This window comes from Lissotriton helveticus, chromosome 1_1 (assembly GCF_964261635.1).
Source record: "Lissotriton helveticus chromosome 1_1, aLisHel1.1, whole genome shotgun sequence".
Lineage (NCBI taxonomy): Eukaryota > Metazoa > Chordata > Amphibia > Caudata > Salamandridae > Lissotriton > Lissotriton helveticus.
Genome location: NC_136057.1, coordinates 76,830,408 through 76,902,496, shown reverse-complemented (window position 1 = coordinate 76,902,496; position 72,089 = coordinate 76,830,408). Strand labels below are relative to the sequence as shown.

Here is a 72,089-nt window from a genome sequence, read left to right as displayed (position 1 = left end):
TTAAATTTAATTGGTATAGACCTCTTCCGAGATCCAGAATATGTTAAAATAGTTTATACATATTTCCAATTCCATAGTACCACGATATATCACCAAATAATATAATTGACATATAGTTGCTCTCAACGTATCTTCAGGTGCATGCAATATGTTATAAGCCCACCTGACAAGGTTTGCCAAGGCTGTTATATATGCACTCACTACCCCTAATTCCAGTCGGTGTACATGAACAGGAGTGGCTTGACTTGTAGTAGTAAGCATACGTAAGAGTTTTCCCTCCTTGAGATTTAAAAAAAAAAAAAAAAGATTTTATAGAAATATATTCTAAACCATACGTTAACATTGGGATAATCTTTGTTCGATAAATTTCCAAGAGGGCTGAAAAATGTTGCCTCCCAGTAGATGAATAAAACTTTTTTATAGCACTTGCATGGGATACTATTTTGAATTCAGTCCATTGAAAATGCAAGGCAGTTCCAATAGACTGGGAGAAAACTCTCCCTAAATAAATGTAAGTAGATTAAACGGTACTATTTTTTTGGGAGATATTTATTCTTGATTCGTGTGGCTTGGAGCGCCAAGATGGCGGTCACATTCTGAGAGTGCTCCGGACCCGTATGTCATCCGCTCCGAGTATCCGCCACCATCGGCTGCTGTCCTCCCCTTCCAGCGGAGATACCCATCTAACCGCAGCCAGGAGTGGATGTTGGCATAGAGCAGACCCAAGAAACGCAAGGTGCAGCAGTCGGATCTGCCCCGGGCCTCCCCACTGCACCCCTGACAAAATGGCGGCTGGCACTCACCACACCAAATCATAAAGGCCAGAGTTCACCCTCCCGTCTCACAGCGACGTAGATGTGGCCCAATACATTCCTGAGGCCCCCGCATCAAACATAAGCAGCAATCGGAGGCCCCGGGAGTACCGGGGAAAAACTACACAGCGATTAAGTCCTCCGACCCGCGAGGTGGACCCAGAAGCGCGCTCTGCCCCGCAGGCATGCCCGTGTCCTGGTCCCGACATGGTGCGACGCAGGAGCCCCTCACCCGGCGCCACCTCTCTTACGGACCTGTGAGTGATGGGGCCCTACACACATTCCGGAGAAGGGGCCCTCCTGGCCGGAGCCTGTCATGACTGGATCGATCACATCTGAGGATCCGTATAGACCGCCTGCCTCCAAGCCGTTGGTGCCTGATCGTGCGCCGGAGCTGACCCTGAGAGAGATTGGGACTGAAGACTTACCGACCCGCACCTATTGAAAGCAAAGCATCGGCTGCGGTGGTAGCGCAGTGGGGCCTCAGGTAGAGACACCCCCCTCTATCTCTCCTGACCGTAGAATCTCCTTGGGACTCCTCGGCTGCTGCCGCCTCCTGCTCTGGGAAGCTCGGATCCTGATGGGAGTCACTCTTCCTTGACTGGGGGGCCTCCCGGGAGGGGGCGCTCACCCTGGGCCTGAGGGGCTGGTGAGCCCTAATGTTGGAGAGCCAGTGCTTCGACACTGCCAGAGGAGAAGAGCCGGCCTCGTCATACTACTGTGCAGCGACACAGGATGACACCTGACTGCCTCCAGGTAAGGGAGATCGGCTGCTAGCTCATGCAGCGGTGGACCTCTGTCCCCCCTCCCTTCCCCATTGAGCAACAGAGCTGGAGTCCCCCCTACCCCCCCCCACCTCCCAAGATTCCGCATTCTGGCGTCCTCACCTGGCTAATGCTCACTATCCCCTCCATTAATCCAACCGGAAAACCCCAACTCAACTCTGGATGCCCGAGGGGAACAGAGTACATCCCCCCTGCGCCCTACAGGCTGCGGACCTTAACCATTACTCCCGCATCCTACATGCAGCAGTCACCAAGCAGAGCAGACTGGGGGGCGAAACTCTGACTTGGCCCTGGGAGCACCTGGTTTCCAGCAGCCGCATCCTGTGCCGGATGTGCAGCTGTCACTAGACTGATCTGGACCACTGTGACTGCTGGTGGGGGGGGGGGAGGCACGGGGCGCTGAGTGTAAACAGAAATATTGACTTAGTACGAGCATTTTTATCTAAGTGCTTTAGGTTAAGACATTTTACATTAGGGCTAGTTAGGTGAATTATTTCTTGGTCCCAGCTTAATTCTTCTGATAACAGCATAGCCCGGCCTCCCTTTGCATGTCCTTGTCTGGGCCTTGTGGCTGGAGTTTTGAAGACAAACAAGGACTAACCAAGTTTCCTGTAGGCATACTAATGAAGGTTGGATACCTAGCAACTGAGATATTTTATCAAGGTTTAAACTCACTATGTTTCACGAGACGATAGTGGAGCTGTTGCTATTAAGGAACCCTGGCAGTCTTTTCATGTTTGTTTCCATTTAAGTTGTTTGGTAACCACAACAATACATTGTCATTTTGACTGGTACTTCTGTGGTTTTCATCATCTTGGTTCCATATCCGTCTACCTCCAACCTCAATGTTTATTATTAGTTTATCCGGCAGTCCCGGGTTACACTGAACAGCATATGCATTCCTAAAAGCACCGCTTCCATTTCATACAGCCAAGAAACAAAATATTGGCGCATTGTGGACTGCCTGCATTGAAACGTTTGATGATTTCATTGATGCACCGGAAGAAGTAGATAACAAAAAGATAACCCAATGCCTCAAGAACCTTGCAGGTGAAGCAACTGATAAAGAAAATTCTACAAACTAAAGAGGCCATCAAATCAAAGAGGGGATCAATATAAAATTCAATCCAATGCCACATTTTTTATTATGAGCAATATATTTTCAGGCAAGAAAAACAGAATGTTGGTGAAACATTTGGCGAATTAGTAGAAACTTAATATTCAATTCAATTCAAATACTTTATTGCGGTCATTAGACCATAAAAACGCAAGTGCATAAAAATGATAATACATACAAGCATCCATCAGGGCCTACACTCAAGGCCCCAGGGTCCTATATTACTATTGCAAGTTATTATCCTGCACCCCAATAAATAAGCAAGGTACATGACACATACATAGAGCGTTATTTTATTTATTTTTTATTCTTTTTATTAACCATAGGAATCAATCACAAGGCAGTATACAAATACCCAATGTAGTTATTGGTGATACATGTCATATCTACAACGGTTCAGCTTGAGCTGGCACCAGCGGCGGGGTACAGGGATTCCCCCTATATTCATTCCAGCCCTCTCAGATTCTGGACCACTTCCTGGGACATCCCCTGGCCACATAGACATATTTCTCACGAAACATGCACCAGTCCATATCCTTTTTCCAATCACCCACAGCCGGTGTCCGCGCTGCCCCCCACTTCTGAGCTATGTTACGTTTAGCGATCCTAAACCCCAATGTAACCCAGGTGACACGAGAGTTGTTCAGGTCTGTCGGTTCCCACACGTTCAGGAGACATCTCTTGGCCTCCAGTGTCTGATCTAACACTTCACTCAGAGTCTCCTGTATTGACTTCCATTACCTCTGGACGTACAGGCAGTCCCATAGTATATGAAGGAACATACCTTTGCCTCCACAACCCCTTCTGCATTTACCATCAGCTGCCCTACCCATGAGCACCAGCCCAGGTCCCGTGATATAGATGCGGTGCAATATTTTAAGTTGTACTAGCCTCAACTTTACTGCGATGGCTACCTCTCGTGGCGAAGACACTGCCGCCATCCAGTCCTCATCATCTAGAATTATGCTGTGCCCTTCCCATTTCTCTTGCAATTTCACTAAGGGGTCTCCTGTGTGATTCACAAGCTTTTTGTATGTGAGCGAGATTGCCTTTGTCAGTAAGTATCCATCAAGGAGCCTATCTTCGAGGGGTGCCGCATCAGGAGGGGCATCTCCCCTCTGAAGACATGAGTACAGGGCATGGCGGACTTGCTTGTACCTGGTACCGTGGAAAATGACTTGACCTCCCCTTTCACGGATAGGTCGCCTACTTTCGATATGCCTATGAGGTCCCATTTGTCAAAGCCTTTAGTGGACCATAGGTTCCCCAGTCTTTCGGAGTCCCACAGTGGCGTTGCAAGGGTTACTTTATTGTCCCATTCCATGCACCTGGAGGCTTCCCTCCACACCTGTACTGATTGTTTAGTCGGCCCGGTTAGAAGGTGCCCCCGGTCTTTGAATTAAGTGCCCGGTTATAGTTCCCTCCAGGTAGTAACCAGTGATCCATTGAATAGCCCGGGTTGCCGGCTTGCCTATATGTGCCATGGTTGATAGCTACCAGATGAGAAGCCCAATAGTACTTTTTGAGATCAGGGAGAGCGATCCTTCCGTCGTATCAGGTGAGGTAGAGTTTGGATAGAGCAATGCCCGGTTTCCCATTCCATAGCAGACAGCGTCCTTAAAATAGCTGGTGGGAACCAAATCTAGCAAGTTTTGTAGGAAATATAGGAATCGGGGCAGGGACCTCATTTTGAACAGGGAGGCTCTACCTAGCAGTGAGAGTGAGAGTCTCTTCTAGGTCTCAGCACAGGTGGGAGCAGATTCCTCGTGAATCTTTCCACAGGGTTGGCGGTGATATAGATGCCAAGGTATTTGAAGCCTTGAGTGGTGATTTGTATCGGGCAGCCCCTGGATAAGCCTGTGAGGGGTCCCTGAGGACATATAGAACTGGCTTGAGCCAGTTTATGGTGTACCCTGAGTATCTGCCAAAGGTGGCAAAGATGTCAAGTGCTGCCGTGAGCGAGACCTTCGGAGAAGTTAGGAACAGCAGTATGTCATCCGCATAGAGGGAGATGCAGTCCTCCCAGGATTCTGCCCATCTGAATCCACGGATCATGGGATCCCTCCGTATCCAGGACGCCAGGGGCTCCAGGGCTAAGGCGAACAGGAGGGGGAGAGAGGGCAACCGTGCCTCGTGCCTCTGCCTAGTTCAAACACGTCAGATTTTTTATTGTTTACCACTGTCTGGGCTAGTGGTTTCGTGTAAAGGAGTCGTACCCACTGGATGAATTGGGGTCCATTTTCTCTAGCCCTGCAAATAGGTATTTCCATTCAAGCATGTCGTACGCCATAGAGGCGTCCAGCGAGACCAGGACCGCCCCTTCTTGGATTGTAGTCGCCCTCTCCATTGCTCCGTGTACCCTGCGCAAATTCAGCGCCGTGTTGCGCTGAAGCATGAAGCCCGATTGATCTGGGTGTACGAGGTTATTCATGACCTTAATTAACCTATTAGCAAGGAGTTTTGCAAGGATCTTTGGTTCGGCGTTCAATAGGGAGATTGGCCTATAGGAGGAGCAATCTGTCCCACTTTTACCTTCTTTGTGGAACATCACCAGAGTGGCTAGTCTTTGGTCCCTTGCCAGTTCCCCTATTTCCCTACTCTCCTTGAACATATTGCAGAGGTGGGGGGGCGACAATATCTGTCCCAAGTTTATAGAGTTCCATTGGTAGCCCGTTGGGCTCCAACGCTTTCCCTGAGTTGAGACCTCTGGTTGCTAACGCGACCCTCTGGTGTGAGTGCCCCCTCCAGATACTCAAGCTCTGATTCCAAGAGTTTAGGAAGTGTTACATCTCGTCTAAGGGCAATAGAGTCCGGCATTGAATATGGGTTGTGGGAAGCATATATCTCCTGGAAGTGTAGGGCAAATGTGTTTGCTATGTCTTGGGGGTCTGTAATTATGTGTTCGTCTTTATCTATTAGCTCTGGAACCAGTCTATTTGCCAGTTTTCGTTTGTCAAGCCAAGCAAGTAGTTTCCCGGCTTTGTCTCCTTGATCGTAGATTCTGCCCAACGTGTCTCTCCCCAGATCTTTGGCCCTATCAGTTACCAGGGCCCTGTAGCTATCCTGTTTGAATTGCAAGGTGTGTAAGGTGTCTGGGTTAGGTCGATCCGCCTGTTTTTCCTCTAGTCTACAGATTTCCGTCTCTAGTGCTTCCACCTCCTTGACCTTTTCCTTCCTCACCCCGGCTATTGGGAGAGGGCCTGAGCCCTGACCACAGTCTTAAACACCTTCCACAGTGTCTGGTGTAAACGTACCGATCCCTCATTCTCTAGGAAGTAGTGTTTGATGGAGGCATGGACGGTTTTATGAACCACTGGGGTACGGAGCTGCCAGGGGTTGATGGGTGCCACTCTACCCACTCTCTGTAGGCCCACCACTAGTTGCATCCACAATAGGGAATGGTCCGATATGCCTCTCGCCATGTGTTTGACCTCTTGGACATATTGTATCTGGTCAGGGGGGACCAACAAGTAGTCCAATCTGGATTGTGAGTTGTGGGCATCTGAATGAAAATTGTACTGGGTGGTGCTTGGGTGAAGTGAGTGCCATGCATCCTGTAGCCCCAGCGCCCCCAAAAAGTTAGGCAATCAGCTGTTAGATGGGCGAAGTCTTCTAGGCGGGTGTCTGTCTTGTGTGCCATCTACCACTGCGTTCAGGTCCCCTCTCACTATCAACAGTCCCTCTGGGATCGTCATCTGGATAGATCCTAGGTCCTTAAATGCTAGTTTCTGGAGGGCTGGCGGTACGTAGACCGACATGAGAGTGAGTACTTTCCCCTCCCATTGGCCCGTGATGCCCGCGTATCTCCCCCCGTGTCCACCCATGTCGATTTGATAGTGAGGGTAAAGGATTTTCTCAATAGTATGCCCGTGCCTCTTGATCCGGAGGTGAAGCCCGCGTGTGCTGCCAGGTTATACCCCCACCTGTTGAGGGCCTTGCAGGAATTACCCACCAAATGTGTCTCCTGTAGCAGTTCTATGTCAGTGGCGTGCCTTTTGTGTTGTAGCACCACCGTTCTGTTGACTTGGTCCCCTAAGCCGTTGACATTCCAGCTCATCATTCTGAACCCTTCATCCCATTGCGCCATTCCTGACATTCATGTATCACCTATGTGTTTAAGTCGCCGGATTGCGGTGTCTAGATGATTCCTTAAAAACAAATAACTAAACATGAATCCCGCCCAACTGCCCCCTCCCTGCTTCCCTGCACCCAGGGCTCCAAACTGCCCATGTTACCAACTATGCAGGGTGCCTGTCGCCCTTTAACGAAGACTAACTGAAGAAAATTGGGGGTGCACTCTCTTTCATCTCTCCCCCATTCCCATGGTGATTATGAAATGGATACCCTGTACCATTCGGTTACATTTTTGTCCCTGTTTGTCCCGTTCTACATATGGAGTACAACTGGGAGACACCCCGGACGGAACCCAATGATCCCAAAGTCAATCAGCAGAGCCTCTGTACCTCCTAATCACGTTGGGAGCCCTGTTCCGCCGGATTCCTCCATCTGTCCAGCAGCGTCCTCCGGAGTGCCAAAAAAACATGGTCGTTCCCCCAGCCTCCACTCGAAGCCGCACCGGAAACAACATGACATACTTTAGGCCTCTGTCCCCCAGACGCTTCTTGATCTCAAGAAATGATCTATGCTGTCTTTGTACCACTTGGGAAAAGTCCGGAAAGAAGCTGACCTCTGAGTTTTCAAGCTGTATTGGAGGTGCCACCCTGGCCGTCTGCAAAATGAGGTCTCTGTCTCTATAGTTCAGGAGTCTGGCCAGTATGGGGCAGGGGGGGAACGTAGTGCATTATTATTAAAATATACAGTTAATACACAGAAATAGATCTGATACATCTCAGAATAATAAAACATTAAAAAGCACTCTTTAAAAGCACAAATAAAAATTACTTCAAGAAGGATAGAGGGAGCCCGATTTAAAATAGAAAAAGAGCGTCTTGTCAGCTTAATCCTGTGCATTAATTTTCAGAAGTGACTTGTGCATACACCACATAGATAGTAGGAACCGTGACATCGCAAATACAATTGGGGATAGAGTTTTGTATTTCAGCAATCTAAAAGCCTCCACACAGTATTTGGTCCGGAGATTGCTACATATTTGGATCAGCCAATGGCTTCTGGATTTTCTTTAGCCATGGCAGAAAAAGAATACATGCAGCTCTGACTCCACTGCATTGTTACAGGCCGGACAACCTGGAGAGAGTGTACATGACCATTTGTAGAGAAAGCGTGCGGCGAGAAGACCTCATGTCTAAACTGAATACACAGTTTCCTCGGTAGCGCAGGTTGTATCTCATCTAGGGCAGACTCTAAGATGTACTGGTCTTTTATTCTCAGAAATGCAACTGTTAGTGTACCTGTTGCTGCGCACCCCTGTAAACGGGCAAGTTTTTTATTTTTTTGAAAACATATTTTATTTGTCAATTGCACATACGTCGCAGGGCTCTGCACTCCAGAGACATCTGCAGAATCAAAGCATACATTACCACAGGAGCAACCGACTTTTGTGAGTGACATCAAGATACATAATGAAAATAAACAAAGTAATACAACAAAGCCCCCCCCCCAAACTCCTCCTCCCTCTCCCTTCCCCTGAAGCCTCACAGAGTCCGCATAGTCCTGGCCACAGCCCTTATACACAACAACAGAGTCTTAGCACGATAGCATACACCTCCCCGGATCCCCCCCTGCCCTGCACCACCACATCCCTGTGTACATCAGAAATTATCCCAATGGATGAGCCTCTACAACAGTTGGCGGCTTCGGCCAAAGACCCCGATAATCTGCCCATCTTTTCTATATTTTGTAATGTTTACGTGGACATCCCCTGGCTACCAAAACAGGCAGTTCTATCCCCATGCAAAAGTCCAAGCCGTTCTTCCATTCGGTCATCGATGGGGCCTGCGGCGCCTTCCACACCTTGGCAATATCTCGCTTTTCCAAAGTGACGCCTAGTTTCATGAGATGTCATTTGTAAATGTACGTGGAGCAGAGCTAGTCACGGCGTACGTGGGAGTTCCCACCCCAGGACCTCCAGCAGGCAGGAGAACACCCCCCTCCAGAAACGATCCAGGGAAAGGTACTACCAGATAGTATGTATTAACGTGTCCTCCTCCCGACCAAATCTGAGACACAGTCGAGCCCGGGTCAAATAGACTATGCAAATATTTAATCTGGATGAGGCGAAGGCGTATCGCTATGGCCGCTCCCCGTGGGGCAGCCAGGGCCTCCCTCCAATCCTCCTCCTCCAGTGTGCCCACATCTTTCTCCCAGTCCCCCTGCAGCTTCTGAAGTGTGGTGGAGCAATGTGTAACTAGAGATTGATAGATCCGGGAGATCTTTTTGGTTTCCAGATCCCCCATAAAGTCTCTCGCCTCCAGTGGGCTGAATTCAGGGAGAGATTCCAAACCTTGCAGAATAGGGGATAGAGCATGGCAAAACTGGAGGTATCAGTAGAATTGTGACTGGGGTATAAGAAATTCCCTCTGTAGGTCCCGGAAAGACTTGAGTGTCGTGCCCCTCATAACATCCCCCAGAGTGGAAATACCAATATCATCCCATCCCCGGAAGCCCTGCAAGGCCGCCAGCTCAGGCAAGCACCCATTTTCCAAAGGGGGGTCTCCTTAGTCAGGGTATCCCACCAACCCATGAGGCGCAGCGCCTGCCTCCAGATCAGGAATACCACACGCGTGGCTGACGGCATCCCACCTCGCAGTGGCGCCGAGTACAAGATAGTATGCAGTGTATTGGACCCCATGAGTCGTCGTTCCAGCGCATATGCCGGGTCCCTCCTGTCGCCGTACCACCATTCATTGAGGACAAGGAGGTGTGAGGTCTGGTAATACGAGCGAATGTCTGAGGACGCGAGTCCTACACAATAGGTGGATAGGAAGCGTGTTCGTAGAGCCACTCGCACTTGGCTCCCCTCTCATAGAAAGTGCCCAAGCACAGAATTCACCAGCCGGAACCATCTGGGCGGGATCGGGTATGGGTGATTCTGTAGCTGGTAAAGCAGCCAAGGAAGCGCCACCATCTTGAAAATTGCTGATATGCTGTATAATGTCAAGGGCATAAGCACCCAGGACTTAAGATCAGCACGGACTCGCTCCCGGGGCCAGTTTCCGCTCCCAGGAATTGGCTGGCACGTCTGAGAGGAACACCCCTAAGTATTTCAGACCCCAAACAGCCAACTGGATCGTGGTCGCGCAGTCGCCCAGAACCCACAGTGTAGATTTGTGGGGGTTCATATATAATCCCGGCATCTCTCCAAAGATCTGCAGGAGTCGCGGCCCCTTCTTGTCCAAAGCAGTAAGGAAAAATAGGACATCATCTGCGTATAGTGCGATCCTGTCGGACAGACCCGGAGTCCACTCGAAACCCCGACCTGCGCATCAATGCGCACCCATGCCGCCAATGGCTCCATGGCTAGGGCGAATAAATATGGAGACAGGGGGCATCTCTGCTGTGTGCTCCTTCGAATGGAGAAGTTGGAAGAGACCGCACCTGCCAGCCGTACCGCTGCTATCGGATCTGCATATAGAAGCATTAGGTAAGAAAGGAAACGTGGGCCAAGGTTGTCTGCGCAGTAATGCAAATAAATATACCCAACAAAGGAATCAAATGCCCTGTCCATGTCGGCCAAGAGGAGTACTGCTGATTCCCCCGTCTGTCAAACAGCCGCTACCGCCACATGTGCCCACTTTATATCATGCCTGGTCGCCCCCTGGGGCATGAACCTAGTCTGATCGGGGTGTATAAGCGTCAAGATGTGAGGCAGGATGCGATTGGCCAACACCTTGGCCAAGATTTTAGCCTCTACGTTTAGGAGGGAGATGGGGCGATATGAGGCCTGTTGTTCCGGGGGGCAGGCTGGTCTTAAGGAACACCACCACCTCCGCGTGCCTCCAATCCAGGGGGAGCAGGCCCTTTTCCCAGGCCTCCTCTACCACTTCCCGATAATAGTGGGCCAGCTGCGTATTATAGCGTCTGAAGAATTCACTCGGGAACCCATTGGGTCCAGGTGCCTTTCTGGAACTGAGCTCCCCAGGGCCGTGCCCAGCTCCTCGTCAGTCAGGGGAGCTCCAATTGTTCACGCACCTCATCCGACACCGATTTGGGCAGTAGATCGGCTAAGAATTTATCAACGGTGGACGATGGCAAACATTCTCGGGGAGCATATAGATCCACATAGTACGTAGTGAAGCTCTCTGCTATAGCGGTAGGGTCAGTAATCGGTGTTCACGCCTCGTCTAGAATACCCGTAAGGGCCTGGGAGTGAAAGTTGCCCATACAAAGTCGATGAAGCATCTTGCCAGACTTGTCCCCCCATTGGTATATCCTGCTGCACGTCGCTAGCCAAACTTGGCGGGCTTCATCCATCAGGAGAGCGGAACAGGACTGTTGAGCTAGGAGCAGTTGTTTCACATACCGTCCTCCCCCTTCCTCCCGAGTCCGGCGCTCAAGTGCCTCTATGTCGGCCTCCACCCAAGTCAACTCTTCCTTACGATTCCCGCGGGCCGCCGCGCACCATGATATGTTACACCCCGCAGAGTGGGCTTCAGAGCTTCCCATAAAATCTCGGTGCTGGACACCGACCCCTCATTTGAGGTTAGGTATTGAGCAATAGCCTCCCTCATAGCGTCTCATACTCGTCATTCTGTAGTTGCCATACCGAGAGGCGCCACCTAAAGGGTTGTCGCCCCCTGCCCATATGGAGCTCAAGGGACACCGGGGAGTGGTCCGATAGGCCGCGGGGTAGAATCTCAGCCAACGCCACTCTACTAACCATTGCCCTGGGAATAAAGAGTTAGTCGAGCCTGGAGAAGGACCTATGAACCACTGAGAGGTATGTGTACTCCGGCCAGTCACTGTGGACATGCCGCCACACATCAACCCAGTTAAGGCTTGTCACCAGCGAGTGTAATTTCGTGGGATGTCCACTCCCTGGGCCACCCCCAGCTCCACATCTGTCCCTGGCCAAGTCCATAACATCATTCCAGTCCCAGCCTACCACGGAGAACACATCGGGTATATCAGCCCATAGGGCAAGTAACCTCTCCACGAGAGTCCACTGTAAGGAGGGGACATATACACAGCGTAGAACCAGGGGGTTCTCCCCAATCTTGCCCCGGATAAACAGGTACCATCCCTGTGTGTCAGTCCATTGTTACAAGTGTATGTATGGGACCCTGTAGTGTACCAGAATCGCTACTCCCCTTTAGTCCCTCATGAACCCAGCATGAAAGACTTGCTGAAATCCCTAACGTTGCAAGCAGAGTGTCTTCGTGCCCATGAGGTGCGTTTCCTGCAACATAAGGATGTCAGCCCTAGCCCTCTTTGCCAGATGAAGTATAGCCCCACGTTTGATTTTGTCCAAAGCCCCTCGTACATTCCTGCTTATAATGCGGAGAGTACCCGGGGTTACCCAATCGCTATGAAGTGCGTTAGCCATAGGGGAGGGAATCTTCCTGCAGCACCGATAAAAGACCGTGGCAACGTGTGTGTGTGTAGAATAATGTACCCATAGCGGAAGTGCGACGCGTAACCTCAAACAACTCCCCCCCAACAAACCCCCCACCCTATACCTCAAAAACACTGAAGTATCTTTTGCGGCAGGGCTAGGTCCTGATTCCCAATGGGGGAACGAGTACCGCCCCAGCCAATGGATCCCAAACTTACAGCCCATGTTCTTCGGGCATGACCCTGACCCGCACGAGACTGGCATAGAACCAGCCCACATTAAGATTCCCCTGACAATTATACATCAGAATACACGCTGAACCAAAGAGAACTCCACAGCACTACATCAGCCCCGAATGTCAGGGTTCCAATGTCTGGCACCCAGGAGTAGGGCCCACCCTAGAGGAGGCTCCACAGGACAAGGAGCGCCTCCGGAATCGCGACCGCCTAATGCCCCTCTGCTTCGGTCCCCGGGGGCCCCTCTGGGCCACTTCACTGGAGGAGGAATCCAACTCTCTCCTGGGCGGCATGTGCGCCCTCACTCATACTGTTTCGTCCGTCCATTTGAAGACCTCCTCCTGGGTGTCAAAGAAGTTGGTGCGGGAATGGTATACAACCCACAAGAGGGCTTATGGGAGCTTAAGGTCTCTCAGGCGGGCCTTCGCAGCCAAGAACGATTGGCGCTGTTGTTGCACTTGCTTCGTGTAGTCAGGAAAAATTAAAATGCGCACATTGTCATAGAGCAGAGGTTCCTTGGCCCGGGCCTGCTTCAGTATGGCATCGCGGTCAAGATAGTTCAGGAGCTTTGCTATCACTGGCTTGGGCGAGCTCCTGACGGAGTTCTCTGCATGAGTGCTCTGTGGGCCTGCTCCACGACAAAACACCGTGACATAGCTTTTGGGGGGAGCCTCCGGAAATCCCACAAATCTCAGGTTATTATGCCAGGCCTCAATCCTCAACGCGGAGCGCTAGACCCTTCTGAGCCGTCTCCATATTCGCCATTTTCTGCTTTAGAATCGTGACGTCGTCTTCCACTTCCAAGATGCGAGTCTCAGTTTCGGTGATACAGGACACTGCATTATGCAAGTCCTGTCACAGCAGCATAACATCCAACCCTACTGCCCCAATTTTAGCATACAGCATTTCTCTGGATCGGGTGATAGCTGCCATGAGGGCTGCGTTGTCCGGAACAGCCTCCGGTTGACCCCCAGCAGCACCAGCCGCCGCTCCCGGACCGGTGAATTTGTCAATGGCCCCATGCTTGGTCGAGCCGCTGCCACCCTTGTCCCTTGTTATAGCTGCCCCATGGGTCCTGTCGCAGACCTGGGAAGAGCTGTGCCAGGCACAAACACAAAGATCTTCTTCAGGGCAGGCCACACAGTCCGATCTGAATCCCCGTTCGGCGCCTATGAGGGTTGCCGCGGAACCAGGGCCGCTGAGTCACCCCCGGGGCTTGAGTCCACTCGGGCCCCCCGCAATGTATGCGCAGTCCGACCAACCGCCAATGTTAGTACGCTTATGAGGTGATGGAGGGGGCCCAAGCACATCCCAGGCCGTGTGCCTCCACTGATCACAGCAACCACCAATTTCCAGGGCCCTGTGGTCTGATTAGCCGCTGATGTAGGTGTCCCGGGGGGGCCCTTGTGTTTTGCGAACGTGATTGCGGAGCATCCAGTCTCACCCCAAGTGGCCCGGCTGTGCCGCCGATCCCCCGCTGCGAGGCTATGCCGCTGATCCCCTCCTGCAGCCCTACGTATGGGGGGGAACTGCTGTGACAAGCCGTCTCTTCGCCCACACCTGAAGACTCCACCACTCGTTTCTTCCCCGCTCTCCTCACCTGCGCGGCCCGGCTTGACCTCCATGCCTCTCTCTCCGGTCCTACTCAGGCCGCACTACAGAGCTGAGATGTGGCAGTCAATCATGGCCACCGCCATGTGCGCTCCCGGCCTGGGAGCGCCCGAGAGGAGGGGGGACCAAAAGTAAGTACTCATGTCCTTCACCATGCAGCCCGACTGTGTTGCCGATCCCGCACTGTGGCCCCAGGGGGGGGAACCCTTGCAGGCTGCCCCCAGCACCCTCATCGCTGGCCTCTCCCCACCGAGGTGCCAACTGCTGAAAAGCGCTCCGATAATCAGGGGTCCAGGCCACAGCAGCTGGTCCGGCCTCGCTACAGCTCTCCTCACCAGCGCGGCCCAATCCGGCCGCCGTCCGTCTCCCCATAGTCTCGCCGCCAGCCTCACTTCATGGCCACAGGACGGAAGGCAATCTTCCCACCACCGCCGCCGTCCCCTGATGTCTTTAGGCCCGCATGATAGTCGACTCCGCCTGCGGGTGGGACCCAGATAGTCACAAGGCACTCAGCGCCCCCTGGAGATCACCACGCAACGCTCCAGCTCCTTTACTGGCAACCAGGCCGTGTCCCTTACGCGGCGCGATCTCTCCGCCATTAGCCTGCGTGGGCGCCTCAATATCACGCCGGGCGTCCTTCAGGGGTGAGTCAGCACTGTGGAGACTCCTCCAGGATCACTTGGGGGTCAGAGGAACCAGGATAATTGCAGGATGAAAAGCGGGCTAGATGGAGCTCGCTCAGCACACGTCCCCCATGAGGGCTTGGTAAGCCACGTCCCCGTAAACAGGCAAGTTTGCCCTCTCTGTAGCTCCAAACCAGTTACTTTTTAGCGATTGTAGTACAAGCTTCCTCAAAGTTATGCCATAACCTTGCTCTGCCCAGCTCCAAAAATTAGTTCCTGACATACGCTAGCCACTGTAGTTTCCCTGCGCCCTGCAGGCCCAGTATTTCCTTTAACTCGTCCCTATACATAGTCAGTTCTGGGTTTACCCATACGTGGTGCCAATATATCAGGGGTCTAAGGGCAATTTCGTCTGCAATTGGCTTAACCCCCGAGTCCAAATGAAGCGGTGTAAGGGGAGAGCTGAGGGATAGACCAAATAAGTGCCTGGTAAAAGTGTTCTCGGACTTGGTGATATTTCTGAGAGAACTATGGGGCATATTAGCAAGAACTTTGTTAAAATGATCGCTGTTTTAGCGGCAGGAAACTGCTGCTAAATCGGTGATAATGGGCTTTCTAATATGCGCTATAGAATTCCAATAGAAGCCCAGGTTAGATGTCCTACACATCATATTGATTTCAAATATTATATGTGTGGATTTAGAGAATACCCTTAAATAAAACCCTTTTTCTGACCACTTCATAGTACGAGTTTATTCATAATTATCCACACGTGGTGTCAGAAGTGGGACAATTCCATTACACTGCTGTAATGGAGAACCTCATCCAGAAACTCATACAAGGTCAGGAACAATTAGAATGGGCTGTAGAAAGACACATGTCATCAGCCCAATATGATAGGGAACTACTCAGCAGAACCATTAATCAACACCTTGAAAATTTATATAGGGTATCTGACAAAGAGGACAATGTCAACAAACTTGTTCCCAACAAACCAGGAGCCCAAACTGCTTTTCCGGCCATACCCTTACAGAAGTATAGTGCAGGAGAGGACCCAGACGCTTTTTTACTAAATTTTGAACAGGCCGCTCGAGCGTCAGGGTGGCCAGAACATAAATGGCCTTTCTTTTTGGGCCCCTTATTAACAGAAGAGGCCCAGGCTGCATACCAGGCCGGATGTTTAAATTCAAGACACCCCACAGAAAGACTTGGTACATGCACCGCTCACTACCCATGGGCCTACTGGCTAGTGAGGCTTCACAGGCACCCCAAAATAAAAAAATAAAAATCCACATATAACAGTGAGCTAAAACTCCATGACATAAATGAGATTTAAGTTCAAAAACTCACAGAAACAGTTGTATTATGCACCCATGACTAACCCTGGGCCTACTGGATACTGTGGCTACCCACAATATATTTGTTTTAAAGTTGTAAAAAAGTTTTAAAATTGTTGTTGCAGCAACTGCAATGCCCCAAACAAACAACACCAACTTACTTGTAAAATCTCAATTCCAAAAGTGATCTAAACTCCAAAGTCCCAAAAGTCCTCAAATACAGGTGGCCAGCGGCATGCTAGACTAGACGTGTCTCCCGGGAGCTCCCGGCCGACCTCTAAAGATCCGACTAAATTTGACACCATCACGAACTGACACTCGACCACAGGCAGTCGGAGGTGGTCTGGAGGGGATTGAGCGGTCCGGCACACGAAACGGTGCCCTTTGGAGTGAGCCACACCAAATTCTACACGGCATCCCGGGTAGAGGAGAGGACGCCGGACAAAATGGCGGCGCAGTAAACGGCCGGAGGGATAGACCCACACCTGCCCGGGCGAGCTTGACAGACGGGGAAGAGAGCGGCGCATCGGATCCTTGGAGCCCGCGGAGCCGGGGGGGCAGCAATCACCCCCGTGTCGGCCGGCATTTCAGAAAGTCACAGACCCGTGGGAAGAGAGAGGAACTCCGGCGGTTACTACTGCCCCAAAGAGGTGGGCCGGAACTGGAGGGTCCTCGTGTGCAGCGATCCAGCCGGGGGAGTGAGACGGACACCGGGCGGCTAAAGAAGTGCACCGGAGGGGCAGCGGACAGCACCGGGGCGCGAGACGCCCTTATACAAGATGGCGGCTGCAACGCTACACTGAGGAGAGAAGGAGAGCCTGGAGGTGCCGACGGCGAAAGTGAGTGGTTCCCTGCCCGCGCATACTGCAGCGATGGCCCGGAGGAGGCACGGGGGGCGGCCAGGACAGTAAGGTCGCCGGTGAAGTGAGCTCGGTGCTCCACATCCTTTACCAAGATGGCGGCCACAACAGCGGAGTGTTGCAGCATATGAAGAGTGCTCACAGCTGGAGGATCAGTGGGGCTGAGGGACCGGGACCTGGCGGAGGGGTTTGAGTGACACACAGATACGCTGCTGAGGGAGACGGTGGTAGGTCCCCCCCCCACCGCACCTGAAGGGCCGTCTGGACACGCGGGAAGCAGCAGAACACAGCACCCGGGTAAGCCCGAGAACGGCGCGCTCTGCCGCCGGCCGCCCGACCGGCTTGGGACGTGAACACTGCAGCGTGGGAGAGGCACTGCTACGCCGGCCCGCAGGCACGGGGAGGAGACGCACTTTGGGGGTACGAGAGCTCCACAGGCCGCATGTGTCGTTTGGGGAGTGGGGGCTGGGACTGCAGCAGCAGCACAGGCCCGGTGAAAGTGTGAGGACGACGAGAAGCAGCGCGAGCTAGACCGGGCCACAGAGTGGACCTGACCTCTGCGCTTTGAAGAGCAGGAGCCCCAAACCAGCCAGAGCGACAAATTGAACGGAGCGAGAGACCAGGTGGTGACACACGCCCGGTGGGGGCATTGCAAGACGAAGCGGAAGGGTACGGGACGACCGGCCAGTATACCACCCGGAACAGTCCTCCAGGGCCGTACACGGTGGGGACAATCCACGAAAGAGTAGCGGACATACGGCAGACAGCACCCGGCACACGTGACACGCGGTGAGGATTACTACGAGGTGGCAACCACGAAAGGTCAACCTACACACACCATCGCAGCCACATCACGAACTTAGCGACGATGGTGAAGAAAGACCACCTCCCGCCCAAGCCGCCCAAGCAAGGCATGCTGGACACCTTTACGGCGCCGAAACCGTCCAAAGACAACGCGGGGGCGGCGGCGGAGGGAGCCACCGACACGGACAGGCTACTAGCAGCAATCCAGGCGTCTAGATCAGACATCCAGGACTCACGAGCAGCTTTGGAGGTTAAAATTGGGGAGGTGGGCTCCGAGGTCACGCTCCTGCGACAGGATTTCAAGAACCTCTCCGCCAGAGTGACAGAGACTGAAACACGCATTGGTGAGGCCGAAGACTCGATCACGACGCTCAAGAAAGATATGGCGGAACTTCAGGCGTCGCACAGACAGCTACTATGGAAGGTGGACGATGCTGAGAACAGGGCCAGGCGCAATAACCTCCGATTCGTGGGTTTCAGAGAGGGAATCGAGGGGAACAATATGGCGGCCTTTCTGCATACGTGGATCACGGACACTTTCACAGGGGCCCGCTTCTCATCCTGCTTTGTGATCGAAAGAGCTCACAGGGCGCTCCTTGCAAGACCTCCGGAGGACGCCAGGCCCCGACCTGTGATCGCCCGCTTCCTGAATTTTGCCGACAGAGACTTAATATTGCGTGAGGCGAGGAAGATGGGTAACATCCGAGTGGAAAACACCAACATAATGATTTTCCCAGATTATAGCCAAGAAGTTCAGAGGCAACGGCGCTCTTTCGAATCAGTGAAAGTCAAATTGAGATCATTGAACATTACATACATGTTGCTCTTCCCGGCAAAGCTCAAGGTACTCTACAAAGATAAAGCACACTTCTTCACTCACGACGACGACGCATGGCAGTGGTTGGAGGAGAGACCGATTCTCAATAGTCGGGAAACAGGTGGGAGAGAGGAACTGGCGAAAGCAGCACAAGAGAAGGCGCGGTGGGGCTCCCCACAACGGCAGAGGAGGAAATCCAGGAGATTGCACTCGAGATACACAGGGACCCCGTACCAGCCACGCCCGTCAGCAGGTACCAGGAGAGGTAGATCTGAATCCCCAGGGACGTCGAGCTGGGCGCACAAGTCGCCGAGGAGGCACCAGGACCAGACCTGCTCGGAGGGGGAAGGGGAACGCCTCAGGAACTCGGACGGGAATGATGAACAATCGGACAGTGATCACCGCTCATTGCATCCACTAGAAGCAGAGATACGGCAGTTGGAACAGGATAGAGCCGATAGACACTGCAGCACGGCACCGACCACGCAAGACTCGCACGCATGAACGTGGAAGAGGTGGACGGCTGGATGGTCGGTCGGGACACGGACATGACACGCAAGTGGCCACAACCCTTTCAGTAGTTGTTTCCGTTTACTTTGACACCCTTTTCTGTTTTTCAGGAACAGTTTATTTGTTAGTGTAACAGTTGTTCCGCCACCTGGACACAAGCTCAGGGAGTGATATATACCTCGGCTGGGTTACTCGCCTGGCAGGGGGGATACATCACGGGTTGCTATAGGCGGAGTTTTGTGAGACATAGTTGAATAGAGGGGGGGAGTGGGGGGGTGACAGACCGACTTCTACCAACAGCTTGAACCTTGATGGGGTCGAGTCTGGAGGGGGAGAGAGGTGGGGAGGGGGGGGGAGGGAGAGTGGAGTTACAACGAGTTGGGGAAGTTGGGGGGGTCATTGGGAAAGGGAACAAATGAAGGAAGACAGTCAGAAACTTGAGATTCGAACTAGTCACACACAGTGGCGAGGGTCTCCTACCAATCGGCAGAGGAGTTGCACAATATGGCAGGTACACTAACGTCATCAGGAAGATTGCACAGGGGAATCTCCATTTTGGCGTGGAATGTTAACGGGTTGGGGTCCAAAATAAAGAGAGGTCTGGTGAATTCATACATCAAGCGGCTCGCCCCGGACCTGGTCCTACAACAGGAAACGCACATGAGGGTAGGGACATGCACATTCATAGCGAGGGGAAGATACAAAGTCTTGGCACATGCTGGCTACACCTCGGGTGCAAGGGGAGTCGCAATACTAATTGACAAGACACACCCCTTTACCGTAACACGCACATGGAGTGATCCACAAGGTACATACGTGGGGATTCAGGGAACGTGGAATAGACTAAACATGACAGTGATCTCAGTTTATGCCCCTCCGAAGCTCCAACCACGCACACTCAGGGAGGTGGCGTCCATACTGCTAGACACGGCGGACACGATGCAAATTGTGGGGGGGACTTCAATGACGTAATGTCAGAAGAACTAGATCGTTCGGGACCCGCGCGCAGAGGGGGGGCACAGACAGCGCTGGCGGCTTATATGGCTGAGATGGGGCTCACTGACACATGGCGATGGCGACACCCGACACAGGAGGCGTACTCCTTTTATTCAGGGGCACATAAGGCCTTCTCCAGGCTAGATTACATTTTCGTGGCAAGGCAATACCTGTCAGAGGAAGATGAGTACACATATAAAGCAAGGGGGATTTCGGATCACTCCCCCCTCTATGCGAAATTGGGGAAATCCACCGAAAGACGAGAGACGGAATGGCGCCTGGCGGCATGGGACATTCAAACTCCAGACATACAACGGGGTCTGAGGGCGGACATAAAAGTATACATAGCCGAAAACGAGGGTTCGGTAGACTCCAAAAGTACCTTCTGGGAGGCCATGAAACCGGTGTTGAGAGACAGACTCAAAGGGAGACTGAGGGACGAACGAAACAGGCGGCACAGGGAGGCGATGGCGTTGGAAACTGGAATCCTGACCTTGGAAGGTGACTACCACAGAAACAAGAGGGGGGACACACTGAGGCAGTTGCAAGACAAACAAAGGGAGTACAGAGAGCTGGTGTCGAATGAGGCAAAAACGCAATCGCTGGCAACGTTGCACCGCCTCTACGATGTAGGCGACAAATCGGGTAAGCTGCTGGCGTGGTTAGGTAGGAAAGAGAGAGCTGCGCGGTGGGTGGCCCAAGTCAGGAGGGACGAGGGGCGCATGGAAAAAACGGACAAGGGCATTGCCGAAGCATTCGCACTACATTACGAGAACTTTTATAGAGAAAGAGACCTCGGGACCGTGGACGAGGCTATACGATACATGGACAATGTTGATGTTCCATCTTTGGAGGTGGGAATCAGTGCCCCACTCGAGGCGGCAATTAGGCGGGAGGAGATAACCACAGTCATTAATAACTTGAAAACGGGGAAAACGCCGGGACCCAACGGGTTCCCAGCGGAATTCTTTAAAAAAACAGCTGACTTACTGACGCGTCACCTCTTGGCCTTGTATGTCGAAGCATACGAAGCAGGGAGCCTCCCTCGAGATTTAGAATTAGCAACCATAGTACCAATACACAAACAGGGCAAGCCAATAGAGGACTGTGCCTCATACCGTCCCATCTCGCTTCTGAATATAGAGGTGAAAGTGCTGGCCATGATTCTGGCGGCACGCCTACGTACAGTCATTCCTGACCTTATCCACGCAGACCAATCCGGGTTTTTGCCGGACAGAGCGGCAAAACTCAACCTTAGACGGACACACAACTGGCTCCAAGAGGTGAAGGATAGGACGGAGCCGCACTGGTTCATGTCCTTGGACGCTGAAAAGGCGTTTGACGCAGTGCACTGGCCATTTCTTATGGCGGTATTGTGTCGGTTTGGCTTTGGTCCGAACTTTCGGAGTTGGATAGGGCTGCTATACACGGCACCGAAGGCGCGGGTTCGAGTGAATGGATGCCTATCGCGAGAATTTCGAGTAGAGAGAGGCACAAGACAAGGATGCCCGCTGTCGCCTCTGCTCTTCACACTCACCATAGAAATATTGGCAGCCAGAATTCGGCAAAATCCGGAGATCCACGGTTTTGCATGGGGTGAGATAGGGGGGTCTCAGGAAAAAATCTCACTTTATGCCGACGATGTATTACTATACATTACGAAACCCGAGGTAACGGTAAGGGCGTTGTTTAGAGAGCTGGAGGGCTTTGGGGCGATGGCGGGCCACACCATCAACTGGCATAAGTCAGTCCTGTACACGCCGCAGGGTACGATACAGGGGGTAGCGCTACCTGACCGCCTACTCTCCACTGTGGAGGGGTTCCAATACCTTGGGGTCTATATCTCAGTGGATGAGAAGGTCTCCTTCCAGAAGAATGTGGGTCGAATAATGAAGGAGGCGGTAGAGGACATGACAAGGTGGAGGCAGTTGCCGCTCACCCTCTTGGGGAGAGCGGCAATGTATAAAATGATCACTTTACCCAAATTCCTCTACGCACTTCAGAATGAATACTACCCGCTCCCAGCCAACACTATCACCAGAATCCACGCAGACTTGCGATCCTTCATATGGCTAGGCAAACAGACGCGCATCGCACTTCAGACACTCCAACGACACCAATATAATGGAGGGATTTCGCTGCCGAATCTTGAGGCATACTACTGGGCAGAACACCTAACCCCTGTGAATGATTGGCTACATACACCAGCGGACCACCCCACATACGCATTGGAACGGCACAAATTGTCTACACATAATATACTCCACTATCTATATGGTGGGAAGGCAGGGAGAAAGCTCTTGCCAGCGACGGTGATTACAATCCGATCGTGGACACGGGCTACGAAAGCCACGGGGTGGGAGGGGCGGCTAACACGTCAGACACCACTATGGCATTGCAATTGGCTCACAGAACTTCAAAAACTGAGAGGTTTCACCAGGTGGGACGACATAGGGATATCCACTATTGGGGATGTGATCCGGAACGGTGAGCTGAAGACATTCGCGATGCTGCGGGCGGAGTATGGCTTACACCACACGCAACAATACAAACAACTACAGCTAGCGCATGCCTGGAACGCACAGAAGGTACCACTACAAGACATGCCAGAGTATTCACCACTAGAAGGGAGACTCCTGCAGGAACAGATGGTACACCAGGCAGTGTCCCTCACGTACAAAACACTCACGAATAATATGCTGGGGACACTGGCGAAACTGAGAGGGGTATGGGAGGCGGAAGTAGGGGTATTGGAGGATCTAGACTGGGAGCTCATACTGATGCACCCTCGAGAGGTGGCCATTAAATCACGGTTGAGGCTGATCCAATTGAACGTCCTACATCGGACATATTTCGATAGAAGGCGCCTCCTCAGGATGGGCAGGATAACGGACGCCACATGCCTTAGATGTAGAGCGGCCCAGGGAGATTTTTACCACACCGTCTGGTTGTGCGCAGAAATACAAAAATATTGGTCACACATTTTCGCTGAGCTGGGGGAGGTGCTGGAGATAGAGTTGACACTGGACCCGAAATTAGCACTATTGGGAATGGTTACGGAAGTCGACCTGCCACGCCCGCATATCACTTTCCTGGTGCTGGCTCTAGTGGTGGCCAAAAGGGACATTGCGAAATACTGGGGGGTAGCAGAGAGGCCAGACATCGAGGAGTGGAGGAGAGGGCTGGACCTCTATATGGCAGCAGAACGGGTGACATACAAGGCGAGGGGCTGCCCCAAGAAATTCCGAAAAGTGTGGAGTAAGTGGAGACAATACCATGGCCTGGAAGTGGGCGATAAGGGGTGATACTGGGAGGGAGGGAAGGCGGAGAGGGGTAGAGGGGGACACTTGAAAACGATGTGTGCCTGAAAGGGGGCAGGGCCACAGGGATCATGGAGGTACCGCACATATTGGGTATTGCACAACGAAATGGACAGGGGGACAAGCAACCGTTTATTGCACGTAAATGGCACTGAAGAAGAAGTGACTCATTGATAGAGAGACGGAAGATCTGACTGTCTTCCCTCCTAGGAAGAACAGCTATCAGTTGGTTGATTCATAAGGGTGGGTGGGCGGGGGGGGGGGAGTTGCGGGTAGAAAACGAAAAGCAGGATTGGAGGGATACATGTGGAAAGTGTCAGCCTTAGCGTTCCAATACACTTCATGAAGTTTCGGACGTTGCCGCCCGGCCTCAGGGATGTGGGCACGATGGCTGTGGAAGTGTGACATACATGTAACTTTGATGTGTTGTTAGGGGCTTGACGCACCTATATCATTTAATGCCTGCAAGAAAAATAAAGTAAAAAAAAAAGAAAAAAAAAAAAAAAAGTCATCAAATACAAATATCCAGCAGCAGCCACAAAAAGTAATCCTTCCAGCTCCAGATCCAAATCAAAAGTGACCAAGCCATGGACAAAGCACTGGGAGGAGCCTACCGGACAGGAACAGGAAGTTGGAGACTCTGGGGCACTTCCTTCCTCCCACTCCCCCCCCCCCAAAATGGACTCCTTGCACAAAAAAGTGCAGCCAAATGTCAATCTGAGGAGTTATTCTGATCAAAATCATCGGTTTCAGAAGGTTTATGCTGCCTGCCTTGGATTTCTTGTGCAGAATAGCAATTTTTGCACTTGACTAGTGCTCGTTTGACAGGATACGAGTTGACACTGTTAGCCCCTCACATTACCCTAAAGAGATGTGCGACTCTGAACCCAGCTACTTTGTTGCCGTATCCAGCGACTCAGACTCAGTCACAGGAGTCTCCTGATTGTATATTCCTTTCTGAGGAACAGACAAAGGGTTGCGTCGATTTGCAACATACGTAGATGGGGAACTATGGGTTGATGGGTCTTGTTTGAAGTTACCAGATGGCACGACCTCAGCTGCATATGACACTTCAGACAGTAGTGGAGACAGCTCGTATACCATAGAAGTCAGCTCAAGCAGCTGAGCTAATAGCTTTGACATGAGCGTGTGAGTTTAGCACTGACTTGTGTGTGAACAACTATACAGATATCCGCTCTGCTTTTGGAGTGGGCCATGATTTTAGTCTACTGTGGAAGGAAAGAGGCTTTCTTACATCCCACGGGATGCAGATAATGCATGGAGAACTATATGTATGTATGGCTCGGTGGTCTCTTTGATAGTGTAATTGATGTCAACTTTTATGATAAAAATGTTATCGAATAAAGTTACTACTACTACTACTACTACTTCTGAGTAGCACTGACATATCCGAAGAAAGTAGCTATTATCAAGTGTAGCGCACACAAGAAAGTAATTGACAAGACAGAACAAGGCAACGCCTTTGCAGATCGCGTAGCCCGTGAGACTGCGATGCAGCGAAGCACTACATCTATGTACATAGTGAAGTCACAAGCTGAGTGTTGGCATGATGCTAGACAAGAAGTGCTAGACATACAGAGATCTGCTTCAGTGGAGGAGCTTGAGCATTGGTCTTAAGAGGGAATGTTGGATGATGAGGGCTGTTGGCGCGATAAAGAGATGGATAAATGGAAACTGCCTCTAGCCTATTTACAGCCTATGGTCCATATGGCACATGGGCCGGCACATGTTGGAGCTTCAGCAATAACGAAATTGCTTACGCAAGTTTGGGAGCATCGAGAAATTCCCGGCACAGCTCAAAGGATAGTACAGTCCTGTTTGATCTGTTTGCAGTACAATCCAGGTACAGGGACACAGACTCCTAGAGGAGGATTTGCTACACCAACCCCACCTTTTGACATTTTGTAAATGGATTATATTCAGCTTGAATGTTGCTATAACTTGAAGTATGTTCTAGTGGTGGTATGTGCCTTTAGTAAATGGATAGAGCCATACCCTACAAAGGATAATACGGCTCTTACTACAGCAAAGGTTCTATTGAAATAATTCTTCCCTAGATTTGGTGTTTGCAAATTTTTTGGGAGTGACAACGGACCTCATTTTATTGGGCAAGTTGTTGAGTATGTTCTGAAGGATTAGGGATCAAACAGAAGTTCCATGCAGTCTGCCACCCACAATCAGCAGGGCTAGTGGAAAGGTATAATGCTACCCTAAAGTTGAAACTAGCGAAAATACAGGCTTCCACGTCTTTGAAATGGCCTGATGCGTTGCCCTTGGCATTGTTGTCCTTGGCATTGTTGTCCATTAGATCAGTGCCACATTCACGATCTGGACTTACACCATATGAGGTGGTATTTGGGAGACCTATGAACATTTGGGGAGTCGGTAAGCCACGCCCCATACATGATGTACCATGCGTTTTGATGAGTGACTACCTATCACAGTTGGCTGACAGTTTGATTTCTATCAATCAACAGGTTCGAGAAGCTCTTCCTGACAGGTCTACAGGTGAGGCCCATGAACTCCGACCCGGTGACCACGTAATGGTCAAGGTCTTCGAGAGGTCGAACAGCTTGGAGCCCATGTGGCGAGGACCGGAACAGGTGCTCCTAGCTACAAGGACAGCGGTTCGAGTGACGAACAGGAAGAACTGGTTTCACAGCACTCATTGTAAAAGAGTGTCGCCTACTTTGGTGGACCCTTCTGTGCTGACTGACCATCGAGAGATTCTGAATACAGAGAAAGGCCAAGCTATATCAGCTGATGAACTTGAGGAAGTCTTCACGGACCATACGATCCCTGGAGTATCCCGATACCAACTGAGACCACGGAAAGAGCCTGCATTGTTGAAAAAGACTGGTTGAGCTACAGTCCTGGGTTTGTGAAACGAAGCTGATGTGGCAAGGGGGGGGATCAGTCCTACATAGTGACACCCGTCTTGACCCTCGGTGAAGAAACCAACGGCTGCCCAGGACTTTAGAGCTCCAACGATTGATTTAATGACGAAGTGATCACGTCTGCAGGGAGATCAACTGTTGCTAAGATTTGTAACAAGAAGACCATTTGTGCTGTAGGATTTGTTGTTGCTATGGTAGTTGTAGCAGTGACAACCAGGTTTGTTGAGAAAGTGGCTCCTGCTAGGCAACTGCTGATTACCACTACACCAGTACCAGCTGAACATCATTACTTTACGCTTCCATACCATGAGCAGAAGCATCGACAATCCTATTTGAACAATTCGTTTATTCAGATGTTGCATCTCACAATGCCACGAATACTACTGACTGTTGGGTGTGTGGGATGATACCTGCCCACCAGAAGAAAGGAGGAACACCTTTTTTTCCTTTTCCTTTCTCGCACAATGGTTCTTGCCAAGCTTAGTTTGCGCTTTTAATTTCTTCTGGAAAGGCTAACATCTCTGGTACAGCAGTAAGATTAATTAACTTTCACCTCAATAAAGTGTGTTATCCAGATGGCGATGGTTATCCTCGAGCTGAGGGGTCTAAATGGGAATGGGAGGAGTATCGCCCTGAAAATATTTCCACACCTATGTTTTCCCAAATATGAGAACTTTTAAGAACAATGGACCATTTGTGATTTCTTTTACTAAAGCAAAAGCAGACATGTGTATAGGCAGTGTTGGGAGAATTCCAGTAGGAAGAAGTGAGTGTACTGTGGTTCTGACTATTGAAGGTGCCAATAACAGCAGTTTTATATCTTCACCTAATACCTATTTTGTCTGAAATTCACCCAGACACTGGCACCTGGACTTTTGCCAGCTGGTTTTGGACACTATTTGTCTCTTAGGGCTGGAAGCTATTGACCATCCTAGGTGTGATACTTGTAATCCTATTTACATGCTGTATATGTATACAATGTGGTCCAATCCTTTGCTCCATCTGTATCACTGCCTGTACACCAACTAAGTGAAATGTTGCAGAAATAAAAACTCAACGCATGCTGAATAAATAGATTACTGAAATTATGCTAATAAACGTACAAGATGTGAATTCGGACTATCCTAAATGAATGAATGTTTTCAGCTAATGCTAAAAGGGTTGTCTGTTGTAATTTGGCAGCGATCTGTGTTAGCATTTAGCTGAAGCCATCTTGTTTTTGGCAGCCGTCTTGTCTGCCATGTGAGCCTCAGCTAGGCCTACCAGTGCTAGGGGTTCGCCCTTCTCTACACAAGCCCTCATACCAAAAGAATAGAAGTTGGCACGGAGACTGTAATATAAATCAAAGCTTTTTATTAACCTCATGAGGTGGAACTACATTCACACAACACCCTTTGGTAATGTATGTAGTAGCACCCTGAATAGAAGGAACATGGTCCTTTTATACCCACACAGGGGCTCAGAAGAAGGCGGTACAAGTACAGAAGAGAAGGTTTACATATATAAAAGGTCATACAGAAAGGCACAGTCAACAGTAGGGAGGAGCTAGCAGTTTGCTGACTCCAAGAAAAATACCCTGCCACTTACAGACTAGAACATGTGTAGGAAAGTTACAGTTTCTTCTGCGCATGTGCAGTAGCAGAGCCTAAATATAGTCTGTCTGTAAGCAGAGTACAAGAGTAAACGACAGCAAGGAAGTACAGAGAACATGGTAAGCACATGGCAGGCAAGTTGGCTGTCAAAAACAAGATGGTTTCAGCTAAATGCTAACACCGATCACTGCCAAAATAAAACAGTTTGGAAGAGGCAATTTTGCTTAAGGCATTGATAACTTCTGGAAGCGTTATTGAAGGGGCCTCGGAGTAGATGTCCTTTGGTGGAAAAAAATCTTTAACTTTACTAGTGCCCTCATCCTCCAACCTAAGATACAGGGTCTCAATATGTTGTTTCCAGACATTGGCTGTAATTTTTGAGTCGATGACCTGCTTCCCTTTACCTGCTACCTGTATTAACTATACACCCGAAAGCCTTCATGTCATGGGTGGATAGGGCCTGTTTCAAAGTATCCCACTTGTCCAGCTCCCACAGTTTTTCTGCTTCGGTTATGCTAGCTCTACACAGCAGCCTCTTTTCTCTGATTAGGGGGTCTATCTCTGGTTTTGATTGCCTTTATCAATGCTCACTTGGCCATCTGACAACATGTCCTTAAACCAAGGGTGTTTGGTCTTTTTACATGCACTTGGGTATGACGGGGGAAAAAATATATCAGCCAGAGTGGAAATCAACACCTCATAGGTCTCTGCAACTCGAGTGAAGGAGATGAATGTACCATCACTGAAAATGGACTGTTCCGCTGCCACTAGATACAGAATCACTAAGTCGTATAGGGACGCCATCCTAAAATGGGTTTGCTGTATGGTTTACCACCAGACTCTTCTTCTGTTGTTGGTCTAGGTTAATCTGTCATCTTTCAGTATGTTTAGACCAGAGACTTCCTCATTAAATGGCAGTTCCAAGTCCAAGATTAGAGCATTGTTGTCGCTGTTGTGTCGGGTCAGAACAGCAACGTCCACCACCTGGTGCCACATGCTGATACATATCAGGATGTAGTCTATGATAGAAGAGTGTCCTGGTCGATTAATAGTGTGCTTCCCTGGTGTGTCTGATTTAGTTTGACTGTTACAAACCCTTAGGGAGTAGTTTAGGGTGGGGGATTTAATCTGGAGCACCAGCGGTGTCCAGGCCCTGGTTGGCTGAAATGTTAGCCTCTGGATTTGACCAATGTAGGTCTTCTTCACTGTCTGTAAATTGGAGGGGTGCACAATCATTAAGGCATGCAGGGGGTGCTGAAACACCCCAATGGATGCAGGTAATGTGCTGGTGACCAGACTTTTGGTTGCTATACAAATTGCAGTCCATGTGATAATATCAGGAAAGTCTAGAGTACATACATTTCCCACCAGTCCATGAAACAGGCCCACAAGTGGCCAACACCATGGCTCTCATACTGACCTGTGGGACCAGTCCTGGCACAGTCACAGTGTCCATCCCTGGACTGGTGGTAGGAACAGAGCATGTGCTCAGGATCAGAGACGCTTTCATTACTGTTTCCGGACGTGTGCGCCAGAAACAATGCCCATATATTGTAATAGGCTGAGCCCAAAAGACGTTTCCATGACAACCCAGTCCCTTCTCTTGGCTCAGCCAAGACTGCAATAAGATTAAACAAATACAGGGCGGCTGCACTCAAGCCTCCATGAAAGCAAAACGCCTCAAGAAATACTAAAAAGGTGTGATTAATGTACTTTAGTGCAGGAATGTGGTGCGATGCACTGCAATGTGTTACACTAACCCCTGATGCGTGGCACTTGGCACGGCCGATACTTGAAAATGCCTCCTCCCTAGTGGAACATCATGAAAACTCTTGCACCTAAATTCAAAACGAAAGTGAAAAACAGTATCAACAAAGAATATCTTTCACCTACTTTAAATACAGAAAGGCAGACTCTCTGATCCCTAGAAGATAAGTGGAAAAAGCCATCAGCACCCACGCCATAAAGTACAACAGCCTAGAAAAAAGAAACACCAGTAACATTAAATACAGAAGCTGTTTCCCTCAAGATTAAAAAAATGCACCTAAGCATGAAAGAATTCAGCAAATTCCTCCTTTTACTCAAGCATGTCCCTAAATTGCAGATTTATAAAGTGTGACTTATCACCCCTAAGGGTATCCAGGTGCTGGGGCCGTCTGGTTGCCCAGAGTCACATGATGCTGAGCTGCGGCCAATGCTGGGGCTCGGGCAGTGAGCCCTGTGCACCGGAGTCAGCTGCCCTGGCCGCTGCACTACACCTGTCCCTAAAGAAGAAAACTACCAACCTGATACTGCAGGCTGACTTGGGAAACTGACAGATGTATTAAGTGTGATGGAAAATTGGATATCTTTCTTATAACTTTGGTTGTCACTCCTTATATTTACATTTATAAATGGAACTGCCACTCTTTAGTTTCTCTTGTTCTTTTTCTTGTATATGGAGATATGTTTAAACATTTATTAAAAAGATACATTTTAAAACATATGCTTTTGAGTCAGTGAAGTGAAAGAGAGGCAAGTTGTGGAGATACCGGCTTTTGGAGACCCCTCCCCACTGGAGGGTTAAAGCCAGTGGTGCAGGGGACACCTAGAATCTACGGGTTCACCTTCCTTACTCATACATTACCAAAGAGACCAGGACAACTTAGAGGTGGAGGAAAGTAAGTTACTTTATTAGCTCGAACTAAGGACAGGGTCGGAGAATGGTACAAATACAATTCTACGGAGACTGCTGCTTCACTCCGCAGCGCACACACAATTATAGCACTAGCCACACCCTTTACATATCCAATCAGAATACAAGTTCCTTATCCGTCTCGGGTGGCGTAATCGTGGCCAGGGAGCATCTGTCTCTGATTGCACAATGTACACAGCCTCTGGCTTCCGCGCCCAGATGTCGTGGTCACGGAGCACAGCCGTTGGTCGTAGGAGGCTGAACTACTGACAGTGTCAGTCTCTGGCACAACCGGGGGAGAGGTACACAAGCAGCTTCTCGGAATCGGCTCAACCGCAAGGAGCGGGGAGGGCTAAGCAAGTTCTAACACGGACACAGAAACCAATCCTTCACCAGGTTGCCGAGAGCATGGCAACACAAAATGGAGTCTCAGCAGCCATTTTAAGCACAGTTCAACAGAGAGTGGGGTCAAAGACATGAGGTCAGGGGTCAAAGGCATGAGATCAGGGGTCAGCACTCATAGATTTGCTCAAGGATTAATCAGTCTTTTCTTTAAACTCAGAAGGAGGGGCTGACAGTCTCCTCCCTGAGCAGACATTTACAGACCCTCTCCCCCCCCTGGGGTCTGAGGTCTGTGAGGGTCTAAAAATTAGGATAAGTGCAAGGACCCTCAGCGGCCCCTCCCCCTACAGGAGGCACAGACTTTCAGTAACGCTCCCCCTGCAGGAGGCACAGACCCTCAGGGGCCCCTCTCCGCTGCAGGAGGCACAGACCCTCAGGGGCCCCTCTCTGCTGCAGGAGGCACAGACCCTCTGGGGTCCCGCCCCCTTGCTGGAGGAACAGACCCTAAAAGGGTCCCTCTCCCCCCTGCAGGAAGCACATACCCTCAGGGGCCCCTCCCCCATGCAGGAGGCATAGACCCTCAGAGGCCCCTCTCCTCCCTGCAGGAAGCACAGACCCTCAGGGCCCCCTCCCCCTGCAGGAGGCACAGACCCTCAGGGGCCATTCTCCCCCCTGCAGGAGGCACAGACCCTCAGGGGCCCCTTCACCCTACAGGAGGCACAGACCTACCCTCAGGGGCCCCTCCCCCTGCAGGAGGCACAGACCCCCAGGGGCCCCTCCCTCTGCAGGAGGCACCAATGGAGGCACAGACCCTCCGGGGACCCTCTCCCCTTGCAAGAGGCACAGACCCTCCGGGCCCCTCCCCCTGCAGGAGGCACAGACCCTCAGGGGCCCTTGTCCCCTCTGCAGGAGGCACAGACCCTCAGGGGTCCCTGCACCCTGCAGGACGCACAGACCCTCAGGGGCCCTTCTCCCCCCTGCAGGGGGCACAGACCCTCAGGGGCCCCTCCACCCTACAGGAGGCACAGACCTACCCTCAGGGGCCCCTCCCTCTGCAGGAGGCACAGACCCCCAGGGGCCCCTCCACCTGCAGGAGGCACAGACCCTCTGGGGCCCCTCCCCCTGCAGGACGCACAGACCCTCAGGGGCCCTTCTCCCCCCTGCAGGAGGCACAGACCCTCAGGGGCACCCCCACCCTGCAGGACGCACAGACCCACCCTCAGGGGCCCCTCCCACTGCAGGAGGAACAGACCCCCAGGGGCCCCTCCTGCTGCAGGAGGCACAGACCCTAAGGGGCCCCTCTCCCCCCTGCAGGAGGCACAGACCCTCAGGGGCCCTGCCCCCTGCAGGAGGCACAGACCCTCAGGGGCCCCTCCCCCTGCAGGAGGCACAGACCCTCAGGGGCCCCTCCCCCTGCAGGAGGCACAGACCCATAGGGGCCCCTCCCCCTGCAGGAGGCACAGACCCTCAGAGGATCCTCCCCCTTGTAGGAGGCACAGACCCCCAGGGGCCCCTCCACCTGTAGGACGCACAGACCCTCGGGGGCCCCTCTCCCCCCTGCAGGAGGCACAGACCCACAGGGGCCCCTCCCCCTGCAGGAGGCACAGACCCTCGGGGGCCTCTCTCCCCCCTGCAGGACGCACAGACCCACAGGGGCCCCTCCCCCTGCAGGAGGCACAGACCCTTGGGGCCCCTCCCCCCTGCAGGAGGCACAGACCCTCATGGGCCCCTCTCCCCCCTGCAGGAGGCACAGACCCTCAGGGGCCCCTCCCCCTGCAGGAGGCACAGACCCTCAGGGGCCCCTCCCACTGCAGGAGGCACAGACCCTCAGGGGCCCCTCCCCCTGCAGGAGGCTGGGACTGGACAGGACTCACTGCTGGTGCTGACTCTGCCCCCGCTGACCCAGACACGATCACACTGATTTGAAGAGATTAGCTCAGCCTCCGCTGCTGGTGCTGACTCTGCCACAAATGACCCCACACTATCACACCCACAGACCTGAGTGGAGCTCATCTGTTGCTGACGCCGCTGACCCGGAAGTGAAATTCTTCATGTGCTGACTCTGTCTTTATTACTCTCTGTTATATCTTAGCTATGTTGTAGTATGTATTGTCCATCTCTCCTCCAGTGGAACCATGTAAAGATGACGTCACATGGATTATATTTTAGCTATGTTGTAGTTTGTATCATCCATCTCTCCACCAGCGGAACCCTGTAAGGATGATGTCACATGGATTATATTTTAGCTATGTTGTAGTTTGTATCATCCATCTCTCCCATGGAACCCTGTAAGGATGATGTAACATGGATTATACCTTAGGGATGTTGTAGTTTGTATCATCCATCTCTCCACCAGTGGAACCCTGTAAGGATGATGTAACATGGATTATATTTTAGCTATGTTGTAGTTTGAATCATCCATCTCTCCACCAGTGGAACTCTGTAAGGATGATGTAACATGAATTATACCTTAGCGATGTTGTAGTTTGTATCATCCATCTCTCCACCAGTGGAACCCTGTAAGGATGATGTCACATGGATTATATTTTAGCTATGTTGTAGATTGTATCATCCATCTCTACAACAGTGGAACCGTGTAAAGATGATGCCACATGGATTATATTTTAGCTATGTTGTACGTTGTATCGTCCATCTCTACTCTAGTGGAACCCTGTAAGGATGATGAACATGGATCATATTTTAGCTATGTTGTAGTTTGTATTGTCCATCTCTCCTCCAGTGGAACCATGTAAAGATGACGTCACATGGATTATATTTTAGCTATGTTGTAGTTTGTATCATCCATCTCTCCAGCAGTCGAACCCTATAAGGATGATGTCACGTGGATTATATATTAGCTATGTTGTAGTTTGTATCATCCATCTCTCCTCCAGTGGAACCGTGTAGAGATGACGTCACATGGATTATATTTTAGCTATGTTGTAGTTTGTATCATCCATCTCTCCAGCAGTGGAACCCTGTAAGGATGACGTCCCATGGAATATATTTTAGCTATGTTGTAGATTGTATCGTCCATCCCTCCTCCAGTGGAACCCTGTAAGGATGACGTCCCATGGATTATATTTTAGCTATGTTGTAGGTTGTATCATCCATCTCTCCACCAGCGGAACCCTGTAAGGATGATGAACATGGACTATATCTTACCTATGTTGTAGTTTGTAGCGTCCATCTCTCCACCAGTGGAACCCTGTAAGGATGATGTCACATGGATTATATTTTAGCTATCTTGTAGATTGTATCATCCATCTCTCTACCAGCGGAACCATGTAAGGATGATGTAACATGGAATGTTGTTGTATGAAAACCACAGTTGGAGAAGGTCTGAGCGCCTTGCTGGCTGCTCCTGGTGGGACTGTATTACTGATGTACTCTTGAGCAACAATAAATACTCTTGAAACATCTCAACAAGCTTGGAATGATTACTACACTCACAGGCCAGGGAGAAGCAGCACGTGCTGACCCGGAAGTGAAACTGTTCAGTTTCTTTCAGCAGAGGAAGGTGAGGAGAGGAGGGCCCGAGGGAGGGGGGAACAGTGGAGGGGGCAGAGGGGGGAGGGGCAGAGGAGGAGGGGAGAGAGGAGGGGAGAGAGGAGGGGGCGAGGAGGGGGCGAGGAAGGGGAGTGGGGATAGAGGGGGAGGGTAAATGAGGTGGGGCAGAGGGGGGATTGGCAGAGGTGCAGGGATGAGGGGAGTAGAGGGGGGAGGAGGGGAGCCAATAGGGGGGAGAAGGGGGCAGAGGGGGGAGGGGCAGAGGTGGAGGGAGAAGGAGGGTAGAGGGGGAAGAAGGGGGGCAGAGGGAGGAGGAGAGGGCAGAGGGGGAGAGGCAGAGGAGGAGGAGAGAGAGGAGGGGCCAGAGGGGAGGGGGTAGAACAGAGGAGGGGGAGGAGAGGGAAGAGAGGGGGTAGAGGGGGAGGGGCAGATGTGGAGGGAGGAGGGGGCAGAGGGAGGAGGAGAGGGCAGAGAGGGAGGAGTAGAGGAAGGTGAGGAGAGGAGGGCCCGAGGGAGGGGGGAACAGAGGAGGGGGGTAGATGAGGGGGGTAGGGAGAGAAGGGGGGTAGATGAGGGGAGGAAGAGGGCAGAGGAGGGGGAGGATTGGGAGGAGGGGCAGAGGAGGGGGAGGATTAGGAGGAGGGGCAAAGGAGGGGGGACGAAGGAGGAGGGGCACAGAGCAGAGGAGGGAGGAGGGGTTGAAGCAGAGGAGGAAGGAGTGGGAGGGAGGTGAGGGGCAGGAGGGGGGAGGGGGTGCTGGGGCAGAGGCGGGGGCAGGGGAGGGGGGCTGGGCAGAGAAGGGGGAGGGGGGCCAGAGCAGAGAGTGGAAGATGGGCTGAACAGAGGAGGGGCTGGTGCAGAGGAGGGGGAGGGGCCTGTGCAAAGGAGGGGGGAGGGGCCAGGGCAGAAGAGGGAGAGGAGGGGCCAGTGCAGAGGGAAGAGGAGGGGCCAGTGCAGAGGGAAGAGGAGGGGCCAGGGCAGAGAAAGGAGGAGGGGCCAGGGCTGGGGGTTGAGGCTGGGCAGACCAAGCATGCACAAGAGAATGTGAGGGTTGAGACTGGGAAGACCACGCATGTACAAGAGAATGTGAGGGTTGAGACTGGGAAGACCACGCATGTACAAGAGAATGTGAGGGTTGAGACTGGGAAGACCACGCATGTACAAGAGAATGTGAGGGTTGAGACTGGGAAGACCACGCATGTACAAGAGAATGTGAGGGTTGAGACTGGGAAGACCACACATGCACAAGAGAATGTGAGGTTTGAGGCTGGGCAGACCAAGCATGTACTAGAGAATGTGAGGGTTAAGGCTGAGCAGACCAAGCATGCACACTACTGAGCAGATTTATTATTTTTTAGTGCAACACAGTGCACCAATTAGTTGGAGCACAATGATGTGCGAGGGGGAGAAAGCAGCGCTGGGCCAGATTTATGAAATACTGCACGCTGCTGCTCACTGCCCCAGCACAAGTACACAGTCTACCTAGTGCCACGCAAAACCTTTACACCATAGGCCAGAGGTGTGTGTGCTGTCGAGCATAGGATTCATACTGGGAACACACCATTCCAGTATAAAATCCTATACATAAAGTAATCCTTACACACTCCACAGGTTGTATTTGTGCTGTGAAGTGCAGCGCATATGCAATGTGTGGAGTGTTTGAAGAAGTGACAAAGTTTCTCTGTGTTATCACCCGCTTCAGTGGCTTTTTTAATATAAAATTCACAGATCCTCAGTACTCTCACAATGCGATATTGAAGCGCCGTACATTTTTCCATATTTCCGCGCGTTGCTAATATATGAAGTATCGCGTGTCCATGGAAGTGACAGAAAGGAGGAGTTTATTTCCTTACAGAATACTCCATCCACAGATCTGCTTCCTCCTCAGATACTGACACCTTCCAACTCCCTCAACAGCATTCCACATTGGGTGTTGCCTCAAAGACTCTGGGATGTCACGGCTCTAATGAAGAGACTGCAAGAACTTTGTGTGAAGAGTGAGCCGTGATTATTTGGGGTGTTGCATGTCATTGTGCAGATCTGTGCCCGCCTTCTGCCCGCCCTCCGTGTAGATCTCTGGGAGTAGGTGATGGCTGTGAATGGCTTAAATGAGCCTAATGTTCCGGGACTAAATGTATGGAAGTGATTTGTGTGTGTGCATGTGCTTGTTTGTGTAACTGGTCGTCTTGGGTGGTTAAATTATATATGAGTCTGAAAACGACTGATCAGTCTGATAAAAACATTTGCTTCTTTCTAATGTGTACGTCTTTGTGCCTGGGGTACAATCTGTGTATGAATTGTGTTTCATGAAATGTGTGTGCACGGCAGAGCTGAATGTATGTGTAATTGTATGTCTTTGTGCAGCATTGTGTGGAACTGAAGATTTTTGATGTGTTTGAGAGATATCTGATGTGTTACATTAATCCATTTATAAATGAGGTGTGAGGCTGTACAAGAAGAGTTGGAGTTTGTGTCACATCTGTGAGTATACAGTTGAATGGAGTTTTTAAAGAGCAATTTTTTTTGTGTGCTTGTGTGTTGCAAACATTTTGTGTGTGTGCTGCAAGCATTTTGACAAAGACAAGCCTGTCTGCTTCCAGGCATTCCTAGCCACATCTGCTCGGACCAGGAGTCGGGTAGTATACTCAAAATGTTGCATATTCAGCATGAGATCTATTGTCTTTCAGGTACAGAGATTTTAGTATCCCCCATGCTTGTCTCAACTTTAGAAGCAAATGGCATGTATGCCAGCCACATATATAGAGTAATCTGGTACTCAACAGCCCTCACTGCGGACAAACAAACAATAAGATTGATTGATTGATTGATTGATTTTTCTATTTATATAGCGCGCGAATGCCCAAGGGCGTCTTGGCGCTGAAAAATTCCCAGTAGCTCATAAAGATGTATAATTAGAGCTGTTTAGCGAAAAGCCATGTTTTAACTTCCTTTCTGAAGGATTTCAGGGATGGACTGGTTTTTATGTCTAGCGGCAGTTGGTTCCATATTCTTGCCGTCTGTACCAGAAAGCTTCTACCGCCCCAATTGGTTTTTCTGAATCTAGGTATCTTTATGAGTTTCAATTGACTGGATCTGAGAAGTCTGTTTGGCTCATATAGTTGCAGATGTGTTTTTAGGAATTTTGATCCAGTTCCATTTATTGCTTTGTATGCCAGGCATAGTGATTTAAATTGTATCCTGCTTTCGATCGGGAGCCAGTGCAGACTTTTTAGTTTATGGCTTACTTTTTCATACTTTGGTATTTCAAGTATCAGCCTAGCTGCTGCGTTCTGCAGGCGTTGTAACTTAAGGAGGATTTTCTTCCTTGCTCCGGCATATAAGCCGTTTCCATAGTCCAGTCTGGACAAGGCCAATGCTGTCACCACTGTTTTGCGTGAGTCATACGGTATGTAAGGTAAAATCTTTTTAATCATTTTTAAGATGTACCAGAGTGATGAAGCTAGTTTACTTGCTTGAGCGTCAAAAGAAAGGTTAGTGTCTAACATTATTCCTAGGTTTTTCACCTTTTCTGACGATTCTGGGCATCTTCCCATGTCTGTAGGCCACCATAGAGGGAACCATATGTTTGTGTCTCCTCCTAGTATCAGGACTTCACTCTTATCGCCATTTAGTTTTAAGCAATTCATTTTCATCCATTTGCTGATTTTTGTCATACAGCATTGGAATTTTTCTGCTGTGTCTTGTACCTCCTTGCTTATTGACACCACAATTTGGGTGTCGTCGGCGTAAGATATTGGGGTGAAGCCGTTGTTCCTTATTATTTGAGCCAGTGGAGCTACATATAGATTAAAAAGAGTGGGGCTCATTGATGAGCCCTGTGGGACTCCGCATGGTAGGCTGAACAGATTGGATTTTGCTTCTCCTGATTCAACTGAGAAGGTTCTGTTCTCTAGGTAAGAGGCTATAAGAGCGCAGGCTGACTCATGTATGTTTGTTGTTTTTAGCCGCTTTATGAGGATTTCGTGGCTGACCGTATCGAAGGCCGCTGATAAGTCAAGTAGTATCAGCGCGGCCTTCGATCCATTATCCATTATTTTCCTGAGTTCCTCCACTGCTGTAATCAGGGCTGTCTCCGTCCCGTGTTCTGCCCGGAAACCAAACTGAGAGTAGTCCAGCCAATCTCCGTCCATCAGATGTTGAGATAGCTGTTTATTTAACAGCTTCTCCAGAATTTTAGGGATCCTGGCTATGGGTCTATAGTTGTTTGGATTTTCGCAGTCTAGATTGGTTTTTTTTAACAGTGGTCTAATGGATATCATTTTCCAGTCATCTGGGAAGATATTGGTGTCAATGATTTTGGAGAATAATTTTTCCAGAGCTACACTTAGTCCTATGGGACAGACCTGCATGATTCTGGGTGGACAGGGATCCATTGGGCTACCTGAATTGGTAGTGAGAATTTCTTTTTGAATCTGCTCAGCTGTAGGGGGTGTGAATCTAAAAACTGATGTTTGGTCTTGTTGGGTTACTTGATTTATTGAGTGTAATATATCCTTTTCCATGGTTTCGTTGTTTTTCTCATTTTTGAAGGAGTCATATACTGATGATACTTTATTTACGAAGAAATCCCCTAATATGTTGCAGAAGTTTGATGACAATGCTTCTGAGTTATTATTTTCGAACTTGGAAAGTTTTTTGATCGTGTCAAAAAGTGTTTTGCTGGAGTTTTTTGACTCGTTAATCTTATTGGTGAAGTATTTACTTTTTTCTTCTATTATTAGTTTTTTATAACTGTTTAATGTAGCTTTATATTCTTGTCTTAGGTAGGCGTCGTAATTAGTTCTCCATTTTTTCTCTGCTCTTCTACATGTTTGTTTTTGTGTTTTTAGAGCTTCGGAGAACCAAGGTTGTGATGGGGTTTTTCTTTTCAAGGTTGCCTTTTTTTGAGGGACAGTCAGGTTGACTGCCTTGTCTATCCACTCATTAAGTTGTTTACAAGCCCTATTACTATTGTCGTTAAAAGTGGGATAAGATGTTTGGAGTTTTTCTATAAATGCCTGGTTATCAATTTTAGACCAGTCACGATAGGTAACTTGCTTAATGATTTCCACTGGTCTTCCAGTCTCCTTTTTAACTTCTAGCGTGAATCTTATTAGTTTGTGATCTGTCCATGTAATAGGGAGGGTGTCTATTTTATTTATGTTCTGGCACGATGTGAAGATACCGTCCAGTGTATGTCCAGCATTGTGCGTTTCTTGATTGACTTTCTGTTTCAGATCGAAGATTGCCATTGCATCAATAAATTCCGCTATCTTGGAGTCTGATTTTTTCTCTAGGTGCAGATTAAAGTCACCTAGGATAGTGTAGTCGGGACAAGTCACACTAGCTTCAAGAAAAGGGCTTAGCAGGTCGATTAAGGGGGTTTTAGCACTGGGTGGTCTGTATATTAATATTCCATTAAAACTGTAATTATTTGTGATCTTTATTTGGAAGGTTAATATTTCACAGTCTGAGGTGTTGCCTTTGTCTGAGGTTTTAATCTTAAGATCTTCTTTTGCTATGATCGCTAGACCTCCTCCTCGTTTTAATTTTCTGTCGACTCTAGAAAAAGAGTATCCATCCGGAATGGCTAAGGCTAGGTCAGCATCTGATGCCTCGTCTGCCCATGTTTCGGTGACGAATAGTATATCAATTTTTTGTCCATCTATTAATTCAGATGTCTCTGTATTATGTTTGACCATTGATCTTGTGTTGATCAGGCCGATTTTCAAGATATGATTTTTGTATTTCGGTATCCAGGTGTTATCCACATTTTTAACGGGAAGAAAGTCAAATGTAAGTGGGCATGACAGACATTTCTTACCTTCTTTATGTAGCTCTATCTGGGAGCATGTGAATGTGGGTCTCAGATTTCTTAGTTCCTGGCTGGAGTATTTCAGTGGACTTTTATCGAGGTCTTTTTGGCCAGGGGATGTGGCCCTGGGCCCGGTCTCGGCGCGGACGAGCGCAGACGAGCTTGCCTTATGCGCGCCTTCGGCGCGCAATCGTCGCGCCCGCTGCGCTCGTCCGCTGCGCTTCCGGTAGAGGCACATGTTTATAGTGAGGGGTGTGTACAGGGGGCGTGGCCTCGAGGTGGGCGTGTCCCAGACTCGGCATGGGCAATGGCGGGTGCCTAGAGTTGTAATTTCCACCCTTTCCAGCGCTCGTTTTGCACTCAGAGAGGTGCCTGCACACTCTAATCGTGTGTCAGGTTGGGGAGGTGAGTGGTTTAAAACAACGAAAAAATTAAGGTTTAAAAAGCAGTGACAAGCGCTAAATACAATCTACTCCCGGCTGTGCCTCAGGAGGTTCCAGGATTAATTCTATCGCGCTAGTGATTCAGCGCGTTTTGTAGGTCTGGCAGGGAGCGTGGCATCGAGGTGGGCGTGTCCCAGACTCGGCGTGGGCAATGGCGGGTGCCTAGAGTTGTAATTTCCACCCTTTCCAGCGCTCGTTTTGCACTCAGAGAGGTGCCTGCACACTCTAATCGTGTGTCAGGTTGGGGAGGTGAGTGGTTTAAAACAACGAAAAAATTAAGGTTTAAAAAGCAGTGACAAGCGCTAAATACAATCTACTCCTGGCTGTGCCTCAGGAGGTTCCAGGATTAATTCTATCGCGCTAGTGATTCAGCGCGTTTTGTAGGTCTGGCAGGGGGCGTGGCCTCGAGGTGGGCGTGTCCCAGACTCGGCGTGGGCAATGGCGGGTGCCTAGAGTTGTAATTTCCACCCTTTCCAGTGCTCGTTTTGCACTCAGAGAGGTGCCTGCACACTCTAATCGTGTGTCAGGTTGGGGAGGTGAGTGGTTTAAAACAACACAAAAATTAAGGTTTAAAAAGCAGTGACAAGCGCTAAATACAATCTACTCCCGGCTGTGCCTCAGGAGGTTCCAGGATTAATAAGACTCTTCTACATCCTCAGATTGAGGAGTCGTTAAAAGCGGCTTAACTAAACCCACCCTCCCTAGGCAAAGATAAGGTGGAAATACTAAAATTATTAGAATCTCCTATGCCGGATATCCTGTTCTTAACTGAAACCTAGTTGTCAGAGGAATCTACTCCAGATCTCCAGAAGCCATACCCGAAGATGACCAAAAGAGAACGAGCTCAGAGAAAGGAGGTGAGATAGCAGCAATTATTCACCAGTTGATCCGCACATCTCTGAAACAAATTACTCAAACTGAAGGGGTAGATCTGCTCCGTTTCTCAATTTTGGAATTGATGACTTCTACTCGGTCCCTAAAGATAATGAATTTGCTGAGTGAATAATGTTAAGTTTACACCAACACATTACATTCTCAGCTCACATAAAACAAAATCCCTTAGATCTGATCTGGGTGTATAATTTGAATCAATGCAATATAATCATCTCTCCTTGCATATGGTCCAATCAGTATTTGATCAGCGTATTCCGGCGTTTTGTAGGTCTGGCAGGGGGCGTGGCCTCGAGGTGGGCGTGTCCCAGACTCGGCGTGGGCAATGGCGGGTGCCTAGAGTTGTAATTTCCACCCTTTCCAGCGCTCGTTTTGCACTCAGAGAGGTGCCTGCACACTCTAATCGTGTGTCAGGTTGGGGAGGTGAGTGGTTTAAAACAACGAAAAAATTAAGGTTTAAAAAGCAGTGACAAGCGCTAAATACAATCTACTCCCGGCTGTGCCTCAGGAGGTTCCAGGATTAATAAGACTCTTCTACATCCTCAGATTGAGGAGTCGTTAAAAGCGGCTTAACTAAACCCACCCTCCCTAGGCAAAGATAAGGTGGAAATACTAAAATTATTGGAATCTCCTATGCCGGATATCCTGTTCTTAACTGAAACCTAGTTGTCAGAGGAATCTACTCCAGATCTCCAGAAGCCATACCCGAAGATGACCAAAAGAGAACGAGCTCAGAGAAAGGAGGTGAGATAGCAGCAATTATTCACCAGTTGATCCGCACATCTCTGAAACAAATTACTCAAACTGAAGGGGTAGATCTGCTCCGTTTCTCAATTTTGGAATTGATGACTTCTACTCGGTCCCTAAAGATAATGAATTTGCTGAGTGAATAATGTTAAGTTTACACCAACACATTACATTCTCAGCTCACATAAAACAAAATCCCTTAGATCTGATCTGGGTGTATAATTTGAATCAATCCAATATAATCATCTCTCCTTGCATATGGTCCAATCAGTATTTGATCAGCGTATTCCGGTAGATTTTTCAAACTTGATCCACAAGCAGCAAATGTAAAATCGTAAAATCAGTCAATTAAAAACATCTCATCTCACTTCTAAAAATACAATGGTAAACATAAATATGTACAAGTTCATAAAACAGTTCATTTACTGTAGCTATTTCTAGTTAGTCAACATAAATAACACATCCCATATATTTTCTGTCAGACACCTAGCATTTAAAATGTTCCTTGCTCTCAGTATGCTTTTTAGGAAACCCACCATCATTCCAATGCGATAATAGTTATTCAACAACTGTAAATACAAAAGAGCTGGACGGCATTGTCTCCATCCCCCCTGTTTTAATAGAGGTATAATCCATCTACGTCGTTCATTTAGGTAAAATTTACAGAATAGGATTACATGGATAGTTGTATATGGAGAGATATTATCGCAGGGGCACGGGTATTTTTCCCTTGACCAATTGTTCATGTCTGGGTGACTAATCAAACGATGGAAGGTCCCAAATCTAAAACATGTTAACACGTTCCTATGGTATCCCCTATACAGCACAAAAAATACGGTTGGATGTTATATGTTGTTGGACTTGGCCCTTCTGGCAGGTTCACCCCTGAACTTTTTGCTTATTATATGTGACTTGGTGCTAGTGATTTTTGGCTTCTGCGCACTTTCACTATGTCCCAGTGGAAAGTGCGTGCGCACTCTGAGTGCGTGTGGTGACATTGGCCTGCCCTCCCATAGGAATGCATGGAGAATGTATGTGTCCCTGGTAGTTCCTGATGCGTGGGGTGTGCAGGCTCGAGTTTGGTATGTGTGGACTCGTGTGATTAAATGCTGCGCAATGATGTGTGCGGCATGATTGTGTCTAGTGTGGAAGTGCCACTTCTAGAAGTTGGCATGTTTGTGTAATTTGTGTCTGGCTTGTGATTGGCTGGAGCTGGTTGGTGAGCATGGCTCCACGAGTCATGATGGGTCTGCCCCAGTGGTGAGTGTTGAGATTAGCATGAGTGATGTGAGGGAGGAGTACACCTGGGACCTGAATAGGGCTGGGCTTTCCCCACACAATGCTGGCTCCGCCCCATGTGGTGCGTCTAATGACCCTAGCCTGCCTAGTGAATGGAAAGGGTGGCTGAGGAAAACAAAGTGCTCCAAAACAAGCTGCGACTGGTTTTCCCCTCACCCTGCACACAAAGACAAAGGGAAAAGGTGTATAAAAGAGGGGCTGTGACTCTTGTGTTCTCTTCTTGAATCCTTTCCAGAGGGGGGCTGCTGCTGCTGGGTGCCAGGAGGACCGCCACTGGGGATTGCCTCCTTGCCTAGGAGGACCCTGTGAGCTGGCACCTTGGCACCTTGGCCCAGCCTTGCCCCCCACCTCCTGAATGACTTGTTGCTGGACTCTGGGGCATCCTAGCGCTGGGGAGCGCTGTGCCCCTACCTCCTTATTGTTGTAGCGCCTGGGGGTGCTCTGCAGGCAGCTCTGCGTGATCCCCTGCCTGCCTAAAAACCTTACTGGACTTTGCCCTGGCGCCTGGGAGCACTGTACTTTTACTTCCTACCAACGCTTGGTTCTGCCTGCCCAGGAACGCTGCTGTTAGCTCCTGTAGCCTGGAGCGGCAAAGCCCTACCTCTAGCGATTCCCCGGCGTGGGGATACCCCTTTGTGTCCCCAAGCGAGTGCCCTTCTCGCATTTGTGCCGCTCGTGGCATAATTTAGCAAGCGGGTGGCCAGCCCACTTTATATTTAAATTAAAGAGGGAGCCTACCCCTCGTGTGGCCCAGTTTATTATTTAACTCGAGGGAGCCTACCCCTCGGTTGATAGATCCCCCAGCCTGCAGTGCCTGGAAGGGCCGCCGCGCTACCCGCGGCGACCCAGAAGTACTGCCTCCAAAAACCGGAAGTCGACGGGAGCCCACCCCGCGCTCTGGTGTGGAGAAGAGGAAGTCAACCGGCGAAGGAGAGAGGAGGCAGGGCTTCCGCATCGGCGGTCGAGCCCTGCGCGTGTCCACCCACCGAGAACAGCCGGCTGCAGGACAAGAAAAGTCCAGGAAAGACCGGTGAGTGGGTCCCAGTATTGGTAGTTGCAGAGGGGGGCGTCGGGGCACATTGCCGTTGCCTGCCCCCCCCCCCCCAGTGTGCTCTCTCCGTGGGAGTGCACTTGTGATTCAGAGCCTGTCGAGGCTCTTCTGACGTTGGGGGCATTGTTCTAAAGGGTCCCGTGGGGACCCAGGCATATTCCTGGAGCGGCCCCGGAAGGCAGCGGGCCGCTCCCCCCCCTTAAACCCAGCAGCTTCGGGGGCATTCTTTACTCAGAGCCCGGGAGAAGCTCTTGGGCATTTTTGGATTCATAGTCCCCCGAGCGGGACTCCAACGTGTGGGACAGTTCTTCCGAGCCCTGAGAGGCTCCCGGGGGACATTATTGTTGAAAGCCCACGAGGCTTCCGGGCACATTATTGATTTACCCCACGAGGGCTTCAGGGGGCATTGAGGCATTTCTTAAGAGCCCACGAGAGGCTCAGGTCATTTTTGTTTATCTCGAGTCCCCCCAGAGGGACTCCCCTGAAGGCGCCATTTTGTTTCTAGAGCCCCTGAAGCTCCTAAGGCCCCAGTGGTTGTTCGAGCCCACGAGCCTGCCCTGACATTTGGGACACAGGGCGTCCTAGCACCAGAGAGGTCAGTTGACCTGGGGACAGGCACAGGTTGTGGTATATGTAATTTCCGCGCAATTGTTCTTTGCTGCACCTCTGAATGTGTTTTTATGCCTCATGCGCTTTTCCCTACACCGCTGAATGTATGTTTATGAATCATGTGTTTTCTTCCTTACACCTCCGAATGTTGTGATGCATCATGTGTAATGTGTTCATGCCTAAACCCCTAAACGTATAGTGATACTTAGGTGGTTGTTCTTCCTAGTACAGGTGTTGCTAGTGAGGTCTTGGTCCCTTGCGTAATATTCTCCTAAGGTGGTTAGGGTTGCGTGGGTGGTACTTACCTGTTACCAGTAGTTACTGGTTGTGTGTCCTATTTTCTATTTTTGTACTACAGTGATTATTATTCTATGTACCAAGTGATATTTCTACAAGTATTCTAAATCTACAAGTGCATATTCCTGACAGTGGTCCATGTGGCCCTGTACTGTAAAAAAAAAAACTGTAAATTCTGCCTGTGCCTGTTGGCACATTGTAAAGTGTGTGTTTTTATCTAATGTGTTTGCTACAATACAAAGGCTATTTTTATACATAACCTTGTGTGGAGTTTCCTTTGTGGTGGGCCTTGGGTGTTGTTGCTGGGTGCGCGCGCAAACGCTTAACTCACATTGCCTCCGAGTTTAGCCTTACTGCTCGTGTCACGTTACCAAGGGGGTGAGCAGGGGTTATCTTGGCGTGTAACTCCCTTGCCCTGACTTAGAGTGGTGGTCTCTGACTGGTTTTGGCGCAAGCCCTAGTCAGCCAGAGATCCCATTTCTAACATAGGTTATAGTAATTATTTGGCGCTGAACCACCATACGTTTATTCATTTCCAGAGCTAACCTGTTCTCTTCCAGGAAAGTCATACAAGCTTTTTTGAATTCCTTCCGATGTATGGAATTCATTGCTTCAGGTAGGCAAAAGTATTCTGGATGCTCAATATCCTGCATAAAGTTTTTAACGTATTTTAGCCAAGTAATCTTGCTGGCATGGTCTAAGTTTAATGCGTCAGTTAGGATTTCCTTATTTAGGCCTGTGCTGGTGGAGGTCTAAATTCTATGCCAGAGCAGCACAGGTTGTACCTTGATTAAGTCAGAGATGTATGATACACCTAACTCGTGAGGCAGCTAAAAACTGGGGTGCTGGTGGGAACTTTCAATATAAATCTTAAAGCGTTTTCCACATGTTGGATTGGTGTTCAATCGTAAAATCCCCATATTCCCGTCCCAAAGGTTGCTATGCTCACGCATTTATCCTGGTAGATTTTCAGGAGAATCTCGGGTGGCCTTTTGCCCAGTTTTTCATAAAATTAATTAAGGCCGCAGTAGACTTCATAAACAAAATGCTCCTATTCTTGATCACTTGAGCCCAAGACCCTGTACGGTTAAATAGGACACCCAGATATGTAAAAGAGTTAATAGGTTCTACCCTGCTGCCTGAAGCTTGAAAGCTTCTACACTTTTGTTTTCCTCTCCCACAAGTCATTATAAAGCTTTCCTTTGCATTCATTTTCAAACCCAAGTTGTCCATAAAACTAGTATAAAAAGTAAGAGCCAATTGTACAGATGACCTGTGCACATGCAATATTATGAACACCGTTCAATAAATAATGAGCGTTGCTACAGGTAAGAGGATAACCCAAAGCCAAAAAAAACCAGGAACGAAGTCCTTGAAACAAATGTACAGATGACATGTGCACACGCAATATTCATAAACAGTATTAATACTGTGCGTTTCACAAAAGCATGACAATCACAATGGTTGAATTGACGTATTCTTTCCGTGTGGTTTATTTGTTTCTGAGGTGCCCAGCCAACACGTGTTTCGTCAGGGTGTAACCCAAGACTTCTTCAGGGCTATCAGACAGATGGCTCGAATGTCACGGATTCTCTCCACCGGTTTCAAGCCGGCTTAAGAAGTAACGCCATGCCACCATTGGACTTGCTGTTTGCCGTGTGGATAGGAGTAGTTTAAGGGCTCCGTTTTTCGTACTTAACCGTGTTATTCCCGATCACCACTTGTACATTTATTGACTGATGCTGCAGCCGGGACGGAAGTAAAACCATTGTGATTGTCATGCTTTTGTGAAACGCACAGTATTAATACTGTTTATGAATATTGCATGTGCACAGGTCTTCTGTACAATTGTTTCAAGGACTTCAGCCCTGTTTGGAGGTTTTTACCTGTAGCATCGTTCATTATTTTGGTCTGAGTTTACACATACGTTTTAATTGGAGGCGCCAATACTTGCCGCAACACTTGTAACCCTTTGCTTGTATTAAAAAAGTAAGAGCCCTTTGTAAACCAATCTGGGTATGTGCCATAAGTAACGCATCATCCGTGTAGAGAAGGGAGACTATCGGTCGCTTATTTACATATGGCGGGTCCCTAGCGTTTGACACCTACTCCTGTTCCAATGCGTTGGTATAAAGAGTGAACAGGAGTGGTGCCAAAACACATCCTTGCCTCACTCAATCAATCAACCAATTAGTACACTTTTAAAGCGCGCTACTCACCCGTGAGAGTCTCAAGGCTCCCCTCTCCACTTTGAACAGTTCAGTACACTCTCCCTTAAGTCCATAACAAACTTTAGCTGTGGCACCAGAGTATAAATGTCTTAGAAACTGGTTTAGTGTTGGGTCGACCTTGAGATCACTAAGAATTCCCCACAGTTTTCTGTGTATAATGCAGTCAAATGCGGCTGTAAGGTCGACTAATGCCAAATAAAATTTCCCTGACTTAGCCTGAGTGTACTTTCCAATTAAAATACTATTATTAAGAGCCTGCTCGTTGATTTCTAAACCAGATCTAAAACCATACTGTACATCACTTAAAATATTGTTTTCTTCTGCCTGTGTTTTCAACCAATCTAAAACAATCCTTCCTGCTACCTTCATAAGGGACTCTAATAAGGATATCGGGCGGTAGCAGGCGCGGTTTTCCCCGATTCCCCCTTCTTAAAAATTTGGACAGTGATCCATTCGCACCATGTATCTATAAATCCTTTTGCACAGCATGCTCATAAAACCTGTGTTGATATTGGGACCACAGCTGTGGAATTGACTTAAATAAATTAATTGGTACCCCACCCAGGCCTGGGGCTGTGCCACTCTTGCTAGCATTTGTGGCCATGGTTACATCTTCAATCATGATATGAAAGTCAATAGGCAGAAAACCCTGCTGGTCCCCCGAGCTCCCGCCTGCAGTCTGTTTCCCTCTCTGTGGCATTCAGTAGGGAGTAAACATTTGAAAAGAAGTCCACCCAAGTTTTTTTCTCAATTGCTACCTCAATGGAATGCGCATCAGGCTTGTTAGTAATAAAAGGTGCGTTCACGCCCTGCCAAAATAGGGAACTGTCTTTACTTGTTGAATCTTCTTTAAGGTTCTCCCAAGCCTTCTCTTTCATTTCATTTATCCTAGTTTTTCTAGCTTCATTGTACAGCTTCCCACATTTCCTATTTTCCTCCTTATCTCTTACTTTCTTATGTAAGGCTTTTTTTACTGAAGTCGAGTCTGAAAGAACTCAACCACCTTATCCTTGTTTGAAGAAATAAACAAGCTTCATGAATTTATGATCAAGGTTAAATCCGGGTCACCAACTGACCCTTGCCCTCCAGCAGTCATATAATCTCTGACCTCAGCAATCAATCAATCAGCATTTGTAAAGTGCACCCCTGATGGTATCTGGGCGCTGAGGCTGCTGCGTCTTCGTCGAAAAGCGAGGTCTTGAGCAATCCCCTGCAGAGCGTTTTTATCAATTCAGCAGCTCAAGCGATCGTTCCAAATGCGTTTCAAAATGCTGTAGAGCTTACAATACTGAAAAACCAGGGAGAAGTCCCGGATATAACCAAGAATTATAGGGCAATACCTCTACTCCCTTAACCTGCAAAAACTATTGGCCAGAGAAGTGTCTTCAAGAAGTTCCAGGCTTTATATATACACAAGCTCTCAGATAATTCTTATCGATGGAATATCCGCCTCACCACTCCAGTCTCAAAATATGATGCTATTTAATGATTAGTTGATGAGGATGAATCAGCTAAAACCGTATGTGGACAAAACCGAGTTTGTTATTCCAAAGAATAAGACTAACGTTTGGAAACAACTTTACTCACCAACAAAATGAGATTGTTACCGGAGCCTAAACCCACAGCTAAAAGCCTCTGAGTGATAATCAATAGTAATCTTAGCAAGATCCAGCTGCTGGAGCAGTAGGATCTAAATGCAGATTTATGCTGAAACTAATCGAGAAAATCACCCCCCTTCTCCCACTTTAGACACGAAAAGTAATAGTGGTGGCCGCAGTCCTATCTAGATCGCATTATGCCAACGAGTATATGTAAGAATACCCAATAACACCATTCATAGACTACAAGTAATTCACAGCGACGCAGCTTGTTTACTACATCATCTACTGAGGTGGGCACACGTCACACCTAGATTGAAATAACAAATCCAGTCTAAGACCCTCTGCCTCAGCCCTAAAGGGTTGAGAGGTCTAGCCCCTCACTTCATTGCAAGATACACCCGCAAAAAACGCACGATCTCACTTGAATTTACTTGCTATTCCGAAATTACAGAAGATCAGATCAGGTGGACGCAGCTTTGCGGTACAAGCTCCTTCCTTCCTTAAATCTCTCCTGGCTAAATACATTTGAATCTAACTTCAAGTGTTTTCCCAGAAATCTAACAACCCACAAGCCTACTCGTACCACATTCTTCCCTGGTCTGATTGGTTGACTTCTCTTTTGCGTATTTCTGATTCAGTTCCATGAAACCCCAGGTTGAACATGCTCTCTTTATATGTAATGACATAACAAGCACCTTAGAAATTCTTTAGAGGTTTGGAATGTTGGCGCGTGCTTCCGTCACTAAACTGAATATTGCAAAAGAGAGGTCTACAGTACAAGTGAGAATGATAGAGCAGTCTTGTCTGCTAGGGAATTATGAACCTTTCATTGCTGCAAGGCTGTTACAGTATTCCATTTTTTTTCATAAAAGTGTGCTATTTGAGCAGACCATGGAACACACATAGTGTTGGAAATGCATTTCAAATCAGTGCCTTTCTTAATATATGTACTACTAGCTGTACTCAGTCTGGTTAAATGGAAGAGAAAGAAAAGAGTAAGCGCACATTTCTGATATGTTTAATTTCACAGTGTTTGTGGGTATACAATATGTTTTTGTGACTATTGTCTGTATGCGTCCCTTGTAGTTGTTGCGCAGCAAGCAAATCAATAGGGTCTGTTCGGCCTTTCGATTAAAAACACACTCGTATTCGAATCCAACAAGGTGTACATATAAAAACGTGCTAATGTTGCAAAGTGAACAAACTCCTCCCCCCTCCATCCACCCACTTCCCGGTCTGCCATTCTGGCACCAACTGTCCATCCTAATATATGTAGACTATTGTCTCTATGCGTCCTTTCTTAATGTTGCAAAGTGAACCAACTCCTCCCCCCTCCCTCCACCCACTTCCCGGTCTGCCATCCTGACACCAACTGTCCATCCTAATATGTGTAGACTATTGTCTCTATGTGTCCCTTTTATTTGTTGCGCAGCAACCAAATCGATAGGGTCTGAATGCCCTTTCAATTGAAAACACGCACGTATTGTACACGCGCGTATTTGAATCCAACGTTGTGTATATATAAACAGCGCTAATGTTGCAAAGTGAACCAATGCCTCCCCCTCCCTCCACCCACTTCCCGGTCTGCCATCCTGACACCAACTGTCCATCCTAATATATGTAGACTATTGTCTCTGCGTCCTTTCTTAATGTTGCAAAGTAGACCAACTTCTCCTCCCTCCCTCCACCCAGTTCCCGGTTTGCTATCCTGACACGCACTGTCCATCCTAATATATGTTTAATTTCACAATGCTTGTGGGTATACAATATGTTTTTGTGACTATTTTCTCTATGCGTCCCTTGGAGTTGTTGCGCAGCAACCCAATAGATAGGGTCTGTTCGGCCTTTCGATTAAAAACACGCGCGTATTGGAGACGTGCGTATTCGAATCCAACGTTGTGTATATATAAACACGCGCTTAATCGAATCCAAAGTTGTTAAAAAATGTCTAAGCAATCGGTGAAGAACTTTCAGAGATTTAAAATTTTCAACAAACGAACATTGACATTTTTATGTCTGTTCGGGCTTTCGATTAAAAACACGAGTGTATTCGACACGTGCGTATTCGAATCTAACGTTATGTATATAAAAACACGCGCGGATTCGAATCCAACGTTGTGTCAAAATTTCAACGCAATCGGTGAAGAACTTTCGTAGATTTACGATTTTCAACAAATGAACATTTACATTTTTATTTATATAGATAGATGTAATGGATATTGTTCAATTTTAATGATTGAATTTTTTTCTGGGTTTGAGAAATTCGCAATTTCCTCTGATCACACTGGGGTTGGTGAGTCAGGAAGGAGTATTTTGGCCTAGTTGTCCTATGATAACGTGTTGTGTTTTTACTTTTCCTCTCCTCTGCAGACACTTGAAACTTGAAAATCAGAGTACCAGAATGGGCAGAAGACGGACTCCAGGAAAGAAAGTGACAGCGCAATGTTCACGTGAATCCGTAAGAGCCAGAGTCCCATCTGTACCTCTCCATGACGTCTCAACTTCAGGATCTAGAAATGATGCTCAGAGGGACCAGGACCTGGAACCGCTGTCAGAGAACCTGCCCCACATTATCCTTCTATCCATGCTGGAGGAGTTGGAATCCAAACTGGATAACTTGATGAATACTGTGGAGGACGTACCTTCTAGAGTCACTGGGCTGATTAAAAAAATATGGATAGAAAAGGATCAATGTTACCGAGATAATGGTACAGTGTCTTTGGAGATGGTCTGTCCAGTGAGCATTAGAGATTTTACTGTTAGCCGGTCTCCTGTGACACCTCAACTGGACAGGCCAGGGGATCCGAGCTTGTGTCTTAAGACAGTGTTTTCTGATGGCCATGCACCAAAGCAGGATTGTACGCTCTCTTCTCCAACTGATGTTCAAGTGCGTCCATATGAGCCAAACCTTTGTCTACAGCCAGTGTTTCCAGATCGACGTGACCCACGGGAGGACCAGTGCTTGCAACCTGGGTTTCCAGATGTACACGAGTCGAAGCAAGATCAACGCATGCAGTCTGGGTTTCCAGATGTACACGAGTCGCAGAAGGAACAGTGCATGCATCCTGGGTTTCCAGATGTACACGAGTCGCAGCGAGACCAGTGCATGGAACCTGGGTTTCCAGATGGAAATGGACTACAGCTGGATTGTACTCTATCCAGATGCCCTCAGACAGATCCTCCAGGTACATCACTGGAGGCAAACCTGTATCTTCCCTCAGAATTTGTTCTTGGCCAGGCACCAGAGCAAGACCAGAGTGTACGGTCAGCGTTCCTAGAAGAGAGAGAACCAGATGAGCCCATGAAGCAAGAACCATCCCCATTGTCTACTATTAGCTGGGACCAGCAACAGAACCTCTACCCACACCCAGTATTTCCTGAAGGACATGAACCACAGCAAAGCCACCGTATACAACCCGCACTACCAGATGGGAAGGAACCTGATGGTCCCTTGGAGGAATTGATGTGTTTTGATTTCCAAGATCCCCAGGAGAACCGCAGCCTACAACCCGTGTCACCTGATGGGATGTCATCAGACGAACACATAGAGTCTGGTCTATTGTCCTTTGATGAGTTGGGGTCACAACAAACCCAGCGCCTACAGCAACACCTATGCTTGAAGCAGGAACTTCCTTATGCACAGGATCCAAACGTGAACTACGAGCTGGAATCTATGCATCCTGAAGCACAGGAACCAGAGCAGAAAGACAACCTAGAACAGACCTGTGCAGATGCACAGGGGTCAGATCAGAACAACACGGTGGAATCACTGCACACTGCTGCACTGGATCAAGAGAGAGAATCGGTGTTTCCTGAAGCACAAAACACAGATCAGACCAACATGTTGGAACCACTGCACACAGAGGAGCAGGATTCAAATGTGAACTGCAAGCTAGAACCAGCCCGTCCTGATGCAGAGGGCTCAGATCAGAGCTACATACTCGAACCACTGTATCCTGAATCACAGCATCAACATCAGAACTGCAAGGCAGAACTGCTCTGTCCTGAAGAGCGGGGTCAGCCTGTGCCCCCATCATGCGTAGAACTGGACACAATTACTGCAGATGAAGACGCTTCCTCAGACTCAATGGAGACAGGACCAACACAGTCACATTTATTGCCGTCCACATCCACCCCAGGTATGTGTTTCGCTATACATGGACACGCGGAGTGCACTAACACATGTAACCTCTTTAGAATGCATATGGGCAGATTTTAGAAAGTCTCCGAGGGGACTAATATGGTTTGGGTGGAACCCACTGAGCGATACTGACCCCCAGAGTACGAGTACACAGGGTGCAGGTGTGTCCCTGCACTCTTCTCTGATCCACACATGACTGCATCCTTCGTGTGCAGAAACAGGACTGGTAATGGGATGTTGCATGAGACAAATAGGCCAGTAGCTCTTGTCGTTCCTTGTTCGTCCCCATTCCAGGCTGAGGAACTGGAAATAGCGCTATTCAAGGGAGGAATTACTGGCCGGAATCAAACTTAATAGTCTGATGCAAGTGATGTGGTGTTCATTGAGAATAGTCTAGAGAGGGAACTGTTTCCTGTTCCACAGTTACAGTGGGTAAAACGCAGTCGTCTCCAGTTCCTGATATAAAAATCCTAGCCTGTATTCAGCCTCAACAGCAGGGCCCACCAGGGATGTTGTTGTCACAGCAGGGTTCTCCAGGAGTGCACACCTTCTCATGATAGACAGATACACAAAGTGATTTGTTATGTGTCACTGGGGAGTTCACCCTCCCAACCTCTAGCTCAGTCCCAAGTGTGTTATGAATTGTTTTATGCACAGACAAAAGTAGCGATGACCTCCCTACAGCAACATCCTGCCTTTAGCAAACTCTTTAAGTATGTAAAATGTCATCGCATCATGAGTTAGGGTTTGTACACCCGTAGTGCGAGTTATGGATTGTGGTTCTAACTAGAACTTGCATATTGCAGTGGTTTGATCAGTTTTAAGTTTTAACTATAAATGCACTTTACCCTTGTTTTTTAAGCAAAGTAATTTTTTATTTTTTTAAAAATCCATTAAGCTGTTATAACAAAACCAACTATAATTTCACTTTTACCTTATTCGGTGAAAATATTTTAGGGATAAAGTACCTCCGGCCACACATGATAAGGATATTGCATGTCAGCGAGGAGTTCCAAAACTATATAGAGGAACGAGGCCGAAGGCAGAGTTAATTTATAAGGTTATGGGACTCCGAGGTGACTTGCAGTAATCTTATAATGTGCGCCAGGTGGTACTTTATCTCATATAATACATGTTCACACCATCACCTTTCCCACAGACCACTTAAAACCTTGTTGCATAGCTCTTTCATATGTACCCGCTTAGTGCCCCCCGTTGTGCCGGACTGGTCGAGACCATCCTTCATCCTGTGGGCCGCCGTAGCTAAGAGAGAGCTGCTGCCGCTGAGTGCCCGCACCTTTGCCAACTTTGTATCACCGTGATTCGTCCTGTGGGCCTCCGTAGCTAAGAGAGAGCTGCTGCCGCTGAGTGCCTGCACCGTTGCCAACTTTGTATCACCGTGATTCGTCCTGTTGGGGCGCCGCAGCTAAGAGAGAGCTGCTGCCGTTGAGTGCCCCCACCTTTGCCATCTGTGCATCATTGTGATTTGTCCTGTGGGCCGCCGCAGCTAAGTGAGAGCTGCTGCCGCTGAGTGCCCGCACCGTTGCCAACTTTGCATCATCGTGATTCGTCCTGTTGGCCACCGCAGCTAAGACAGAGCTGCTGCTGCTGAGTGTCCTCACCTTTGCCAACTTTGCATCATTGTGATTCATCCTGTTGACCTCTGCAGCTAAGAGAGAGCTGCTGCCGCTGAGTGCCCGCACTTTTTTTTTGCCAACTTTGCATCATTGGGATCTGTCCTGTGGGCCGCCGCAGATAAGAGAGAGCTGCTGCCGCTGAGTGCCCGCACCTTTGCCAACGTTGCCTCATTGTGATTTGTCCTGTGGACCATTGCAGCTAAGGGAGAGTTGCCGGCGCTGTGTGCCCTTATCTTGCTCACCATTGTCGAGGATTGTCGCTATCGTCTCGTGGGCCGCCGCAGCTAAGAGAGAGCTGCTGCCGCTGTGAGCCCACCACGGAGCTGCAAGACGAGAGTCATCGCCACCACCAGCCCGGGCCGCCGCAGCCGCGTGATGCTGCTGCTGAGAGCCGCCTGTTCCCGAGTGCCCGAATCATTGTGGGTGCACGCTGAGGACCCCTGCAGCCAAGACTTTTGGTCCCTGGGAGTCCGCATGTCACTGTCTCCACTTCTTCAAGAAGCTGCGTGCTGTGTTCCCTTTCAACGGAATGTATCTGGTGCACAGTGGGTCGCGTAGACCCCGGCCTTGAACTCAGTCAGTGTCACGTCTGGTGAATAAGTTATTGCCTTTTTGATTCCCTACTGGTTTCTGTGCATTGTAGCTTGTAGCTGCATTTGTCGTGGATACCAGTGTCCTGGAATCTTGTGACTAGGTGCGGTGGGAGATGTTGTCGAAGGTGACCGAGAGGTCCAGTAGGATGAGGGTGGCAATTTCGCCCCAGTCGAGGAGGGAGCGGATGTCGTCGATGGCGGCGAGGAGTCCGAGCTCGGTGCTATAATTGCTTTGGAAGCTGGATTGGGAGTTGTTCAGGACATGGTTCGCTTCGATGAACTTGGAGAGTTGGGAGTTGAGGGCCTTTTTGATGACCTTGGCAAGGGATGGGATGAGGGAGATAGGTCTGAGGTACTGTAGGTCTGTTGGGTCGGCAAACGGCTTCTTCAGCAGGGGGGTTGATCTTGGTGTGTTTTCAGGTGGCAGGGAAGGTGGCAGTTTTGATGGCGCAGTTGATGGTGCTGCGGCTGCTCAATGGAAGATGTGATACGGGCAAGGATACGGTGGGGCTCTGGAGTGGATGCTCTTTATGGTCTTGAGTGTGTCATCTGTGGTGAGAGGAGTCCAGTTGAGCATGTTGGGTTAAGGCCTTGTGTGCGGTGGTGGCAGGCATTGTAGCAGGGTCTTGGGTGTCAAAGCTGTTGTAGTTATGCCTGAACTTGTGGTGAAGAATGTGCTGAGTTTGTTGCAGAGGTCTTAGGGAGGGTGGGAAGTCAGTGGTCTCGCTGTTGGGCCTGGCGAACTCCTTGACGACGGCAAAGACTTCTGTGCTGTTGTGTGCGTAGGTGTTGATTCTGTCTTTGATGGCCATTTCCTCTGTGGTTTTAAGGAGAAGGTGGTGTGCGTTGACAGCGGTTTGCTTGAGTTTCTGGGATTTTGTTGTGCCTCTATCTCCTCTCGAGTTGTCTGCTGGTACGTTTGAACTTGTGGAGGGCTGAAGTGAACCAGCTGGCTCACTTCATGGAGATCCATTGATGACGGTTGTGTGCTGCGGTGTTGGCGTCTGCTGGTGGTGCGGTCATGCTGTGAAATTTTACGAGAAGTTCTTCAGTGGCCTTGTTTCAGCTACAACAGATGGGGTGAAAGGGGGGGGTGAGGGTGGTGGTGAACAGTCGGAATGGCTAAGTTCACACAGTGCGGGTTGGTCCAGAGGAGTTCTGTGGTGTGGCTGTAGGTGATGTTCCCGCTGACGGAGAAGATGAGGTATAGCGTGTGTCTGGCTGTATGGGTTGATGTGGTGACAAGCTACTTGAGACCGATGTTGGCGAGGCTTTCCAGTAGGGAGTCGGTGTTTTAGTCACTGGGGTTGTTCAAGTGGAAGTGGAGGTCTACGAATAGGATGTAATCGGTGGATGCTAGAGCCTGGGGTGCGATGAGGTCTACGATGGATTCGTTGAAGGTCGGGGGGGGCTGGAGCTCCTTTAGATTAGGGAGCCATGGATGGTGGTGTTGGGGTTGCTCTGGAGCTGGAAGGGGAGGTGTTTCATGGTAGTCATTGAGTCATTTGAGTAAGTGGTCAGTTGGTGGGTGTTCTTGCGGATGACTTCTTTGCCTTCTCCTGGTCGGTCGACGCTGTTTTTGCGGATGATTTTGTAGCCGCAGGGGATCGTGGTGGCATCACTGATTTTAAGTTCAACATTTTGTGCCTTCGGTGGGCATTATCAATCTAGTATGATTGTAAGGTATACCCCCCTTACCCTAAGTAGAGCACTGAGAAATGTAAAGAAATTCAATATTTTTAATCTTGCAAGGAAATTATGACTTTTTTTAACATGTGTTCCAGAGTGTGTCAGTAGTGGGAAAGTGTGCAGATTCGACATCAGTAAGCATCCAATGTGCCCGTGTAATTCCTCATCTTGATTCAGGCCCTTGGCTTCCTCGATACCCAGCTCTGTATTATATCTTTAATTGATTCTTTTCTATTTCTTCTCTTGATCACCTCCTCTGATATAAGGCCAAAGAAACCGAGCGTGTCTACAATGCTATCATGGCTTTTTACAAAATCTCCAGACACTGGTGAATTTAAGTCCGCGTGTTTGATGCCTCTCATGTGCTCCAAAATGGGGGTGGTGATGGACGGAGCATCTGAACCAATCAAACACTCACACCCAGTCAACAGATCTGGGTTGAATCCATCACCGTTCTTTAGCCCACTCCGCCACCCCAGTTCAGACATGGCCATATGCAAATCAGTCTGACCCTGTGCCTCATGGGAACAGTCCTGCCCAAACTGCCAAGCAATGCCTTCCCTGGACTGGAATCCAGCATCCTGGGACCGGTTTCTGGCATTCCAGACGTCTTCAGCCAGGCTTGCTTGAATCCAGTGGAAAAGTGAGCAAGAGACTCAACCTCTGAGCATACCCTGCCAACTCATGGCGACAAAGCGGTACAAAAGGGGGGTGGTGATGGACGGAGCATGTGAACGAATCAAACACTCACACCCAGTCAACAGATCTGGGTTGAATCCATCACCGTTCTTTAGCCCACTCTGCCGCCCCAGTTCAGACATGGCCATATGTGCCTCATGGGAACAGTCCAGCCCGAACTGCCAAGCCATGCCTTCACTGGACCGCTTTGTCACCATAAGTTGGCAGGGTATGCTCAGACGTTGACTCCCTCGCTCACTTTGCCACTGGATTCAAGCAAGCCTGGCAGAAGACGGCTGGAATGCCAGAAACCGGTCCTAGGAAGTTTGATTTCCCTCATTTTCTGAAACCTTTTAGGTTAGATGGCGCCTTTCTCTCATTGGACTATCTATATAGCTATGGGCATGTTTGTCCTTTAAGGATAGGGCTTTACGATACGTGATGGAGGGATGTGAGGTAATATTGTGTCCAATCACCTGATCATCTTTGAATATTTTCCAATGTTTACAATTTGTCTTGCTGCTGTGTACCTCGTATTGTTTGTAGTGATGAACCTTACGGTAATATCAGGTCTCTCCTTTGGTGTCTCTGATTTGAAAGTAGTTTATTCATGTTCTGGGTGCTCGCTTGGCTGCTGGCCGCTTACTTTTTTCTTCCTTCTCATACACTTCTTGGCTATTACAGTTTCTACGGGTCCGTAGCATTTCACCATAGGGGATACTTTCTATCAGTTTCTTGGATGCACGCTATTCACAGCTCTCTGCTTTTTCCTTTCTATGTAGGCTTGTGACCATGTGTGCTTCTCTAGCTCAGTATGGATAACCAGGTAATTTATAGATTTATTTCTGATCTAATGAGTGAATCTTAGGTTGAGATCAGTTTTTGTCTGTCTCCGGATTAATCTTTTAGACATTTCTCTACTTCCGTCCCACAGCAGGTAAAGGTCATCTGTATCCCCGATCCAAATCAGCGCATGGTTTGTCATGTTTTCATTTTGTGATGTCCAGACCATCTGCTATGTGCCCGGGTTAGGCCCATGTAGTGAAGTGGCTCATTTCATATATTGTCCAATGTTTTACAGGTACATTTCTGCTGTGACCTTTTGCACATATTTGCATGCACGACAATGTGGGATTAGTTTATCTGAGACTACTGTGTTTAAACATCTATCTTCACCCAACATTATCACGATGCCTCGTACACTAAGTACAAGGCCTCTTGACGCACTATGTACAAATGTCATCTCTATCTTCATCCACAGGGTGACAGGGCTATCTACATATCTATAACATTTTCTAATCTATACGTACATCAAAAAGATGCTTTCTATATAAATAATGAGCATCCCAATTGATTAGTAGAGGAGGCACTACAGCTGACATCGATGGTCCTTGCAGGCTGAGACTTCACTATGCAGCGGGCTGGCATCTCAGTGAGGGGGAGTTTAGTTTGTAATCAGTTCGGGGCCAGCATTCTCTCCGGTCATGTCCCTTAGTGGGGATTCTTGGCTTCACACCCACACACACTCTAGGTACATGCAGAGTAGGGAGTGCATAGTAGGAGTCCGCCTGATTACTGCCTTGCTTATATGCCTGCATATATACACTGTTTTAGCACCATGATAGAACTATATCTACTATTTACGTGCATGTAATCACTTTCAGCTGCTTCGGTCTACTGATTATCGCAGCACATGTATTTTATACAAGATTAACGTTCCATTGTGTATTCTCTGTTTATTTCTCTGAGAGCAAGTAAGCTTGAGTGACTTGAGTGTCTGAGCAAAAGGTTCTGTTCTGTTTCCAAGATACCTGAGAGGTCAGGGTTGTCATGCTCAGAGGTTCCCAGAAACCATTTGCTTCTTGGTAAGGTTAGGGAGTCTTATGGTGGCACTGTGAGCTAGCTGGTCTCTAGGTCCAGCCTAGGCACCTCATCCAAAGTTTACGTTGTCCAGAAAACGCACAGGTCCTACGGATTAGTGGGAACTACACGACACACCTGTTCCTTCCACCAGACCACAAATATATTTGCATAGCTAGGAGAGCAGGTGCCCATTGCTGTTCCTGAGATTTGTCTGGAATATCTATCTTTAAATATGAAAATATTGTTATTTAGGCAAAAGTCACGGTCCTAAGCATCCAATGTATAGTCATACGGAGATATTAGTCTATTGCAAAAAGCGTGTTTGTAGGCTCTTACACCTTGCGTGTGTTGTATACATAATTAGCAAGATCACATCCTAGGTAATTGTCAAACTTCTCCCTCTGGTACCGAAACACTCTTTGCCTCACCGTCCCCCTGCGTCGTAGTTTTCAGAAAACTTAAAGGCTATGAAGTCTCAATGTAAGGCACTTGAGAGGAAATGGAGGAGCTCTTATTCGCCGGCCGGTAAAGTGGGCTACAAAGAGGCCCTTAGAGAATATCACAAACAGTGCAAATTGGCAAGAGCCATCTATATTGCCAATACCGTGACACATGCCCAAAACTGCTCTCGCACTCTTTTTTCAGTGGTGAAGAAGCTGACTGGCTCCGACATGGTCCCTGCTCCCCAGTCTTAGATGAGGAACAATGCAACTCAATCGCGGAGTTCTTTATAGCAAAGGTTGAGCTTATTTATGACTCCCTGGGCCCTCCTGCTCCCATTGGAGAACCTATTTTGCTTGCAGTACCCGTTCATAATAGCATGCGTTGCTCGGTAACCAAACTTGCTGCTTGGCTACCCTTTGATGATACTTCCTTTGCTCATTGTTTGGAAAGCATTAAATCGGGATCCCCGCGCGACCCTCTACCGGTCAAGATCTTGAAACAACTTGATCTTAACTCTCGCTGTGTTTTGAAGGAGCTTCTTAACTCCTCCTTGAGAGAGGCCCATGTTCCACAGGAGTGGAAACATGCAATGATTGTTCCTCTCTTAAAGAAGGCCAGAGCTGACCCCTCTAAGCTGTCAAACTTTAGGCCTATCTCGCTATTGCCTATCCTCTCTAAGATCTTAGAAATGCATATTAATACACAGCTTACTCATTTTGTGGAAAGCTCTGGCTTTTTGCATCCATCCCAATCAGGCTTTAGGTCGAACCACTCCACTGAAACAACACTTTTAGGAGTTACCGAGAGATTTCATCACAGTATCGATCGCGGAGAAATATCAGCACTCATACTTCTGGATTTGAGTGCGGCTTTCGATATGGTGTCACATTCCATCCTTCTCGCATCTCTTCGGTCACTTGGAGTTGAGGGTCCTGCTCTGGCTTGGGTGGCCTCCTTTTTGAGTGGCCGCACTTTCCAGGTCTTTGCTCTTCGGCGTTTGGTGTTCCCCAGGGGTCTATCTTGAGCCCTTTATTGTTTAATATCTACGTTAGACCCCTGGCCACCATAGTGGAGGAAGCAGGTTTCACCTTATTCTCCTACGCCGACGATACGCAAATTATCTTCTCTCTTTCTAATGTGGAAGGTGGCAAAATTTCTGTTCTGAAACAAGGACTGACTCTGGTCTCTGAGTGGATGCGCAGTAACTTCCTTAAACTTAATGGAGATAAGACCGAGGTTGTTATCCTGGGCAAGGAGAGAGATTCATGGGGTCCTCAACATTGGCTCAATGAAATGGGTCCTACTCCTCAACCTGTTGCCCAGGTTCGCAACCTCGAATTCCTCATTGATGAGAAGCTTATGATGCGCCAGCAGGTAGTAGGTGGCCTCCATCTGTTTTGTCATTCTAAGATGGCTCCAAAAAATCCTCTGGATGCTTCCTGTCCCCACTCAGAGGACTGTGGTCCAGGCACTGGTTGTTTCCCGCCTGGACTACGGAAATGTCCTTTACCTAGGAGCCGATCTAGCAACGTTAAACAAACTTCAGGTTGTGCAGAATGCGGTCGCACGGCTTCTATGCCATTTCCCTCGGAGAGCCTCTGTTTCTCAAGCACTCTATGATCTTCACTGGCTTAGGATTGCCAGTCGAATTAAGTTCAAGGCTCTTTGCTACATTTTCAAGGTTAAACAAGGTTTAGCCCCTGCGTATCTACATGACCTCATCCAAGCTTATCTTCCTAGTCGCTCCCTGAGATCTTCTCGTAAAGGTGATTTTGTGATTCCGAGATTCAGGTTGGTGAAGATGGGCGGCCGCTCATTCTCCCACCTGGGTCCGAAGTTCTGGAATGCTTTGCCCGCTGTCTTAAAAACTGAAACCAATCTTTTTTGTTTCCGCAAGGGATTTAAGACGTGGCTTTTTCAGTAATGACTTATGGTGGCTCACTTCAGTAATGATTTATGGTTGATCTTTTTTCCCTCTCTTAATCTGTCCTTTGGCGCCGGGAAACCCACTGCGGGTAGCTGCGCGCCTTATAAGCTAAATAAATAAATAAAAATTAAATAATATTATTGTCTCCTGTGTATATCTTTTGTGGAAAATTCTCTCTATCTATACAATATGATGGGAGGCTCTCCACAAGAATCAGCATTAAATGGTTTTAGTTTATGGCTGTGCTTTCCAGTGAGCTATTGTTGGAGGGCACTATACGCCCCCCTTTTCTTGCATACATTTGTTAGAAGGTAAAAGCATGGTACAGAAGGTAGGTTTTACACAAATGAAAATGTCGCCATTCCCATTTCACAACAATCTGTATTTAATAATTATTGGAAAGCCTTTTGTTCATAATTGCAAACAATCATTAAAACCACATTCTTGCCCCTTATCGGATGACATTGGTTCTTATGTTGTCATTACGGCATGTGTTAATGGCCTCCCTTTGTCCATTACTCAAGTTGGATCTGATTCTTCCCTTCTTGCCTTGACTGGTGAACAATTTATTTGAACAAGTCTTTGACGACCGAGTCACTGAAGCCATCCAGATTATCATGAGGCAAGAAGGAGTTATATGTAGCTTGCTTTTTGAAGTGAGTTAGGCTTCCCTGATCTATCTGTGCTCCCTTTCCAAGTAACATCGATTGCTTTGAAAAATGCTTATTAATGCAGTCAACAACAAGCGCTCTCTGGTACACACCAAGTTTTCAGAAATAAATGCTCAAAAATACAAAATTGTGCGATCAAAAGATTGTATTGTACACTTTACAACACAATTTATTCATTTGGTATCTGAATTAGAATCATTCGAGAATAACATTCAATTCATGAAATGACCATCAGAAAAAGTGCAATAACGTGACTTTTTGATGAATAGTGATCAATAAGGGAGAAATATATACAGTGTAAAAAGAGTTCCTATCTACAACTAGAAAAAACAACTTTCGAAAGGAGGGCCAAGGGAACTATGTTTACCGACCATTCAAGATAATATCCCTTACTAACAGTACTCTTAACAACAAAAAACTTGAAGGTCAAAAAAAGCTGAGTAGGACAGACACCAGGAGAGAGAGTTACACCATAAACAGTTTCCACCCGTGGTAAAGAAACATCAAGTACTTAAATAAGTCCTATCAGCGCACCCATATGGCGGAACGGCCAGGATCCTGATAGGAACACTAGGAACACTTGGTGGAAAATCGGCATCTGGCCAATGCAATACTTGTGTATAGTTGTACATAGGAACTCTTTTTACACTGTATATATTTCTCACTTATTGAGCACTATTCACCAAAAAGTCACGTTATTGCACTTTTTCTGACGGTCATTTCATGCATTGAATGTTATTCTCGAATGATTCTAATTCAGATACCAAATGAATGAATTGTGTTGTAAAGTGTACAATACAATCTTTTGATTGCACAATTTCGTATTTTTGAGCATTTATTTCTCAAAACTTGGTGTGTACCAGAGAGCGCTTGTTGTTGACTGCATTAATAAGCATTTTTCAAAGCAATTGATCTTACCCAACAGAACCACTTTTTGTTTAACTATAAATACCCAGGTTCTGAGGGACACAGGGTTACCCCTTTTTCTTTAATTACCCTTTCCAAGTAACGCTTACCGCTATTTCGTAGCACATATATTTCCATCATCCTGACCAGCCAATGCCATGAAGTATCAGCGTCTCTTGAACACAAGTCATGTTTTCTGCATTGGGCGCCACTATTCTCATGTTCATTAGCTTGGGTCTGATTTTATGTGATATCTTAGAAGCGGAAATATGTCAATTCTACATGAACTGTAATGTAAGTTCCTACTGGGGCAAAAATATAAGCCAAGGTTCTGGATAATTAGTTCCTCCATTGTCAGTTAATGTTGTGATGAGTTAATAATGAGGAATTAATTAATTTCTCTTCCTATGGAATGAGTTATCTTTTCCATTTGCTCTTTCCTGTCTTTCTCTTCCTCTGTTTGTGCCTCTTGCTTTTGTTTTTCCTTTTTAAGATATTCCATTGTCTGTCCTTGTCTCAGTAAACCGTACTCAGCGACAAAAGTGGCAAGTAGGTTTTTTCCTAGGTAGTTGCTAGCAGAGTCGTCTGAGTGACCTCCTGAGCTTGATTCCGCTGTCAGAAGTTCATGTCGTCTTTGTGTCAGTGTAATTTTTACTGCTCTCCTTACTTATTCGTATCATCTTACAAAGTTTAAGACTCTTCCAGTACAGTAGACTTGCTTTTCCCTTTAAAAGTTCCTTTTTTGTACCCTTTACCTCTTCCTTATCACTTGTTCATCATTCTCGTTGTCCTTAAGTTCAGCTCTTAGTTTCAAGTGCAACAAATGCGAGGTTGGAGAACTCCATCGGACTGCAGACTTAGAACTGTAACAAAAAAAACAAGTTAGCAGGCCTTTTCCATCTATGAACTCATGATCTGGAACAACATCCCTGTATCCATCAGGACGGCCCGACATTGCTCCCGTTTAGGAAAGAGTTGAGGACTCCCCTCTTTGAAAATAATTTATGCTCATCTTTGGCCCTAGCCTTAGGCCAGGTTTGCAGTATAGAAATAACATATAGATACATACATAAAGAAGCTGGCCAAGCCTACACTAACGTTTGAATACTTTTGAAAAAACTCTTGTGAAAATGTTCATGGGAGAGTTGAGAATGGATATTCCCACCAGAGCACCCCTGGAATCCAGTTAAGATTTTAATGTTGTCTTATCAAGAGTAACAAGTCCAACTTTTAAGCCACTACATCACTGCAAGCCTTAATGGAGATAGTTGTCTACCTAGTAGCAGTCACTTCCTCAAACAGTTAGCAAACTGCTTGACCCATTAGTAAATGAACAGTTCCTGCAAGTTTACAAAGACAAAGTTAAATATGCATCCAGTGTTGAACATGCACTCATGCTCTACATTATCAGAATTAAAAATGTATGAAAAATAAGACCGTTTTTTGCACCGGCACAATTTGACATATGGTTTTCTACTCGTGCGGAGACTAGGGGTGGGCGGAATTTGCATAGTCGTGTTACGCAAAGCTCAGCGAAAAAAATCTCTGTGAGCACGCAGAATTCTGCAAACACGCTGAATTGCTTCTTCCGCCCGTTCACAATGCTTTTTTCCCGTTCACGAATGCTGTTTGCGTGCTCGAGGGGAAATATCTTGCAAACACACATTTTGAAAGCGGGAACAAGCAAAAAATTCTGCAAAGCCGCGGATCTCGGAAGTTTTGGCAATTCCACTTCCTCCGAGGAATGCGAAATTACCCAAATTCTACAAATGCCGCAAGTGGAACTGAATTTACCGCCCAGGCCTAGCGGAGACACCACATAGAAATACCACAGGCTGAGTCCACGTGTGATAAAGATGCACCCATGGCTTTCTACCCAAAATACCTCTAGTAGATAATTGTAAAGCAGAAACATGTGGTTCTGTGCATCCTTTCATAAAATATTTCTCTGGTGACATCAATGCAAGGAAGAAGCCAGAAGTGTTTAATTGTTCTAAGCATATTAGTAACTCAATTAGCAATTCTTTCCTTTAAATCAATCAATCAATCAGCGGTTTATAGAGCGTGCTACTCACCCGCGAGGGTCTCAAGGCACTGGGGGGGGGGAGGGAGCAGCTCCGGGTCAGTCGAAAAGCCAGGTCTTGAGGTCCTTCCTGCACATGTGGAGGCTTGGGGAGCGTCTGATGTTGACCGAGAGCTCGTTCCAGGATTTTGCTGCGATGTAGGCGAAGGCTCTTCCGCCGGTTCTGTTTCTGCGGATGCGGGGGACCTCTGCCAGGGCGAGGTCAGTGGAGCAGAGGTTCCTCGTGGGTACGTGGACATCATACTAGGTCGTTGAGGTATGTGGGTCCGATGTTGTTGAGGGATTTGTAGGCGTAGGTGAGGAGTTTGAAGGTGATCCTCTTCTCGATGGGGAGCAAGTGGAGGCTTCATAGGTGTTGAGTCATATGTTTGTGGTGTAGTGTCCCTAGAATGAGCCTGGCTGCGGCGTTCTGGACCTTACCGATTCTTTTAAGTTATGGTACAACCTGTGGTGTGCCACAGTTTGCTGCAAATGGAAAATGTTACTCTCTTGCAAATACTGTCAGTTTGTCATGTTGCAGGCTCACATGCATCACCCACTTGCTGTATGGTTGGAAAGTATATAGGTTGCTCAGATTGAGCAGTTTATTTTTTTGATTTTTCACATATAAGCAGTTGTACTCAGATGGAAAAAACAACACAATAATTGAAGTTGGAGTCTGCACGCTGATGCATTGTACATTTCTGCTATGGGGTCACGAGTCGTTCTCCAGATCAAAACTCAGTCATTAAATTAATTGTTTTTTAGAAGTCAGAACCCTACCCATGAGAGATCACCACATGTGAACTGTAGAATTACAAGCAACAAATGATTGTTTACAGGTAGTAACATTTTCCTTCCTTCCTAGATATTACTGTCCACCTTTCTCATATTATAACTGTGCATTTATTTCAAGAAATATTTCCCATGTATCATTTTCATTGTTCATTTCATTCTGCAGCACAGCAGTCGCAGACAAAAAGTATGAATGGGAAAGAGAAACTTAAAGCTTCTGGAGGAAGGAAGAATTTTGCTTATAAAATGAATGAAGGAAAACACCAAGGAATACAGAGGAGGGAGAATTTTAACAATAAAACACTACTTGCAAGGCAGAAAAGAATACGCACTGGCCTAAGAGCTTATGCCTGTGCTGAGTGTAAGAAAACATTTACTGGAAAGACGCATCTTTTACTGCACAAACAAACACACACATATCGGTATCCCTACACTGAGCATGAAATGAGGTTTGCTGATAAGGCAACACATGAAAAAACTCACAAAGGAGAGCGGCCCTTTCACTGCAATATTTGTGAGAAAAGTTTTACTCAGAGAGGAAATCTTCTACAACATCAAAGCGTACACACAGGAGAGAAGCCTTATCACTGCACTGTGTGTTCCAAACCCTTTCCTCAGAAGGCGACCCTTGTACGGCATCAAAGAACTCACACGGGAGAGAGGCCTTATCACTGCTCTGTGTGTTCCAAGAGGTTTTCTCGGAAGGCAACCCTTGTACAGCATCAAAGCGTACACACAGGAGAGCGGCCTCATCACTGCACTGTGTGTTCCAAGGGCTTTACTCTTAAGACAGCCCTTGTACGCCATCAAAGCATACACACAGGAGAGAGACTTCATCATTGCACTGTGTGTTCCAAACCCTTTTCTCAGAAGGCACACCTTGTACGGCATCAAAGCGTACACACAGGAGAGAGGCCGTATCACTGCACTGTGTGTTACAAGGGCTTTACTCTTAAAGCAGACCTTGTACGCCATCAAAGCATACACACAGGAGAGAGGCTTTATCACTGCACTGTGTGTGAGAAGAGGTTTTCTCGGAAGGAGACCCTTGTACGGCATCAAATCGTACACACAGGACAGAGGCTTTATCACTGCACTGTGTGTAGCAAGAGCTTTGATCTTAAGGCAAGCCTTGTATGCCATCAAAGAACACACAGGCGACGGCCATGACGCCATACGGGATATGGAAACTGCTGTAAACAAAAGGTGGTGCTCAGCAGCATCAAATAACACATACAAGATGGAATCCTTCTCAAAGCACTGTACAAAAACCTTCCTTTAAAAAACAAAATGTGATCTTTTACATCATCTAAGAATCTACAGCTGAAGTTAAACCTCCCATGACATCTAACGATCCTTCCGGGCTGAGATCCTCCTTTTCCTCTGAACGTCAGAAGATCTTTGAGTTAAAGGATAAACTCTAACGTTCACAGCGTCTCCAAACAGAATGTAGGTTCTTCAACGTCACTAATGTCACTTCACCAAGCAACGAACTTCACAGAGGCTGCTTCACTGCAAATTAAACCTGTCAGACTCTCATGAAATGTGTGCAGTGTTGAGGACATGTTACCAAGTGTGGATCATAAACTATCCTGATAGACATAACTTCTAGGATTCAACAAAAAATGATTGAAAGACCTGAGCACATGGGAAAAAGAAACTAGTAGAAGAAATAGGAATCAAAAATCACTTGAGGACAAAAAGTATAAACTCCAGTCATCACTAAAGCAGGAACTTCTACTCCCTATCAGTATCTTCAGACCGGCTGTGTAAATATTCTGTACAACCCATTCAGGCTGAGAGATCAAAAGAGGATTCATGACTGTCCAGATTCTAACAACTTACAAAGGAGGCACCAACCATATCATTCTGCAGTTTCAACTGCCGAGACCGTTACACAATTCACAATGTTTTGAGATGGTTTATTCTGGTGAGAATTTTCTTTTTTTTTGATAATCAATGTTATTATCATTTTGAAAAGAAAAAAAAGACAGCATACATCTTACACAGTAAAGTCAATTCCATCTCCAACAGACAGTAAAAAAACCACACTGTTAGGGTAGGAGTATTTATGCAAGCCACCCAAGCTGGAAAGCAGCACCTCGTTACACGGGAGAGCCAAAGCTGGCAATTTAAAACAGTAGGTTCAGCCATTTGCTCCAAACCCTATGGAACCTTGCGGGTCAACCATGTGTCTCAAAGAGGTGTTCCTCCTGGGCCGTGCACCAATACACAGCCCGGCGCCACTTTCGCAGGGTAGAAGGGTTGGGCTAGGCCCAGGATGCTGCAATATCTCATTTAGCCACAGCGACCGCCGTTCCCAGAAAATGTTTGTCCGCTCCAGAGCCGTCCAAACCTTCAAATACACCGAGCAGAAGACGTAAGGCATCATGTAGAACCTGCCGACCCAAGGTCTGTGTGAGCTCAGATTCCACCTCGGACCAGAATGGGTCAAGGCTTGGGCAAAGCAAACTATGTGGTAGAAGTCGGCTGGAGTTTGGTCGCTATTTTGGTGAGAATTAAATACCCAAAAACTAACGTTCACATACATTACAAAACAAAGCAGATTGTCTGATAAAGACACTGTAAGGAGTATTTCATTGCATGCTGTGATGTTTTTTGTGAGTTCAGTTGTGTCCTGTTCTAGTGTGAGGGGGAGATTGACAACTAGACAAAGGACACTGCCGCAGTGAGCTGTTTGCCAAGAATGTCTTATTTTACGCAGTAAAACTTTGATAATAAACCAATGTGCCTGCCTGTTTCATGTGGCGGTGAGTCGGGAGATACTTCAAACTCATCAGGGCGTTCAGAGTGTCTGTTTTCTATTTTGGTGATTAGTCTGTCCCGGAAGAGGGTGGGGAGGAGCTTATGCTCCCCCGCAGCCCTCCAACCACCAGCCCCTCAGATGTGAGGTGTTCCAGGGTGTAGTTAGCTCCATCACTGTGTTTATTAGAGTAGTGCAAACGTTACAAGTACAATATGCACTGTTGATGTTTCAGAAGACAACCTTTGAAGTTTAATAGTGTAATTGCTTTGGAAACACCTTTGTCCCTTGGACCTTTTCCTTCACTGAGCGTATTGATTGGCTTAAAATAGTCCGATTACTCTGGACACTGTGCAATCTGTGAGCGCACAGGCGTGCCTCTAAACTATTATATGGAAGCAACAGCACTAGTGTATGAAGTCTTGAATCATCCTGGTGAATGTTGAGTGTCCCCCACAAGATCCACCCGTAGTCATCAGTGACCATGAAGCAAGGGACAGACAGATGCCTGGTGCGAGGCTGCTCTGGGGTCACTCAGACGCAAGTGCCCATGTCGCCACCCCTATCCCCGACAGTGTATAACATCTACGTCTCTCCTTGGGCCAGACTTATCAGGAGGCATGGATTTGCCCTGGTCTCATATGCTGATGATTCTCAGCTTGTTATCTTTATCTTCAATCAGCTTGAGGCCACAGCCGCCAGGTTTCATGCTTGTCTCACTGAGATCATGACCTGGATGAACCATAGCTTCCTGAAAATGAACACTGACAAAACGGAGGTGATAGAGTTTGGCCCTTGCCGGTGCCTGTGGAATGACTCCTAGTGGCCGGTTGAGGCCGGGGAATGCTCGTGTCCTGTCCCCAAGGTCAGGAACCTCGGAGTCATCTTCGATGACCAGTTTAATTTTTCTGCCCAGGTAAACAGTCTCACTTACGCCTGCTTCTTTTTACTAAAAACCTTGAGAAAAATCTTCCCTTATCTCTCACAAGAATTGCAAAAGACGCTGGTGGTGGCGCTCTTCCTGTCTAAACTGGACTATTGCAATGCCCTTTTTTGGGCATTGATAAGACCCAGCTGAGAAAACTGCAGTCTCTACTGAACACTGCAGCAAGATTACTTCTAAACATTCCTAAAGGACAATCAACCTCAGCAGGAATTAAGTCACTGCACTGGCTTCCCATCCAGCAGCGGGTGGAATTTAAGGCCTTATGCCTGGTGCACAAAGCACTTTATGGTGGAGGGCTGAGGATATCCCCCAAAAATTCCTACGTTATACCCCCCCAAGTGCCCTTAGATCTGCTAATTTGGGCCTTATCCAGATTGCTAAGATCAGACAGGCAAGATGGGATGGCAGGACTTTATCAAGTTATGCATCAAAGTTATGGAACAAAATGCCTATGGCCATGAAATTTCAATCTAATCAGCAGGTCTTTAGGAAGGACTTGAAAACATGGCTGTTCACTTCCACATAGTCCCCCGGTAACACAGGCCATACTTCCTTTCTAGATACACTAGCGCCAAGACGCCACGGCAATCGAGCGCTCTATAAACATATATCCTATCCTATCCTATTAGGGCAAGTGCTGGAGCTTGCTGTGGCTGGTAGCAAGCCCTGGATCTGCAGTGACGTGTGGATCTCTAGGAATGAACTAAGTAGCAATGGTGGCATGTATGTGTGTGCAATGATGAGACGCCCTGGGGGCTAAATGAATGATGAGACTAGGAATTGGGGGCCTCAGCTGAAGCTGTGCTACTGGATTATTGTCAAGAGCAAGCCAACGGGTCACAAGATTGTTACAGCTGCGTTGGCACATTTACGGCATATCAGCCAGACATAAAACTTTATTCGGCTTACATAGGCTCCACATGTACAAGTTACTAGCATATTAGACTCAAAATTAATTTACTAAAACACAGTGATTTTTTGGCGCCAGATGTTTGTCCCGCGCAGTAAAATCAGTGCGAACAGTACCACGCACAGTGCAAGAGGGTGCTGCAACTTTCCGCCGCTGGAGTAGAAGTTCTACTAGAGCGGCAGCTTCCTCAACGTGAATGGAAGGTTTCTCGACATGAGTGCGAGTGCCCATCCCCGGGCAGCCGCGTTGAGAAATCTTGTTGGGAGATTGTCTAGTGCTGGATTTTCCTTGCTCACGCTCGCCAATTTAACGTTGGTGAGCACAAGCAAGGAAATGTTTTTCTGAACTCCGAGCGCTCTGAGGAGTGTGGAAAAACTCTACAAAGTCTACGAACGAAGCTGAGTTCACCGCCCAGACCTAATGTTTATGTATCTGTATGTACATGTTGAGAGAATTTTTTTTGGAGCTATCACGTCAAGAATGTAACATTTTATTAAGCACATATTGGTGGGAATCATGCTTCTTTTTCTATTACTGAATTTGCACAGCAACCAATCAACAGTAAACTTAAAAACTACATTTCCCATGATGTCAGTAACCACAGTCCACACATCACTGCCCATTATGCTCAGGTATGGCCAGCACCATCTTACTGCCTCGTCTTTGAGTATGCTCAGTTTCAAACAGTTCAACCACAATATCCGGGTCCTAGATGGGATTACCTTCTTTGTCTAACCTGGAAC

At 48.2% G+C, this 72,089-nt stretch overlaps 1 protein-coding gene across 1 annotated transcript; it reads left to right on the top strand.

The window, feature by feature from the left end:
* The first annotated feature begins 20,447 nt into the window (after positions 1 to 20,447).
* LOC144758587 (uncharacterized) lies at positions 20,448 to 69,445 on the top strand. Its single transcript, XM_078646436.1, has 3 exons — positions 20,448 to 20,992; positions 51,691 to 53,459; positions 66,893 to 69,445. The coding sequence occupies exons 1-3, from the start codon at positions 20,448 to 20,450 to the stop codon at positions 67,894 to 67,896; spliced, it is 3,318 nt and encodes a 1,105-aa protein (XP_078502562.1). The 3' UTR covers positions 67,897 to 69,445.
* The last annotated feature ends 2,644 nt before the right edge of the window (positions 69,446 to 72,089 follow it).

What these genes read in the sequence shown, in the direction of transcription:
- LOC144758587 (XM_078646436.1), top strand. Translation starts at nt 20,448, where the DNA reads ATGGCGTTGGAAACTGGAATCCTGACCTTGGAAGGTGACTACCACAGA. An exon ending in ACGCGTCACCTCTTGGCCTT is followed by an intron (nt 20,993 to 51,690) that starts GTATGTCGAAGC and finishes TCTCCTCTGCAG; the next exon opens with ACACTTGAAACTTGAAAATC. An exon ending in GCCGTCCACATCCACCCCAG is followed by an intron (nt 53,460 to 66,892) that starts GTATGTGTTTCG and finishes TTCATTCTGCAG; the next exon opens with CACAGCAGTCGCAGACAAAA.